General features: G+C 39.4%; 2 protein-coding genes and 1 pseudogene across 2 annotated transcripts; 1 reads left to right on the top strand and 2 right to left on the bottom strand.

Annotated features, from left to right (window-relative positions):
- Nucleotides 1-8,814: 8,814 nt before the first annotated feature.
- On the bottom strand, nucleotides 8,815-9,189 carry LOC141516631 (large ribosomal subunit protein eL39-like). The gene has a single exon (XM_074227637.1). The coding sequence runs from the start codon at nucleotides 9,142-9,144 to the stop codon at nucleotides 8,989-8,991; it is 156 nt and encodes a 51-aa protein (XP_074083738.1). The 5' UTR covers nucleotides 9,145-9,189; the 3' UTR covers nucleotides 8,815-8,988.
- Nucleotides 9,190-10,041: 852 nt separating this feature from the next.
- LOC141519399 (solute carrier family 22 member 20-like) lies at nucleotides 10,042-42,792 on the top strand. The gene is given in 9 exon segments (XM_074231649.1): nucleotides 10,042-10,055; nucleotides 10,315-10,469; nucleotides 23,066-23,234; nucleotides 25,268-25,391; nucleotides 33,595-33,710; nucleotides 34,014-34,228; nucleotides 35,755-35,863; nucleotides 38,332-38,539; nucleotides 42,624-42,792. Coding segments are annotated over 9 exon segments (1,206 nt in total). The 3' UTR covers nucleotides 42,720-42,792.
- Nucleotides 18,034-19,610, bottom strand: LOC141516630 (arginyl-tRNA--protein transferase 1-like; annotated as a pseudogene).
- Nucleotides 42,793-72,089: the final 29,297 nt, after the last annotated feature.

Here is a 72,089-nt window from a genome sequence, read left to right on the forward strand (position 1 = left end):
TTGAAGGAAGCTACTTTATTAGAAGGGATGATGAACAACAGAAACGGACTCTCGCATATTAAAATATGAAACAATTCTCTTAGAAAGGGATGATTTGATACTAACTCAGGATCATAACCAGAATCCAGCCGAGTTTCTGTCTATTTCCCCCAAGGAGTCTCAGCAATTAGAACATAGTTGTTTGGAAGTTGTGAATTTTCAGACTAAAGTGAGAGAGGATTTACAGGGATCACCAATTCCAGGTGGGGAAGATTGGTTTATAGATGGATCCTCGAGGGTGGTGGAAGAAAAAATGATGAATGGATATGCCATAATAGATGGGAATAAAAATATAGTTGTTCAATTGGGAGACCTTCCAAAAGGATGGTCTGCTCAGACATGTGAACTGTATGCACTGAACCAGGCATTAAAAGGATTGGAAAACAAAGGAGGGACTATCTATACTGATTCCAAAATTGCTTGGTGAGTGGTACACCTATTTGGGAAAATATGGGAGGAGAGAGGAATGATAAATAGTAAAGGGAAAGATTTGGCCCATGATGACCAAAGAAGAGAAGTTTTAAATAATTTGCTTAAACCCCCTGTTATTGCAGTAGTACATGTCAAAGGACATCAATCAGGGAACTCATCTGAAGCTAGGAGTAACCACCTTGCTGACAAGATGGCTCAGAGAGCTGGGGAAGGAAAGCTCGGAGATCTGAAATATATGTTATTACTGATATCAAAGATCCCTTCATACATCTCTCCACCATCCTTTACCAATAAGAAAAAGCAGAAAATGTTGGACTTGGGGGCTAAGGAGTCTGATGAGGGGTGTTGGCATTTGCCTGATGGACGGGAAGTGCTGAACAAAGCAAGTATGAGGCATCTTGCAGATTTTACATCAAGGTAGTCATTGGGGAGCGCAGAATCTGTGTGATGTGGCCTTAGCCAAGTATATATCTCCTGACCTCCATACAATAGCCAGGCAATTGGTAGATGGGTGTCTCATTTGTCAAAGGACAAATAGGGCTGCCCAGTGCCGAACACTGGCAGGGGGACAGCCTCTGGGAATTTGACCCTTTCAGAGCATACAGATGGATTTTACTGAGCTGCCTTCTGTTGGCCGCCTCAAATACTTGTTGGTCATAGGAGACCATTTGACATCCTGGGTAGAGGCCTTCCCTCTTTCAAGGGCAACTGCCCCCATGGTCAGCAAAATTCTGCTAGAACAAGTAATTCCCCAGTATGGTATGGTGGATAGGATTGATTCAGATCAAGGGACACACTTTACCTCCAAGTTTCTCCAGTCCCTGGCTCAAGCCTTGGAAATTTCCTGGGAACTGCCTACTCCCTGGAATCCACCTTCCTCTGGCAAGGTGGAAAGAATGAATCAGGAAATTAAAAGACAGTTACCAAAGTTGTCTCTTGAGACACAATTACCTTGGACGCAAGGGGCAGGCATTTGGTCCACACTTGAAAGTCATTCAACTAAAAGGACTTATTGCACAGACTCCTCCTTTAGGGTTTGCAATCCACAAATTTGAACCAGGCATTTGGGTGTTGATCCAGACGTGGAAGGAGGAAAAGTTGATTCCGAATTGGGAAGGACTGTTTCAGGTTCTCCTGACCTCACACACTGCTGTGCGGACCCAGAAGCGAGGTTGGACTCGCCATACCAGAGTAAAAAGATTTGTGAATTCACCAAAAGAATGGACTGTGGACTCTGAACCCACGAATGAATTGAAACTGCATTTTAAGCGAGTATAGGACTAATGGACTCTCCAACACCTGGCCCAGGAGGTGGAGGATTCTTGGTATTCTCCCCTTTGTTATAATTTTGTTATCACTCCTAGGTGGTAAATTGTATATAATATAAGGGATTTCCACGTGGGACCCATTCCTGGGTGTAATTACAGTGTCACTCCCTAGGGTTGGCCCCTTTTGCTTTCTAGGCTCTGGTCAAGACTGCAATCTTGCAGAAATGTGCCTTAGATATCATGTTCTGAGAGTGTCCCTCTTAAATTTGAGCCTATTGTTATATCAGGCCTCAGTTTTAGGCACCTTCTTTGAAGAGGAAAACACTTTTCAGAACTTAATTCAAACCACTGATAATCTTTTCAATGTAACTAACTGTTGGATTTCTGGGGGCCTCAAGGATTGAGCACATGGCCATGGGTGCTGGTTCCACTTGAACCTGTTTGGTTGTTGAGTAAAATGTCCTTAGTACATAGTGGAACTGGATTTTGGAATGAGAAGGAAGAACACCAATGGCCACTGGCAGAATTCATGACAGGGAGATATTGCCTTAACCAAACTGGAAAGGGACTTGACTTAGGACAAAGTAGTTGCAGGTTGACTTTCTCTGCTAAGGTTGACAATATACAATTAGTGCCAGATTGCAGTAGGTACCAGGCCCTTGGGATAGGACCCATGTAATGATGTAATGGTGGCATGTAAACAGTGTAATGATGGCACCTGGGTTAGATGTCATACTGACAAAATGGATGAGAATCATTGCCAATATATACTCAGTGGAGCGGGAAGATGTAAAGGTGACCTATCCATAGCAGAATGTAAAAAGTATAATCAGAACAATGGTCCCCTGATTACTCAGATCCAAAATTGGAGATGGGTAAACAACAATGGATCGGAAGGATTCTTTATTACTTTTTGGAGTGCCTGACGTAGAGGTGGAGAACCTTGCATTGAGAGATGTAGCTGGGAGGAAGGGCCACAATTGTGGAAATGCCAGTACAAAAATGATGGGCAGATGAGGTGTGACAGAGGCCTTCTAGGGGATCAGGATACAATATTACCCCATAACAGAATCTAATCAGACCAGGATTTTACAGAAAAAGAATCCGACTCTAAAAAGGGCATTATTGAGTATGTGGGTAAACAGCCTATACACACCTCCCACTAAATTGGACAGGGATCTGCTATATAGGATTAATTAGACCTAAGTTCTTTAGGTGTTCAATTTTATGATGACATAGGAAAACAGAAATGGAGTAGATACTTCTCTAATGATAACTGGAGATGCTAATGGTTGGGGGAATGCCTGGCCCCCACAAAGGATAATTAAGGTTTGTGGCCCTGCTACATGGGCACAAGATGGGAGTTGTGGATACAGGACACCAATCTATATGTTAAATAGAGTCATTAGACTTCAGGCTGTAGTGGAACTTATAACTAATCCAATGGCAAAGGCACTGGATTTATTGGCGGATGAGATCACCTAGGGAAGCTATACTACAACATAGATTAGTGTTAGATTATCTGTTGTCTGAGGAAGGGGTGTTTGTGGAAAATTGAATTTGTCTATTTGTATGAAAATTGATGACAATAGAAAATTGGTGAAGGAGATCACCACCAAAATTAGAAAAATAGCTGAAGTATCTTTATCTCAACTCCCCCTTCCCTGATGAGTTGAATTCCCACAGCTAAGTTGATTGTAGCTCTATTTTAAGACTCTCAAGGTCTCTATGAGGGGTTGGGTTTGACCTGTCTCACATGAAGAGGTGATCTTTTCCCTTGCCAAGTCTAACTTCTTCACATGTATAAGCCATTCCACCATTCTCTTTCCATACACTTTGCTCTATCATCTTTGCTCTCCCATTTATCTTTAAACTGCTCCTGTCTACTGACTCTTTCCCTGCTGCCTAACAAATATGCCTAGATCTCTCTGTTCCTCAAAAAACTCTCACTTGAACTCTCTTTGCTCTCACACTCCTTGAGAAAACCTTCTTTCCTCTCTCTGTTTTTCAGTCTCTATCACCTGGATTCTGAACTCATCATTCTGCCAAAACTTCTCTCACCAAAGTAACCAGTGCTTTCCTAATTTCCAAATCCAATGGCCTTTTTTCAGTTTTATCCATCTTAAGTCTTTGATTACAAGTGACCTCTTTTCCTTGAGATTCTCTTCCCTTTGAATTTTCAGGACACTACTCTCTATTTCTCTCTGATCACTGCTACTCAATCTCCTTTGCTTGATCTTTATCCATCTCATCCCAGATTATTCTGCATGTTCTACTGGTTTTTGTCCTAGACTCTACTTTTTTTCCCTCAATACTATTCACTTGTGTTGATCTCATCAGCTCTCACAGATTTACTTAGCAATTGGATGCTGATTAATCTTGGCTTTACTTATTTATCCTTAAGGTCTCTGTGACCTCTAGTCTCTTATCCAATTGTCTTGACTGGAGGTCCTGTATACATCTTGATAAAACCTATTAAAACTAAGCTCATTATCTAGCACCCCTAAATCTCATACCTTCTGAACTTTGCTATCACTCTTGAGAACAACCATGATCCCTGCAGTCACTCAGTCTTCCAATCTAAGTGTCATCCTCACCTCCTCATTCTCTCTTATTCCTTTATCCAATCTCTTGCCAGTCAAGTCATTTTCAGTCTTGTCTGACTCTTTTTCATTCCATTTGTCAATTTATTTATTTATTATTGTTTTTAGGTTTTTTTTTTTTGCAAGTCAATGGAGTTAAGTGGCTTGCCCAAGGCCACACAGCTAGGTAATTAAGTGTCTGAGGCCAGATTTGAACTCAGGTACTCCTGACTCCAAGGCTGGTGCTCTATCCACTGCACCACCTAGCTTCCCCCTGTTTCAATCTTTATTCAGACACATCAGCTCTGTGTTTGGGGACGGATAGTTTTTCAGAGTTGTCTTGGGTCATAGTATTGCTGAGAAAAGGTAAGTCATTCACATCTGATCATCCTACAATATTGCTGTTATACATTTCCCATTGCATCTGCTCATGTAAATCTTTCCAAGTTTTACTGAGAGCATCCTGTTCACCATTTCTTATAGCAGAATAACATTCCATCATAATCATACACCATAATTTGTTTAGTCATTCCCCAATTGATGACATCATCTCAATTTTCAGCTACCAGAAAAGAGCTGCTATGAATATCTTCATATTTTTCTTCCTGTTTTGCAGCTCTTCTAGAATATAGACCTGGTAGGATAATTGCAAACTTCTCTACAGAATTGTTGAATCATTTTACAATGCCTCCAACAGTTCATTGATGTCTCATTTTCCCCTACATCCCCTCTAACACTGGTCATTTTCTCTTTCTGTCCTATTAGCCAATCCAAAAGGTTTAAGGTAGTATCTCAGACTTGTTCTAATTTGCATTTCTCCAATCAAATAGTGGGTTAGGACTTTTTTTTTTGGTCACAAAATTTTATTTCTCTGGGATTTACTCACCACCATTAGGTAAGGGAGACCATCTCAAAATGATAGGACTTTTAAAAAAAATATAGCCATTAATAGCATTGATAATTTCATCTGAAAACTGTCATATCTTTTGATCATTTATTAATTGGAGAATGATTTTTATTTTTTATAAATTTGATTCAGTTCCCTATGTTTGGGAAATGAGCTCCTTTACAGAGAAACTTTGTTTTGTTATTTCCCCCCCCCACAGTTAGTACCAATAACTATATTTTCCTCTATCCTATCCCCCCATTTATTCTGTCTTCTCTCCTTTCATCCTGTCCATCCTCAAAAATGTTTTGCATCTGACTACCCTCTCTCACAATCTTCCTTCCCTTCTATCACCTCCCCACCTTTATCTATCCCTTTCCCCTCCTACTTTCCTTTAGGTTAAGATAGATTTCTATACCAATTAAGTATCTATGTAATTCTCTCTCTGAGCCAATTTTTATGAGAATAAGGCTCCCTCATTCCCCCTTACCTCTCCCATCTCCCTTTACTACAAAAGCTTTTTCCTTATCTCCTTTAGGTGAAATAGCCTATCCCATTCCACCTTCTCCTTTCCCATTCTCTCAGTACATTTCTCTGTCACCCCTTAACTCCATTCAGTTGTGTCTGAGTCTTTCTGACTCCGTGGAATATAGCACTCCAAGCCCTTCTATCCTCCAATTTGTCTTGAAGAATGTACAAGTTCATGGTTACTGTCTCCATGACACTATCACATATTCTGCCATCTCCTTTTCCCATTGACTTCCATCTTTCCCAACATTAGTTTCTTTTCCAAAGAGTCCTATCTCATTATGCAAAGTATTTAAGCTTCAGCTCTCTAACTTGAGGTTCCAGCAAACAGTCTAAATTAATTTGAGTATTGCTTGACAAGTTCTCCTTGCTGTCCAATGGACTCTCAAAAATCCACTAGCATCACAATTCAAAAGCATCAATTCTGCACTATTCAACTTTCCTTTTCATCCAACTCTGCCATACAATGCTTTTGAAAAAAAAAATCACGGCATTCACTATACCGATCTTTGTCAGCATTGTGATGTCTCTGCTTTTTGGTATATGGTCCAGATTTACCTCAACTTTCCTTTGAAGTAGTAAGTATCTATTATTTTATTTTTTTATTTATGTAATTATTTCAAATATTATTATATTTATTTATTTATTTTAGTATTCAACACTGCAGTCTTTGTAGTGAATTTTAAGCATAACCACTTAAAATCTAACTTTGTGTCCATTTCTTTCACCTCTAGGCCAGGAAATGATGGTTTTATTTGACAAGAATGAAGTTTTTCAATGTTAAACTTCAAGTAAGTGAGTACCTTTCCCCTCATCTAGGGGTTTCTTAATTCTTCTTCACTTACTGCCATCAGATTGTTATTATCTGGGGGGGCAGCTAAGTGGCACAGTGGATAGAGCACTGGCCCTGGAGTCAGGAGGACCTGAGTTCAAATCCAGTTTCAGACACTTAATTGCCTACCTGTGTGACCTTGGACAAGTCACTTAACCCCATTGCCTTAAATAAACAAAATTAAATAGATTGTTATTATGTGCATGTCTGAGATTTTTGATATTTTCCCAGCACCTTAATTCCAGTTTTTGATTTATGCAGGCCGACATTTCTCTAGATGTACTCTACACATAAGTTACATAAATAAGATGATAACGTGCAGTCTTACCATACTCCTTTTCTAATCTTAAATAAATTGGTTGTTCCATGTTTGGTTCTACTGCTTCTTGATTTTTCAGAAGACAATAAAATGATCTGATACTTCCATCTAATTGAAGACTTGCCACATGGTATTCTGATTCATGCAAAGAATACAGAATGTAGAAGTGAATGTTTTTGTGGAACTCACTTATTTTCTCCATAATCCAGCAAATGTTGGCAATTTGGTCTCTAGTTCTTCTGCCTCTCTACTAGTCAGTCTGCTTTTCTTGTAATTCTCATTACATATTGCAGAAACCAAGCTTGCAGAATCTTAAGCAAACCTTCTTGGCATATGAAATGAATGCAATTATTTGGTAATTTGAGCATTCTTGGCATTGCCCTTCTTTAGTACTGTGATGTAAATTGATCCTTTTTCATCCACCGGCCATTGTTGACTTTTCTTTATCTTTATTTTTATTTTTTAATTCATGGAATAAAACAAGCATTTCCTTCATATCATATAAAAAGAAAGTTGATTGCACATGAAACTGTAAGGCTACTGGGCACAACTTGCTATTCCTCTTCATATTTTTTTTTGCTATTCCTCTTATATATAAAACAAAATTTTCATGTAAATTCATTTTATCCTCCCACTGTCCTAGAGATGACTTCCATTAATGATTGATGATGATTGATTTTTGTCCTTTCTCAAAGAAGATCATGACATCAGGGAGGTAATGCCATGACAAACAAATGAATTGAATTTAAGTGAGGGTGGGTTATGAGATTAGAAGGATAGATTGATACACAGGTAGAGGATAGATAGACGGACTGATAGATATTTCTTTGTGTTTAATTGCACAGCACTGTCTCACTTAAATAAATAACTATATATATGTGTGTGTGTAAAATTATTATATATATTTCTACCGATCAGTTCTTTCTCTGGACACAGATGATATCTCTCTCTATGTATCCTTTATAGTCAATTTATAAGTATTTATATGTAGTTAACCTATTAAGTATTTATAATAGCCAAAATAAAGTATCTATACTCCATTTCTGGTTTCCTATGTCATCATAAAATTGAACACCTAAAGAACTTAGGTCTAATTAATCCTATATAGCAGATCCCTGTCCAATTTAGTGGGAGGTGTGTATAGGCTGTTTACCCACATACTCAATAATGCCCTTTTAGAGTCGGATTCTTTTTCTGGAAAATCCTGGTCTGATTAGATTCTGTTATGGGGTAATATTGTATCCTGATCCCCTAGAAGGCCTCTGTTTTTTTGTAGAAGCCCTTTATTAGCAGAATTGCATCTTCAGAAAATTATGAAGCCATTCACCTGGACCAGGTCTAGTTTCTAACAAAAAAGGTTGGGCTTTCCCAAACACACAAATAACCGACAACTTTTAAGAAAGTTGCCAACACTTAATTTACCACCTCCCAACAAGGAACGAAGACGGTTTATTGTGTGAAATAAGCAGGGGGTCAAACAGGCTACTTCTCTGACTGTGAGTTAGAGAAATGAACACAGTCAGCTGCGCGTAATCTGGCTAAAACAGCTCCGGATTAGCAGCACTGGAGGCTTCCGCTGAAGGCTTGCAAATCTTAGATACCCACAACAACCCTGTGAGGTAGGTGCTCTCTTCTAACTCCTTAGAACACAAAACAAAACACAAGAGAGGTTATTGTGAAGGCTTGTTTGAGGCAGGGCTTGAGCTTGGTTTTTCTTGACAGGAATAACTTGTTGTGGGATGATCTCTGCCTCTTAAGCATAACCTCAGACAAATGCCACACAGAGATGGAGAGAACAGCAATTTAAACTATATCACGACACACAGTTTACCAAATGAATGGATGCAAGAGATGAAGACATTCAAGGGCAAGACAAATCGAATACTTTACTGGGGGTTTTCTTTGACGTGTACACTTTGGAAGACAGGTTTCCAAAATGGGAGGGGCAGCAGTAGTAGTTACTTCTTATTGGGGGCAATGAGGCGATTTAAGTGATGGATGGATGGATGGATGGATGGATGAATGGGTGGATGGATGGATGCAATGGCAGGGAGGGGGAGGTGGTCTTGGTGTAGAATGTCTTTCATTTCCCTGGCCATTCTTTATAACCCGAGCTTGGTCCTTCTCCAGTGTCTCCTCTTTGAGTTGTACCTGATCTTATTGCCAATTTTCATCCGAATCCACTGGGGAATGGGACGATTCTGCTTCTGTTTCTTGGCCAGGAACCTCTTGATTCTGAATGTTTTATGAGAGGACATGATGATGAGATGACAGCCAAGCTTCCACCACGATGGCTGGACGGGCGAAAAAAGCCATTCACCTTATTTTTGCAGCTTAACTACAGTGGCAAATAAATGATCATTTCTTCCTGTTTTCTGGCCTCTGAACCAAGGTTTAGAAGAAAGGACCCTGGCTGAGCTTCAAATCTACAGAACAAAAGTAACAATTGTGAGGCAACCTAGGTTTCTCTCTTTCTCTGTCTCTGTCTCTGTCTCTGTCTCTGTCTCTGTCTCTCTCTCTCTCTCTCTCTGTCTGTCTCTTGACTTTTGCAAGGCAATAGAGGGAAGTGACTTGCCTAAACTAAGTATTAAATGTCTAAAGTCAAATTTGAACTCAGATCCTCCTGACTCCAGGGCTGGTGCTCTATCCACTGAGCCACCCAGCTAGCCCTGTCTCACTTTCTCTTTCACCTAACACACACACACACACACACACACACACACACACACACACACACAGACATAGCACACAGAAAAACTTCACTTTGCAGAAATTTTTCTTATTGATGTTGTAAGCTTTCTTCTGACTAATATGTTCATAATGGATTATTATCTTTAAAAAATATTGAGGTTTACATCTCTAATTGACTTCTCAAAGAACTGGGTGCCTTTTTTTGTGAGAGTCAAAGTCAAGAGTCCCTAGAAAAATGTTAATTGGCTTGGTTGGCACTCAAATTCTGTTTGACCTCAGTTAATGTATAGGTCACAGAGAAAGCATTGATTGGCAATAAGGACTAGCAAGAGCCTTCTATATTAAGATTTCCTAAGGTATTTTTAATTTAACTGGAAATGATGCCTGACCAAAAAGATTGTATCTCAGATGGCAACTGTTCAAAAATCAGAAATAAGCTAATTTTTTTTGGGGGGGTGACGGTTATGGGATGTAGTGGGTAACCTAGGGACAATGGAATCTACCAGCTGTGTGTCTGCAGAATCTGACATGTGATGCACTTGTCTGTTGATAGATGCTGATTGGGAAACTGAGGACACAATATCAGTATTTAGATTTTCATTAACAGAGAGTGAGAGGAATTACTATTTCCAAACAAAAAAAGTCAGAGCACATGTTTCAGAGAGAAGAGAACAAAATTAGAACCAAGCCACCATCAGAATGTTGTATGTGATACCATTTTGTTACTTTCTTCTTAGGTTTGGGAGAAGGACAGTGATGCTGTGGTCCTCTCTGATGGCCATGATTACTGGTACATGTGCAGCATCTGTGCCTACCTTTGTTGGCTATGCCATATTCAGATTCCTCTCTGGTGCTGCATTAGTAGGCGTCAATCTCACCAAAAATTGTCTGAGTAAGTAAAATCGAGAAAGTAGCAAATTTGTGTTTATACTCTGAGGAGGAATACAGAAAAAGTGAGATGTTCTGAGGCCAGCCAAGTAGGGAACAGGTAAGTTTAGAAAAATTATACTATAAATGTTATTGAAATATAACAAGAGTAAGTATGGTCTGAAAAATTGACTGATTTATTGACAGTGAATAGAGAATAATTGGGGTAAACTCCTACTTCTGATATTTGATAACAATGTGAGCCTGGGCAAGTCAGAAATCTTTAGGTGGTCTTAGAATGCAGAAAAGATCCAGTCTGCCTCTACAGAGGGAGATTTACCTCCTTGGAATTCCTGAATTAAAGGAATTCCTCAATTCATTCCTTCTCCCTCTTCCTCTCTCCCTCCCTCCCTTACTCCCTGACTTTTTCTCCCTCCCCTTCCCTTTCCGTTTGTTTCTTTCTCTCCCCACACTGTACTATTCTCCTTCCTCTCCTTCCCCTGATCATTATATTGAAAAAGTCCAAAGCTGGGTTCAGTGTGAAGCCCTTGTGGACCACTTATCCTTCATAAAAGCTTCAGCTAGGAGCATCCTCTCTTCTACCCCTTCCCCACAAACATTAAAAAAACCTCACAAGAAATAAAGTGAAAGAAAAAGAAAAAATGTGCTTCAGTCTGTGTTCTGATATGATCAGTTCTGTCTCTGGGGTGGATGGCATTCTTTATCAAGTCTATCAGAGAAGTTACTTCCATATTTTTTCCACAGTTGCTGTTGCTGATTCTAATTCCCTCCATCCATTCCTCCCCACTCCCATTTTTTATGTTTTCTCTCTCTCCTTTCACTCTGTCCCTCTTCAAAAATGTGCTGTGGGGCAGTCTAGTGGTTCAGCAGACAGAGCACTGACCCTAGAGCCAGGAGGCCCCAAGTCCATGTCCCACTCCCACCCAGCAACCACCTAGCCCTGTGATTTTAGATATGCCACCCAATCCCACCACCTTGCAAAAAGAAAAAAAAAATGTATTGTATTTGCCTACCCTCTCCCATGATTTACCCTCTCCTCTGTCGCCTATGTTCCTCCCTCCCCTCCCCCATCCCCTTTCTCCCATCTCCTTTCTCTCCTTTTTCTTCTAGATTTTTATGCCCTATTAAGTATGTAGTTTCCTCTCCGAGTCATTTCTTTTTTCTTTTTTTTTTAGGTTTTTGCAAGGCAAATGGGGTTAAGTGGCTTGCCCAAGGCCACACGGCTAGGTAATTATTAAGTGTCTGAGACCGGATTTGAACCCAGGTACATCTGACTCCAGGGCCAGTGATTTATCCACTGTGCCACCTAGCCACCCCTCCGAGTCATTTTTGATGAGAATGAAGGCTCCTACATTCTCCCTCACCTTTCCCCTTTCATACCATTGCAAAAACTATTTCATGGCTCTTTTACATAAAATATCTTAGCCTATTTTACCTCTCCTTTCCCTTTATCCCAGTATATTTCCTTTTCACCCATTGACTCTATTAAAAAAATATATTCTATCTTCATATTTAGCTCTCTCCTGTGACTTGTCTATAAAAGATCCTTCTAACTGGTCTATTAAATGAAGGGGTTCATATGAGTATCATCAATATCATCTTACCATGCAGGAATAAATGAAGTTCATCATCATTAAATCCCTCATAATTTACCCTTCTCATCCACCCTCTCTATGCTTTGCCTGAATCCTGTACTTGAAGATCAATCTTTCTGTGCTCTGGCTGTTTCAACAAGAACATGTGAAATTCCCCTATTTCATCGAAAGTTCATCTTTTCCCCTGGAAGACGATGTTCAGTTTGCTGAGTAGTTGATTCTCAGTTGCATCCCAAGCTTTTTTGCCTTCCAGAATATCATATTCGAAGTCCTATGAGTCCTTAATATGGATGCTGCTAAGTCCTGTGTAATCCTGATTGTAGCTCCATGATACTTAAATTATTTCCTTCTGGTGGCTTATAATATTTTCTCTTTGATTTGGGAGTTCTGGAACTTGGCTAGAATATTCCTGGGGGTTATTTTGGGGGGATCTTTTTCAGGAGATCAGTAGATTCTCTCAATTTCTATTTGGCCCTCTGCATCTAGGATACCTGGGCAATTTTCCTGTAGAAATTCTTTCAAAATGAAGTCAAGGGGCGGCTAGGTGGCGTAGTGGATAAAACACTGGCCTTGGAGTCAGGAGTACCTGGGTTCAAATCCGGTCTCAGACACTTAATAATTACCTAGCCGTGTGGCCTTGGGCAAGCCACTTAACCCCATTGCCTTGCAAAAACCTAAAAAAAATAAAAATGAAGTCAAGGCCCTTTTCCTGATCATGACTTTCAGATAGCCCAACAATTTTTAATTGACTTTTCTGGATCTGTTTTCCAGATCAGTTGTTTTTTCAATGAGATATTTCATATTTTCTTCTAGTTTTTATTCTTTTGGTATTGGGTTATTGTTTCTAGATTCCTCTCAAAGTCATAAACTTCCTTTTATTTCCATTCTAAATTTGAAGGAGTTGTTTTCTTCAGAGAGCTTTCTTATCTCTTTTACCAACTGGCCAGTTCTGCTTTTTTTTTTTTTTAAGGAATTATTCTCTTCATTAACATTGTGGATTACTTTTTCCATTTGACCTATACTGGTTTTTTAACATGTTATTTTTTTCATCATTTTTTTGGATGTCCTTTACCAAGCTGATGACTTAGTTTTCATGTTTTCCCTGCATCTCTCTTATTTCACTTCCCGATTTTTCCTCTACCTCCCTTACTTGAATTTTTTTTTTAGGTTTTTGCAAGGCAAATGGGGTTAAGTGGCTTGCCCAAGGCCACACGGTTAGGTAATTATTAAATGTCTGAGACCGGATTTGAACCCAGGTACTCCTGACTCTAGGCCTGGTGCTTTATCCACTATGCCACCTAGCTGCCCCTCCTTACTTGATTTTCAACATCTTTTTTTATTTAATTTTAATTTTTTAAAATTTATGGCAATGGGGTTAAGTGACTTTCCCAAGGTCACACATCTAGGTAATAAGTGTCTGAGGCCAGATTTGAACTCAGGTTCTCCTGACTCCAGGGCTGGTTCTGTATCCACTATGCCACCTTAGTTGCCCCCAATTTTCAAAATCTTTTTTTTGAACTTTTTCATAGTCTGAGTCCAACTTCTATATTTCTTGGATGTTTTGATACAGTCAACTTAGGAGTGTGTGTTTTGATCCTTCATGGGACCAAAGTAATTGTCTATGGTCAGATTCCTTTTTCCTGTTTAATCATTTCCCTAGCCTGTGCCCTGGTTTTGGGGTGCTTCCTGAGCTTTTGAGTATTATTGAGATACCCCTGCAAGGACCTCAGTTCCTTCAAGGTCTCATGAGAGGCTCTGACTTCTCTCCTGGCCTGGGCTTTGGTCTGTGGATGACCACAAGCATACCCTTCTGCCCTGAAGCTGTGAGGAGGGTCCCTGCTCTATGTTAATAGTGGGTCCCAGACTGTGATCAGGGTCTGAATGAGGACAAAGCACAAACGTTCTGTCCCAGTAACAGAAGAGAGTCTTTGACAGTCTCCCCTCAGCCCCTTACCTTTCATGAACTGAGCACTCTGGAAGCAGCTGCTGGGCAGCTCCTGCTGGGCAGCTCTGTGACCTGCTTCTGTTTCTTGGGATTTGGGATGCACTGAGGGTCATGGCTGTGCTGAGGGCCATGCTGGTTCCTACTCACTCTGGCAGAGGTTTCTCTGCCCCCAAACCATCTTCCAATTTGTGCTTCATGTTTCCTGGATTTTCAGGTCAAGAAACTGCTTCTGCTGCCAGGAACCAATGTTCCCAGGGACCCAGGTGTCCCACAGGCTTTTCCTAAAAGGCTGGAGCTCCTTCACTCTGTTGTGTTGATCCTGGATGCACTGCCACCTCCCTCAAATCCTGTGGAGCAGAGTATTTCCATGACCTTCCAGGTTATTTTGGGCTGACGAATTGCTTCACTAGACCTTCCTCTGGGTTCTGTCTCTTGAACATTTAGTTAGAGTCATATTTTTTTTACATTTTAAAAATTTTTGATTTTTTCAAGGCAAAGTGTATTAAGTTACTTGTCCAAGATCACACAGTTAGGTAATTATTAAATGTCTGAGCTCAGATTTGAACACAGGTTGTCCTGACTCCAGGGTTGATGCTCTATCCGCTGCTCCACTTAGCTGCCCCTAGTGTCATAATTTTAAGGTTTTTGAAATATTTTAAAGAGAACTCCTGGGAAAGGCTGTTCTCCTGTCTCTATCTTGGCTCTGCCCTCCCCTCAGTATTATTTTCATCTACCTTTCTCTTATTATGGGACTAGCCCCTCTAGTGTGGGAGCTGTAGAACCCATTTCAGTGATTCTTTCCACCTCTGATGTCCACCTAACTTCCACCGATGGCTTTAAGAAGCTCTAGCATGCACAGGAGCCACACTCTCGTAAACCATTTTGGCAGTTGGGCTCAACCAGGTTAAGAGTAACTGAGGGGGGTCTCAAATCTGTCAGGGAGTTAGGGGCATATTTACCCCAAGTATGCAAAAACTTCCCCTGGTGGAATGGGTGGAGGAGAACAATTTATTCCAATGATCATGAAGGCAGCTGAATCAGGTGCTAAGGAGTGCTTAGAGCTTGATTTAGACATAGAAGAGGTCAAGGTCATCCATTGCATCTAGAGTCATCATCAGCTGTCTTGATTCTTCCCACTGGACTGTGATAACTTTGGAAAAGAGAGTGAGGCTGGTGACTATGAAACTCTGTCTCACTTAAATCCAATTCACACACAAATCAAAAGATATCACCCTTATCATTTTCATTCTTATCTTAAAGTCCTGTGGTATCAGGTGAATGATCAAGCAGCAAGTATGGATATGCTGGGTGCTGTAGTCATAACCCTGCACCCAGTTGATCCAGGCCATAGGTCATCTCGTTGAAAACAGCAGTTTTTTTGGGGTGGCTAGGGGATGTAGTGGATAAAGCACTGGCCCTGGAGTCAGGAGTACCTGGGTTCAAATCCAGTCTCAGACACTTAATAATTACCTAGCCGTGTGGCCTTGGGCAAGCCACTTAACCCCATTTGCCTTGCAAAAAAACCTAAAAAAAAAAAGAAAAAAGAAAACAGCAGTTTTTTAATTGAAAGTTTATTTTTCTAGGAGTGGCTAGGTGGCATAGTGGATAAAGCACCGGCCCTGGAGTCAGGAGTACCTGGGTTCAAATCCAGTCTCAGACACTTAACAATTACCTAGCTGTATGGCCTTGGGCAAGCCACTTAACCCCGTTTGCCTTGCAAAAAAAAAAAAATCTAAAAAAAAAAAAGTTTACTTTTCTAATTACACACCAAAGGTAGTTTTAAAAATTCATATATTTACAAATCTGTGAGTCTGACATTTTTCTATCATTCTTCCTTCCATCCCCCTCCCCCTCCCCATGGCAATGAGCAATCTGTTATACATAGACTATCATGTTTAACATATTTCCATATTAGTTATGTTGTGAAGAGGAATAAGACCTAAGATGAAAGAAAAAGCATGAGAAAGAAAGGAAAAACATGAAAGCAGTTTTGAGAAAAGTGAGCATAGCATGCTTTATTCTGCATGCAGACTCTATATAGTTATTTTCTCTGAATATGGATGACATTGTCCATAGCAGGTCTCTTAGGATTGTCCTTGATCTCTGAACTGCTGAGAGAAGCTGGCGATCCATCTTTCCAAAGATGATTTCACTCACCATCAATATACAGAATGTATGCCCACTCAAAGACAACACAATATTCAATAGACCTGATATATGTTTAACTTTGGTTGCAAGAGAACTCAATACACATCCAAATAGCAGCCCTGATTGAAACAAGGTTGGCAAATTCATGTGAGCTTACTGAGGTCAGAGCCAGATACACATTTTTCTGGGATGGCTGCAGTGAAGGGGAGCACCATGGAGCTGATGTGGATATTGCAATCAAAATAATCTAGTTATCAAGCTTGTATGCCTATCAAATGAAGTGAATGACAAGTTCATCACAATGTGATTGTCATTTGCAGGAAAAGACCACACCACTATCATCAATGCCTACACTCCCACTATGGTAAACCCTGGTGAGATCAAAGAAAAATTTTATGAAGAACTGAGACCCAGGGGCGGCTAGGTGGCACAGTGGATAAAGCACCAGCCCTGGAGTCAGGAGTACCTGGGTTCAAATCTGGTCTCAGATACTTAATAATTACCTAGCTGTGTGGCCTTGGGCAAGCCACTTAACCCCATTAGCCTTGCAAAAACCTAAAAAAAAAAGAGAACTGAGACCCTTATCATCAATGTACCAAAACAGGACAAGCTGGCTCATAATTCTGGGTGACTTTAATGCTAGAGTAGTCTCAGACTACCAGATATAGCACGGAAAACTTGGTAGGAATGGAATTGGAAATAGCAACAGCAAAGGTCATTTACTACTGAAGCCTTGTGCATCTCTTGACCTTCTCATTACAAACAGATTTTTCCATTTATCTAAATGTAACAAAGCTTCCTGGATGCACCCTTGCAGTAAACATAGAGATTTAATAGACTATATGATTGTAAAGAGAAGAGATACATAGCATGTGAGAATGTCGAAGGCAACATGTGGTACAAAGTGCTGAACAGCTCAAGGATTCACCTCTTCAAGCTGAATATTCACATGCAACCAAAGTGGTGGCCCCAAGGCAAACTGACAACCAGAAGAATTAATGTCAAGCGACTAGAATACTTCTCTGAGTGGGAAATTTGTTGCTAACTTATAGAGAAAGTTGAGTCAAACACAGTTGGCCACAGTGGGGCAGAAAAGCAATTGGCAGCTTTTGGAAATCTGATGCATAGCACTGCATTTGCTCATTTGGGTCAGAACACTCACCAAAGACTGGTTTAATGAATGAGGAAATACAGAAGTTGCTAAATGAAAAATGAGACTTCCACTGGGTTTGCCCAGCAGATAGTTTATCCATTTCTAAAAGATAGCATTGAATTCCATCAAAAGTAAAGCACAAGTGAAACTTAGAGAAATTCAGGGTTATTGGCTCAGTAAGAAGCAGATGAAATTCAGTTTCATGTGGATAGTAACAACTCAAAGTGCCTCTAGGATGAGCTGCAGGCTATTTATTGGCTAAAGACATATAGTGCATTTAACTACTCAGTGCTGATGGATCCACATTGATTAACAACAGGGACATGATCCTAGAGAGATGGGCTGAACACTTCCATAGTATTCTTTTTTTTTAAGCATACCTTAATAATTTTATTTACCATAAAGAATCAACAGATGACAATTCTAATGTAACTTGAAGGAAAAAAAATTCCCAATCTTCCAAAATTTCAAAGTACAAGGCTAAATATCTAGGCATATTTTTAAAATCTCTCTATAGTAATACTTCACTAACATTTCACTTTAAGTATTTTAAGAGAGTCATATAATAGTTGAAATTGGATACTTAATTTTAGATGGTCACAATATATTCTATGGATCTTTTATTAACATTTAAGTGTGTTAATCATAATAAAATGGAGTGCAATCATATAGGACCTAGGGTGAGAGTGAAATATTGATTCTTTAATAATTCTTTTTTTTCAACTTCTAAACAGTAACATCCTTTCAGAACAGGTCTGTCCCACCAAGTTGGCATACTGTTGAATGATGGCTTCATCACTTGGTCCTTTCTGTCATTTTTTATATACATTGTAAGGCATAATTGGTCTCTTGTAAAGTACCCGTAATCGATCAAGCTCTTTAATTCGTTCTTCATCAACTGCTTTTGCATCTTGGTTGAAGCGACAGTATTTAGAGCTCTCAAGTGCAGGCAGACACTGCTCAATAGGCACCCAAACATATGTCTCTGGACACAACAAGTCAGAAGGCCTATACTGACCCTTATATCTCATTTTAGGGCAAGAGTGAATGTAGAAACCCATATAGTAATAACTGAGTTGAGAAGTTTTCTCATGAAGTTGTCTAGTAAAAGCAATTTCCCGTAGGGCAGAGTAGACCCCCAAAGACAGAAAGGAATAATCAGGGTCATAGTACAAATATACAGATGACACACAATATGGAAGGACATCTATGACACCCACAGCAATTATTTTCCCATCCAGCCAATACTGCTGATGAAAAGATCCATAACCATAATCAGGTCCATTAGGAGGATTCTCCATCTCCAGTGGCGAAGTACAAAGGAATCTCATGAACTCAGCTTCTCCACACTCAGCTGCTGTATCCTTGTGTATGGCCATTTGATACTTGGCATATAAAGAGAGTGACTGGCAGAAGGACGACTTGAACTCTGGGTCCTCAAAGGAAACAGGTACTAACCTCACCTCTAATCGATGTGCAGCATCCTCTGGTAAGATGTCAAAAATGAAATCTTCAAAGTTTTTACACTGATTTAATTTAGGTTTTTCTGAGGGCAAAAGTTGTGGTTCATGTTCTAACTCGGAAACTTTCAAGTTTATCTGTTTGACTCTTCAGAATGAGTTTTTGCCTTTTCCTTTCTTTGCGTATATCCTTTGCTTTTCTACATGGAGGCTTATTCAAATCAGCCCCTTTGCCTGGCTTGGGAGCTGAAGCAACAACTTTAACAGAACTTGATGGTTCACCAGACCCCAGTTTCTCTTTTTGAGCATGTGACTGGTTTAATTCTTTAGTTTTCTTATCTTCCAATTTTTCTTCTTTCTCCTCTACTTCCTTCTCTATGACTTCATTATAACCTTCACCAAGGGGTCTATGGTCAGAATGTATGTCCAACTTGCTTTTTAGAACAAAATCATCCATAACTGCATTATCCATTTGAGAATCCATGGGCTCTTCTTCATTATTCCCTTTGGAAAATTCTCCTTTAGACAAAAACTTGAACATTTTCTTTAAAACTTTCTTATGAGATTTTGATGGTTGAAAATGTAAAGGTCGACATTTTATTGTGTACTGAGGACAACATGTTTGATTCATAACAGGTTTGTATACATACTTCCCACTTCTTCGCCATCCAGGGTCTATAAGATCTTGATAATCCTGAACCGTCATTGAATGTGCCCACATGCCGTTGGAGCGGCTCCCCGTCTCGTTTTTACAGTAGCCGCAGCGGTAGAAGTCCTCACCCTTGAAGTACTTGACAATGGTCGGGGAGGCGCCTGGGGCCCTGGCCATCTTCCCCGCCCCGCGGGCTGACACCCCACAATCATAGTATTCTTAACAGACTATTATCAATCAATGCAGAAGCCACTGACCATTCACATCAAGTTGAAGTCAATCTGTTCCTAGTTGAAGTTCTAACTGAAGAAGAGGTTTTGGATGCCATTTGGTTCCTTTCATGTGGCAAAGTACTGATGCTCATTGTACTCCAGCTGAGATCTACAAGGTGGGGGGGTTCATTGTTCATCCAAAAGCTGGCTGAAATTTTCCAAATTTTATGATATGAAGCGGTTATCCCCCCAAATTCAAGGATACCTCCATTGTCCATCTCTATAAAGGTAAAGGGAGTAGTTTGTCCTATTAATAATCACAGGGGAATTTCTCTTTTAATCATTGCTGGTAAGATTCTGGCCAGAGTCTTTCTCAATAGACTGATACTTCACCTGGCAGATGGTCACCTCCCTGAGAGCCAGCATGGCTTCAGAAAGAGTTGGGAAAGAGTCAATATATATTTGCTGCCTAACAACTCCAGGAAACATGCCAAGAGAAGAACAGAGGTCTGTATATGTTTGTAGATCTGACCAAGGCCTTGATACCATCAGTTTCTGGGGCTTAGAGAAAATTATGTCAAAATTTGGTTGCTCAGAGAAGTTCATCAGTATTGTACAGCATGCTTGTCTGGGTTCTGGATAGTGGATGATGATCTCAAGATTTTCCAGTCAACAACAGAGTGAAAGAAGGCTTGTCCTTGCTCCCAGGCTTTTTAGCATGATGTTTTCATCCCTGTTATCAAATGCCTTTCCTGAAGATGAGAAAAGCATTAAACTCAGTAACCATATTACTGGTAAAGTCTTCACTTGGAAAGGCTACAAGCCAAGACTAAAGTGAAGGGAGTGTTGTTGTATGATCTTCTGTTAGCAGATTGTGCCCTCATTGCAGCCTCTGAAGCTAAGATGGCAACTAAGTATAGATTGGATCTCTAGGACTTATTCTTATTTTGGTTTAACAATTAACAGTGAAGGGGACAGCTAGATGGTTGCACCACTTTGGAGTCAGGAGGACCTGAATTCAAATCTAGAGAGAAGAGGTGTCAGACTGACTACCCAACAGAGCCGTTGTGCTGACCTCATTGCTATATGCCTGTGAAACCTGGACAGTCTACCAGTGCCATGTCAGGAACTGAATCTCTTCCATGTAAATTATCTTAGGAAGATTCTGAAGATCACCTGGCAGGAGAAGAAATCAGACACAGGTCCTTTCTGGACATAAACTAACAATCAATCAAATGTTACTACAGAGAGTATTGATGGGCTGACCACCTTATTAAAATGCCAAAATGTACAATTGCCAAAAAGATTATTTTATGGAACTCATAGGGCAAATGCTCATAGGGGAGTTCAGAAAAAGGAATATTAAGACTCTCTAAAGATCTCTCTTAATAAGAGAGTGAGATTGTGAATTTGAGAGAGTGAGAGAAAGAGCACGTGTATGTGTGTGAGAGGGAGTGAGAGACACTGTCACAGGATAGCCCAGAATGGTATGCCCTTTTTAGAGAGGGTACTGTGCTCTATGAGAAAGGCAGAACTGAAGTAGCTCAAAGAAAACATAAGTTTAGAGAATCCCTCCCAGATGTTCACATGGTCTGTTTGTGGAGAAACAACATTCTGGGTTTGTATTGATCTGATTAGCCACAGTCAGACACACTGCAGCCTGTCTCTAACATAGTTGTTTTTGGTCTTCCTTGATAATGAAGGACAAGAACCATTCAGCCAACTAAATGTTATGAGATATTTGGAGCATCCTTTTATTGCGTGTCAATATTTTTGAAACCTTTCTCTTTCATTTAGAACTATTTCTTCATATCCTTTGTTCATTTGTCTTATGAGCAAAGGCTATTAGTAAAATACATATATGAATACATGTATATGCATATATGCATGCATATATAGTTTATTGATTTATGCATATTTATCTTGAACACCAAAAGTTGAGAGACAAGGTATCAGATTAATTTGATAAAGATATTTTGTTCTCCTTTGACCATTTCCATTCTTAGTCTGGATACATTAATTTTGTCTGTGCAGAATCTTTTTAGTTTCAAGTGATCAGATTCATCTATTTTATCTTTTGTAACTGTTTCCATTCATTGTTTGATCAGAACATATCTTCTATGCATAACTGTGAGAAATATATAAACTGTATCTCTTCTATTTTTAGACTATGAAATTTAGTATTAGGATCACGTATGCATTTCCAATATGTTGAGTAACGTTGTGTAAGATGTTGGTCTAATCTCAATTTCTGCCAGGCTGCTTTCCAAAGGAAGGAATGTTTTAATTTTGTTTTTCTTTTGTTTGTGTCCCAGTCTCATGATTTTTCCTTTTTTCTCCTTGCTCTATCAGGGTCTTGCCAGAAACAAGCCATTGGCTAATCACTCACAGAAAAATGATTGTGGACACATGTACATGTGTATGTACTTTTAGCACTTAGCACAATGATTAATGAGTGGTAGAAGGTAAATAATGTTGCTGTTTGAATAATTAATTAGTCTGTTAAGGGGCAGAGGGAATAAAGTGCTGGACTTATTGGCAGCAAGATCTGAGTTTGGATTCTGTCTAAAATACTTACAGGCTCTGTGATATTACACAAGTCATTAAACCTCTGTCAATCTCAGTTTACTCAGTTACAATACCTGAGTCAGCCTGGAGTCAGGAAGACCTGGGTTCAAATTTAGCCTCAGAAACTTAACACTTCCTAGCTGTGTGACCTTAAGGAAGTCACTTAACCCTGAGTGTCTCCCATTCAGGGCCATCTCCAGTTGTCCTGATTCATATCTGACCACTGGATCCAGATGACCCTGGAGGAGAAAGTGAGGTTGATGACTAAGCATAGCCTCCCCCCACCCCAAATCGAATTTACCTGTTTTATCAAGGGCATCAGCTCCCTGAGGTCATGGTTCTCCTAGAACAGAGTACAAGCAACAACAACTCATTTAGAAGATGGAAATAGCAAAGCACCCTCCCTCTCAGGGCTATTTTGAAGATTTAAACACAAACATATTAAAGCATTTTGTAAACTTTAAAGTGTTATAAAAATTTTAAAGAGTCTTATTATTACTGTTAGAAATAGTATGATTTTTGAAAATTAAAGTTTCTGAAGGTTAGTGATATGATCTACCTGATACATAGTAGGAGTTTAATACGTGTTTGCTTTTGGAATCACTGGGGTATGTGTGTTATCCACTTGATAAAATATAAGCTCCTAGAGGATCAAGCATGACCCTTGTTTGTCTTTATGTCTCCACTGCTTAGCACAATGTTTTCTTAGACCATAATAAATTACCTAACAAATATTTGTTGAAACATTTATTGTTGAACCATTGAGGAACAACCAGTTTAAACCCAAGCTTTTGGCAATCTTGGGGTTCTATTTTTTTCTACATTTCTTGAAGCCTAATTAATTGTTCATCTTCTTTTCCCCTTAAGCCTTAGAATGGATACCTACTGAGAAACTCATCCTTGTGAACACTTGGAATGAATATGCCTTAACTCCGGGACAGATCCTCCTGCCTGGATGGGCCTACCTGGTCCAAGAGTGGCGCTGGTTGCAGTTTTCCATTTCAATTAGCTGTGGGCTCACCCTCCTTTTGGCTCTGTATGTGGAGAGGAAAGCAAATAAATCATCTAGTCATTGAGTCGTTGAGTTCAGAAGCATTTATTTAGAACCTTCTATGTACCAGCCCATAGGTTAAAGTAAATATCAAAGAGTTAAGATAGAGGTTGAGAGGCAGCAAGTAGAAGTATCTTGGGAAATGTGACTTTGAGACATGGCACTTTGCAAAGCTACTCCAAAGCTCTCCTAAGCCCTTCTCCACTCATCTTGTACTACACAGAGAAGAGTCTTCAGTGTAATGTAGGATGGTGCAAACGGTCCCCAAGAGGTCTGGTCAAGCCTCTGGGACCATGACAGCTCCACTATGGCCTTCTGTCGAATTTGATCCCTTGCTAAGAAGAATTCAGACATCGTATTTCCCCTGCTCTGGGCCAGGTCCAGCATCCACCCCTCTGAATTTATTTTCCCCAATTGCCTGAAATAACAGAAGTTGACATTCCTATGGCACATTATGGTTTCCAAATCATTTTCCATGTCTTATGTCATTGGACTTTCAAAACAACCCTAAAAGGTAGATGCCATAATTATCCCCATTATGAAGATGAGGAAACTGAACCTGAGGCAGCTGGCAAAAACTCAAGTGGACTCTGATCCTCTGGGCATGCCGGGTCATACCTGCCGAGGCATGTTAAGGAGTCATTGCCCAGTACTCTTGGTCACCCTTGGTGAAGTCTTGAAGGTTCTCCATACCCAGGACAATCCTTGTAGTCTGACTCTTAGAACCTCTAGTTTTCTTCAAAGCTTAGGAAAGGTACCACCCTCTAAGAGATATCTTTTAGCTACTGCCAGGCATTGTGGCTCCCTAGCCACCCCTACCAAGGTCATCATACTTTTTTGGGTCTACAATTCTTTGAGGACATGTCACTTCCCCTTGGAGAGTGCAAGCTCCTTCAGGGAAGGGATTAGAATTGTGTCACTCTCTCTAGTGGCTGCCATAGGTACTGACACACAGTAGGTGTCTTACCTGAAAATTCCCACAGTGGAATATATAAGGTACTCCCAAATAAGGAGTCCACTGTGATTCTGAAGAAAGAAACTAAGGAGCTCCAGATCGATGATATAAATATTTATACAATCAAAGTGGGATACTCACAGCAGAGCAGTCCAGGGCAGAGGCTAGGCAACATTTTGGAATTCCCCCACCAAAATAATAAACAAACCAAAAAATCTTTGTGATAATTATTGAAACCAGAGAAAGGGAGAAGGGATCAGATTGTATATTAATGAGGATTGGCTGATATTTTGGGGTTTATTCTATTCATTACTGGCTGGGGTCCCAGACACCTGGGTGCCACATCTAGGCTGCTTTGGCTAAAGTCCTGGGCATGCAAGGTTTTGTACTCGTCATTGTTGCATTGCCACAGGAAGTGTGTTTTCTTTTGGTTTACATTAATCTTGGAATTAGTCTAGAATTAATATTCCAAGCTTTCATTGATAAGGACTCCAAATTATTATAATTATGGCTTTCACAGCTAGAGACTTTTGCTAGGAGGCCCATTGTTTAAGAGGTAGTTTCACCAGTGGTTTTCACCAATATGGACTCCACAGTATGCCTTTTAAAATATGTTTTGACTGATTGACTAATTAATCAGAATGTCTTGAAGGACTCTAAGTTACCTTTCCAATTCCCTTTACAGGTCCAAGTTTAGTTCTAGTCTTGATAAAACCATGTCATAGTGCCATCCACACATTCCAAGAAGCTCAAGGTAGGGAATTTCAGCAGATCTGTTCATTCCCAAAGGAGGTTCACACCAGATTTAAGAGCCCTGCCCCTAGTAACAACCAGAAAATGGATTCCCTCTCTGCATCATCTTTCTCTTCTGACACTTGATAAACTGGGAACCCATCCCTTGGGGGAGGGAAGTGGTTTGGAAATCAACCCTATAACTTTCCCACACTGAGTCTAGCTCTGGAATAGACTCATTGATCTCTCTAATCACTCTAGGGAAAAGGAGATCCTCTTGTGTCTGTGTCCCATTTTCATGATTTTTTCCTTTCTCTCCTTGCTCTGTCGGGGTCCTGCCAGAATCAGGTCATTGGCTAATCACTCACAACAAACTCCATGTGGCTGTGAAGACCCTTCAGAAGGTGGCATGGATAAATGGCCAGAAGGAACAGGGGGAAAAGCTCACTCCAGAAGTATGGTCGAGGAAAATCACTACCATGCTCTCAAGAAAACAGTCTCAGAGGGCATTGTTAGTTTTAGGATTTTTACCCAATCTATTTCAAAAAGGAATTGCACATTGAGTGCAATTATACACCTCACATGAAAACAAATACACATCTCACACAAAAACAAAGTCAAAGACAAAGCTAGCATGGAAACTAGTTTGCAAGGGCAAAGAGAAATGTTTGGGGTCCTTAGAATGAGTTCCTTCTTATAGTTGAGCTATGAACTTAGCAATGGATTTTTTTAGCATCTAAGGCAGATGAAGCATATGTATAAAGCTATTATTCTGAGAAAGCAAACAAATCAGTATGATGAGAGAGGTTCAGTTCCCCCTGGAAATTCAATTCAATGTAACAAACATCTGCAGCCCATATTGATTCTGAAGTATCTTCATCCCAACTCCCACTTCTCTGATACTGAGTTCACAGAGCAAGGTTGGCTGCATTTCCCCCTCAAGACTTTCAAGAGACTTAGAAGGGGTTGTGTTCGAAGAGGTGGTCATTCCTCTTGTCATTCCTAGTCCCTCACCATGCACAAGTGATCCCACTAACCTGTCTTTTTCAATATTTTGCTCCCTCTGTCATCCTTGCTCTCAAACAGGTCCTGGCTACTGACTCCTCCCCTATTGCCTAACAAATTTACCTGGATCTCTCTCTGTCCCCTCCCTCCCTCCCTCCCTCCCCCACTCCCAAACCCTCACTTGAGTTATCCTTGCTCCCACACTCCTGGAAGAAATCATCTGCAATAGGTGACTCCATTTCCCCTCCTTTTATTCTCTTCTTAAGTCTCTGTATAATGGATTCTGATCTCATCATTTTGCTGAAACTTCTCTCACCAAAGAAAACAGAAATCTTTTTTTTTAGTTTTTTTTCAAGGCAAATGGGGTTAAGTGACTTGCCCAAGGCCACACAGTTAGGTAATTATTAAGTGTCTGAGGCTGGATTTGAATTCAGGTCCTCCTGACTCCAGGACCAGTGCTCTATCCACTGCACCACCTAGCTGCCCCGCCCCCAAATCTGCTTATTGCCAAATCTCGCTTGTCATCCTTTTGGACTCCTCTCTGATTACAGTGGCTTAACCTGTACTCTTTCTTCTAAGTTTTCAAAACACTATTCTCATATTTTTTCTCTTCCCTCCATAATTACTGCTATTAGTCTCCTTTGCTTGATCTTTATCCAGATCATCCCAGATTATTCTGAATGCTTTACTTACCAGGTGGATTCTGATTTTTAATAGCTTGATTCACTGTTTAGGTCTCTGTGACCTCCAATCTGCCATCTTCAAATGGCTATTAGACATTTTGATTTAGATGTTCTGTAGTAATATAGCAATATAGTAATGGTAGTAATATATCTTGATCTTAACATACTAAAACTAAATTGATTAGCTAATAACCCCAGTTCTAATCCCTTCTGAATTTCCCTATTACACCTGAGAACAAGCACAATTCCCACAGTCACTCAGATTTTTAACCTGGGAGTCATCCTTAAGTGTCACATTCTCTCTTATCCTCATTTCTTTTTTTTTTAGGTTTTTGAAAGGCAAATGGGGTTAAGCTGCTTGCCCAAGGCCACAGAGCTAGGGAATTATTAAGTGTCTGAGACCAGATTTGAACCCAGGTACTCCTGACTCCAGGGCCGGTGCTTTATCCACTGCGCCACCTAGTCACCCCCACTGCGCCACTTAGCCGCCCCTCTTATCCTCATTTTCAATCATGTTTGACTCTTTGGGATTCCAATTGGGGATACATTGATAAAGATACTGAAGTGGTTCATCATTTCCTTCTTTAATTCATTTTTTAGATGAAGAAACCATGGAAAGTAGAGTTTAGTGACTTGCCCAGGATCACACAACTTGGAAATTAAAGAGGGAATTATTGATAGAGTGAGAGGAGGGGAAGTGGAGCCATTTATTGTATATGATTTCCTCCAGGAGTGTGAGAGCAGAGATAGATCAAGTGAGGGTTTTGGGGGAATTAGAGAGAGACCCAGGCAGGTTTGTTAGGCAGTAGGGAGAAGCCAGTAGATAGGGCCTGTTTGGAAATAAATGAGAGCAGGGATGATAGAGGATTAGAACTCAGAAACATGTTTCTTCCTGGTTCCAGATTTTTATCAACCATATGGTCTGGTGATCCATTGCCTATTGTCATTTCTTCTCAATTTATACTTCACAATGTATTTTGCATTTGCTCCCCTTTTCTTCCAACACAGCCACCAGTATTTGGTACCACTACTTCTGCAAAAATCTGCTGATTGCTCTGCCTGTCTGAGTCTCCCTACACTAGTCTGTCCTCCACTCAGCTGTCAAAGTGATCTGCCAGGAGTCCAAGTCTGCCCCTATCACTTTCTACTTAATGAACTACAGTGGTTCTATCTTCTTAACACCCTCAGGGATCAGAATTAATATTTTCTGAGGACATTTGAAGTGCTTCATCACTGTCTCCTCACCACTACTTTTCTAGTCTTCTTGAATTCCTTATACTTCACCTTGACTTTCTTATCCAATGACTCTGGCTACCTTGTTATTCCCCTCACAAGTTACTCCATCTTCTGTTTTTTAACATTTATTTATTTTTATTTTATTTTTAAATATTTACATTTTAAATATATAAATAAATTTATTTATTATATAAATTAAATACATAAATTGAATAAATCCCCAATAAATTTAAATAAATTAAAATATCTAAATTTTATTTTATTATTGTTTTTAGCAATTTAAAAATTTCCATCCATATGCACATGTATATTTTTAAGTTTCAAAATTTCCTTCCACCCTCCCTTCCCACCCCCTCCCCTCAGTGGAGAACAGTCAGGTTAGCATTGTACATACATAGTTTGGATAAGCATATTTACATTTTAGTCATTTTTGGTATGAGGAATTAGGATTAAGGGAAAGAGATACACTAAGAGATCATTTTTATAAAGTGTTCATCAGATTCTGAAAGATTGGTTTGTCTTTTTTTGTTTTGTTTTTCTTCCTCTGGATGGAGATAATATTGTCCATTACCAATCTAGTATGGTTGTCCCAGCTCTCTGAATTGCTGAGAGGAGCTGCTTCCATAAAGGTTGTTCATCTCACAATGTTGTTGTTAATGTGTACATTGTTCTCTTGGTTCTGCTCCCTTCACTCAGCATCAGATCCTGTAACTCATTCCATGCTTCTCTAGAGTCTGACCATTTATGGGTTTTTTAGAACAATAATATTCCATAGAATTCATGTACCATAACTTGTTTAGCCATTCCCCAGTTGATGGTCATTCCCTCAATTTCCAATTCTTTGCCACTACAAAAAGAGCTGTCATGAATATTTTGGAACTTGTAGGACTTTTTCCATTTTTTATAATTTCTTCTGGATATAGACCTAGAATTGGAATTGCTGGGTCAAAGGGTATAGACAGTTTTATTGCTCTTTGGGTATAGTTTCAAATTGCTCTCCAGAATGGTCGGATCCATTCACAACTCCACCAGCAATGGATAATTGTCCCAATCCTCCCACAATCTCTCCAACATTGGTCATTTTCCCTTTTTCTCATCTTGTCCAGTCCGATAGGTGTGAGGTAATACCTCATTGTTATTTTATTTGCATTTTTCTAATCAATAATGATTTGAAACATTTATTCATGTGATTATACATAGCTTTAATTTCTTCACTTCAAAAGTGTCTATTCATATCCTTTGACCATTTATCAATTGGGGAATGACTTGTAACCTTAAAAATTTGATGCAATTTTCTGTATATTTTAGAAATGAGACCTTTATCAGAATTTCTAGTTGTGAAGATTGTTTCCCAGCTTTCTGTGTCTCTTCTATTTTTGGCAGCATTGATTTTACTGCCAAAACTTTTGAATTTAATATAGTCAAAATAATTTATTTTTGCAGTTTATAATGTGCTCTAATTCTTATTTGTCAGAAATTTATTCCCTTTCCATAGATCTGCTAATTTCTTAGTCTATTAATTTATCTCTGATGTCACTCTTTATGTCTTTATCCTGCACCCATTTTGACTTTATTTTGGTATAGGGTATGAGATGTGGGTCTAGGCCAAATTTTTCCCATACTACTTTCCAGTTTTCCCAACAATTTCTGCCAAATACTGAGTTCTTATCTTAGAAGTTGATGTTTTGGGGTTTGTCAAACAGTAGATTGCTGTAGTCATTTGCCTCGGTTTCTTGTGAACCTATCCTAATCCTCTGAGCCATTACTCTATTTCTTAACCAGTACCAGGCAGTTTTTTTGGCAAGGCAATGGGATTCAGTGGCTTGCCCAAGGCCACACAGCTAGGTCATTATTAAGTGTCTGAGGCTGGATTTGAACTCAGGTACTCCTGACTCCAGGGCTGAGGCTCTATCCACTACGCCAACTAGCCTAGTTATATCTTCTCTTTTAGGGCTGTATACAATTTAATGGTCTTGAGTAACATTTGTTTTGTTTTATTTTGTTTTGCTTTCCCCTTTTCATTTACTTTTTAATGCAGCTCTTGAGTTTTGCATTAGTCAATTGCATTCTCTGTTTTGTTCTGGTTCTTGTGTCAGGAAATTCTGTAAGTCCTCTATTTTGTTGAACAACCGTTTTTTTCCCTGACAGTATATGCTGAATTTTGCAGAGCAGTACATTCTGGGTTGTAATCCCAGGTCTTTTTCTCTCTGAAATATGTTCTTTCATGTCTTCCAATACTTCAATGTTGAGGCTGATAGGTCCTGTGTGAGTCTGATTTTGTTTCTTTTGTATTTGAATTGATGCTTGCAATATTCTCTACTTTATTTGAGGGTTCTGGAATCTGGATATAACAACCTTTGGGTTTTTTCCTGGGATCTCTTTCTGGAGGGTTTCTGTGGATTTTTCAATACTTATTTTGTTTTCTTGTTCTAGTAGACTTGGGAAGTTTTCCCTTATAATTTCCAGGTTCTTATTTTGATCTAGGGTTTCTGGTAGTTTAATGATTCATAGATTGTCTCTTGTGGATCTATTTTCCAGGTCATTCATTTTCCCTAAAAGATACTTTACATTTTTTCAATTTTTTCAGGTTTTATTTTGTTTGATGGAAACTTGTAGACTTGTATATTCATTAATTTCTATTTGTTCAATTCTAATTTTTAGGGTTTTATTGTCTTCAATTAGTTTTTATGTTTCCTTTTCCAGTTGGTTATTTTTGTTTTTAACAGAGTTGATTTCTTTGGTCAATTTTTCATATGACTGTATGACTGTATGACTCATTTCTTTTTTCCATTTTTCCTCCTTACTCTCTTCTTTAGCTTTTAAATTCTTTTTTAAGCTCTTCAATGAGCTTTTGTATTTGAGTTCAGTTTATAGACTGTTTTGTTACTTCTCCTGCGAGTGATTTTTCACTGATTTCTTCTTTAGACATGGCATTGCTGTCATCTTCGTAATCTTCTATAGTGAGCACTCTTTTAGCTTTTTTGCTCATTTTTGTTGTTTTAGCTCTGCTCCTGGGGTATAAGGAATGTAGATACAAGATTATTTTTTTCCTGGAACTGGGGTCAGATCCTTGACCAAGATGTTTCTTGCCTATGCAGTCCAGGCCTTGCCTTTGTAGAGCTTTGTTTTTTCCTTTATGTCCAGGTTTTGACTTAGCAGTGGTTTGTTCCCAACCCAGACCTATCCTTTACCCTAGTGTTCCTAGAGTCCAGACTTTGTTTAGGATTGGGATCCTCCCTGCTGGTTTGCTATGTAGCTGCCTGGACCTCTGCTGTTGTCAAGCTGTTGGGACCTGGATTGTACTGTGGCTAAGAGCCTCCTTCTGGCTTTCCCTGTTCTCCCACCTCTTAGACTTTACTTTTCCTTTCCCCCTAAGGAGACAAACTTTCACTGAAGATCCTCCACAATGTCTACAGTTGAAAACTTCTTTGAATCTCTTCTTTTTCTTGGTGGGATCTGTAGCTTGAGTGTCAGAATACAGGTCTCATTTATCTTTGGCAGGGAAAAGCTCCCAGAGCATGTTAGTTTCATGCCACCATCTTGGCTCCACCTGGGAAGTCCTCCTTCTACTGTTGACATGTATTTTCAGTGCTGGTCCTCCCATGCTTGGAATGCTCTTGCTCTTTATTTGAGGCTCCTTTTGACCTTAGTGATTTCCTTCAACTGCCCTAAGAATGCTTTCATGATCCAACTTCATTCTAGTTTCTTTTCTCTAAAGATTATCTCTGAGATAATATACAGAGCTTGTTTGTACTTGTTTATAAGCTCCTGGAATGTATGGCATCTTTTGTCATCTTTCTTTGCATATTCATTGTTAACAAACATTGAAAAATGTTTAATGGCTTGTTTTACATTTTTATTATGTAAATATGTTATTGCCATTGAATTCAGTTCCTAGTCGTGCTTTCCTCAGTAATGAACAATCAAGAGTCATTTTCTTGGCCAAAAGTTAGAACTTTTTATAAACACACACATACATTCATAAATACATTTATATGCTATAGTGAAATAGTAAGAATCATCATAAGCAGTTAGATGGCACAGTGGAAAGAACACCAGGCTTAGAATAGTGATCTGTGTTCAAATCTGGCCTCAGGTATTTATTATATCTTTTACCCTGGGTAAGTCACTGAATCCTGTTTGCCTTAGTTTTGCCTTAGATTCCTCTTTTTAAAATGAGCTACAGAAGAAAATGGCATACTACTTTTGTATTGTTGCCAAGAATATCTTAAATGGGGCCATGGAAAATCTGATAGGACAGAACAACTGAAGAACAACAACAGAATGAGGACACCTGATTCCAGATATCCCTTTCAATTCATTCTCCTGCTACCCTCAACCTGTATAATACACTCTCTGGTTCAGATAACTATTGAGTCCAGGCCAGAATGAATTTACATTTAAACATCACATATAGAAATGGAGAAACTTAAAACTTTGTTTCCTAGAAGTCAGTGTCTCCTAGAATTTAAGAATTTCCTCTTTTTTGTGTAGTTTCTTTGCTGAACTCCGTGTTGAGTTGATAGTTCAAGGATGAGATGGATGCAGTGAACTAAGGATAAGGATTATTGTAGGGAAGAAGGAATTAACAGTAACTCCAGAGTTTGCTGCTGCTGTAACTGTTCCTTCTATTTTTGATTTTTCAAAATTTTTGGATCTCTTATTTTGGAGCCATTTTTTTTGGAGTATATTGTGGTATAAGTTGTAATATATTTGTCTAATCCTAATTTGTAATCAAACTTTGCAAAACGGGTACAAAATAACTGTGTTTATTTCATTTTTTGGCCTTGTTTTATGACCACTTGTGGGATTTACTTGGCAAAGATAATAGGGTAATTTACCACTTCCTTTTTCATATCAATTTGCAGATGTGGAAACTGAGACATATAGGTTTAGTGATTTGATCAGGTTCATCCAGCTAGTAAGCTGGATGATAGTAATCAGGCTGATTTTGACCTCAGATTTTCTGGATGATAGTAATCAGGCTGATTTTGACCTCAGATTTTCTGGATGATAGTAATCAGGCTGATTTTGACCTCAGATTTTCTTGACTCCAAGCACAGTATTTTATCAACTACACCACCTCTGGAGATATGAGAAAAAATCTCTAGGAGGTGACATGTGAGATGAAGAACCTTGGGATACCAGGAGGTAAATGGACTAAATTCATGTGAAAATTTTCCAGGCGGATTTTGTTTGAAGGGATATCCTCACAGAAAAACTGATACTCTCAATGATAGCTTTACAAAAAGAAAAAATGTTCTTTAAACATGGAAGGTTATCTCTGTTTCTGTCTGTCTCTATTTTGGTATCTCAGCAGGTAGGATTTGTGCTCAGAGGACAGAAGTTTAAACCTCACCTCTGTTTCATTAGTCAAGTAACTTAAGCTCAATGTGCCTCAATTTCCACTTATATACAATAAGAGGAGTGTGATAGAGATGGCCTCAGTGATCTTTTCCATCTCTGGATTCACATCCCTATGATCCATTGCATAAAACGCAGAGCCAATGTCATTATGGGACCCTCAGATTATAGTGTAGACTACTGACAGCATGGGACAGGAAGAACTTGATGGGCATATGTAGGGTTTGACATTCTGACTAATGCCATGGTTCCCTGTCATGACACTGTCTCTGTCAGGAGAGTTCACATAAGCAATGGTCTGTTCACTCTCTTCTCTTCCAGACTCTTGAACCCAATTAGGTCAACTCCTTTTGCCCTTTCACCCAAACAGGAGGTAATGTCCCACATTCAGGAGGATCTTACAACCATGAAGCCAAGGTCTTCTTTCAGAGACCTTTTCCAGACCCCAGGAATACGCAGGACAACGTTGTGTATCATGGTTGCATGGTGAGTGAACTTAACCTTTAATCAACTGTTAGCTTCCAGAGCAACAAAATTATTCATCAAGAGTCAGATATACCCACCCTGCAGCTTACGTTCTTAGAATGCTGACATCTGTATCTGGGAGGATGTGAACGACATCTGAAATCTGTAAATTTGATAAACTGGATATAGCTTGGATTGCTGAGATTATTATTTGAATTAGTCCCAGAATGAGAATATTTTATTTTTTAGGCAAAAGAAGCATTTCATTGAACAGAAATGAAAAATGAAATATCTATACTCTAAAATTAATGCTTCTACTTCCAGGTTCACTTCTGGATTCTCCTTTTATGGAATAATTTTGGACTTGTAGAAATTTGGGTTCAACATTTACCTGGTCCAAATGCTATTTGCACTTACAGATTTCCCAGCAAAATTGTTTGTAGGGATAATTATAAATTATCTGGGAAACCGTTTTGCCTTCATCTTTTTTTCAACTTTTGCTGGATCCATGATCATTGTTGGCATATTTGTACCTCAAGGTGAGAAACTTTTCATTGAATATAGTGCATTATGCATTGCATATCTAAAATGAGTGATTGTGTTAGCTTTTGGGGCAATGGAACTATTCTCTACCAGAGGTAGACTGTGGGCCAGACATGACTGGAGAATGGTCAAATAAATGATGCTGTAGGATTGTAATAGAGTATTATTGAACTGGAAGAAAAATGAATATGAAGAATACATGATACAGAGTGAACAAGATGGAAAAGAAAGCAAAATACACAATGTGCCCAACAGTGTAAGGAGAAATAATGGCAACAATAATGGAACCATGAATCCATGTAATTATAAGGATCAGTCTTCACCAAGGAAAAGGAAAAAGATCTAGCTTTCTCTCTTGCTGCAAATGTGTGTTAACACAATTTTCCTGAGTTTGTCTCTAATCTGGGAATGAATAAACAGGGAACTACACCTTTCTGAAGTGAAGGCAAATATTGAATACATAAATCACAAATGGGGAAGTGAGGGGGAAGGTGCAGCCCAAAACAATCATTTTCAGGGATTGAGTATTCTTCTCATGATAAGACCATGAGTGGAAGTTAGTAAAACTATTTTCAGTGATTGATTCAAGTCTTGGGGGTAATGATCACTTTCCCAGGGTACAGAACCAGGGTTTTGTGGTAGGAACAGGTTCTACAATTTTTGATTCACTTCACTTAACTCACAAAGTATAGCACAGTGTAGCACAAGAGTATAGATTTCAAATGTTATCAAGGTCCATGGATCACTCCAAGCTTCACTGTAAACTTCTGACTCCCAAGTCAGAATCTGTTTGTAAAGTATGAACTCTAAGAAATCCAAAGCATTAGTAGATTCATTACACATATCATAATGATCATTATGAAATTTATAGTTCCCTTTCACTAGTGAGTGAGTATTGGTTTAGAACAGAATGCTTGCAATCCACCCCAGGAGAAAATATGGCTACTCTTGCAGAAGTGATTTTTATCTCACTCTTTTTAATATTTTAATTAAATTAAATGATTATGTAGAGGTGGGAGGAGAGTTACATTTGGCAGAGGATACCCTGTAATAACCTGAGCCATCAGCAAAAAAAGTGAATATTAATCTCCTATTATCCAGCATTTCCATGTGTCATTAGTGTAATGTTCCTGCTCCTACCATTCTTCTGTCTGCTGTCTTATGTAGCTGGAGGAAGAGAGGGATGTCTAAAGAAAGCTCTGCCTGTAGCCATCTAGTATAGCATAGAAGCAGAGGGACTGCTGCAACTCTAAAGAGCATACAGGAAGGTACTGATTTGATAACTGAATGGCAGTGATCACTGAGGGATGAATGTGAAACTGCTTTCTAAAGTGAACAAGAAACAAAATAAAAATAGCTAATAACAAATGCATTGGGGAGAATTACAGGAACTTGACAGTTTGAATGTCCTATTCTATCCTTTCCTGAATGCAAGTGAATGAGGTTTCAAATGAAGATCAGAGAGTCAGAAGTACTTGCTAAGCTTGAATAAACTGTTGGCATCTTTATTGTTTGTTCTCAGATATAACTGCCCTTACGTTGACACTCAATATTCTTGGAAAAGGAAGCTTGGCAGCTATGTTTGCATGCTTACATCTCTACACATTGGAACTCTACCCAACTGAAATCAGGTAAAAATTTCAGAAAAATGTGACCAGAACATCAAAAGTTACTAATTATAGTAAAATATTCCTATCAAGGATTCAGCCCAATGGAGCTGAGATGGATCATTAGGTTGAAAACATAACCTATTTGTAATCAGTTCAATTCAATTGAACCATTACTTATTAATTAACCACAATGAGCCAGGTACTATATTTGGCTTTGGGGAATCGAAAGGCAAAAATAAAACTATCCTTCCTCCCGAAACTTCCATTCTATTAACTTTGCATCAAAGGGGAATATTCAAAGGATGGATGTACATGATGACATCAAATGATTCTATAAGAAATTCTCAATTGCATAGTTTTCATACCTAATTGATTAATTATATTTTGCTGATATAATGGCTGACAGAAGAAAAAGGTTTAGGAAGTAATCTGAAGGATGCTTGTTTGTGGCACACTGGATTAGAGACACCCAAACGACTTTATTTTGTATTGAAGGTGTATTAACTTGCTAGTTATTAGCTTTTAATTTTTTTCCAGGTGTTTATTAGGTCAGCTATTGATATGATCTTCCTCAGTGACAAAGTGATGATGTTAGATGGAGAAATGTAAAGTTTCTAGGAAACAATGAAGAAAATATATTGAGGTGAGGATAGGCAGAGGAATGAAAGAAGGCAGAGGGAAATGTAAGGGACAAACCTTTACAGTTCTCTGTCCAAGGTTCTGAAATCTCATCCTCTACCTATCAGTATCATTCCGGCAGACACAAGTTTTGGCATATTTCAAAATTCACTGTAGGCAATTTCTCTAGACTTTACTAAGTCACTCACCAGTGCAACCATCTATCCTTTCAAATCCCTTGCTGCCAAATCCATTTTTCCACCAAATGTTTAATTCCATAGTCTGACCTCTTTCTGTTGTGGTTAAGTGACTTACTCAAGGTCATACAGCTAAGTAAGTTTTAGTTACAGAAAGTCTGATGCTGGATTTGAACTCAGATCCTTCTGTCTTCAGGGCTGGTGTTCTATTCACTGTGCCACCCAGCTGCCCTGTCTAACCTCTTTCATTGAGGTTAACACCTCCCTGATCACAATAACTAAAGAGAACCACACAAGATACTCTAACAGAAAATTTTCTTTTTATAAATCTAAGGCTATAGACAACAATATGCAGTCAGAAAAATCTGAGGGGGCTTGAGTTCAAGCCTTTGTGACCCTCATGCTAACTACATGTGTGACATTGGACAGCCACTTCTAAGTCACAATTTGCTCATCTGTAGAAATAGAAGAAAATTGGACTAGATCATGTTAGGAGTCTTCAAATTGTAGCATTTGTGACTTCTTCTGTTAACAAGAGCATAGTGACCTTTATTTAGAAACACATGCCAGGACCTCTGCAAGTTCCCCAGAAATACAAGGCATTCTCTAGTGAATTGTGACCAAAAAAGACTTTGTTACTTTGAAAATCACCTACCCATACTAGGTTCAGCTTAATTTCAACCCTTTTTGCAACAACAATGATATAGAAGTTATAATCTGGTCATTAGTTTATTGTCTTATTGCCTTATTGGAGGTTTTTATTTAATCCTCGATACCAAACTAGGAAGGAGGAGAAAAAAGAGGAGGAAGCAGAGGAGGAGCAAGAGGAGAGGGAGTAGGAAACCTAATATTCCTTCACAAATGGAAAGCAAAAACTATAGACTTTTTGTTATCCATGAGCAGGGGGGCAAAAGCTCTATCCACTACTTCGTGTTTCATTCTCAGTGATGGAAAGGTGTTATGAGACCTAGAAGGTGGCTTCCATGGAGCTCCTTTTGTGGGGATGTTCTAGTGTAGTTTGCTTCTCCTTAGTAAAAGAACTTATGCATATTCCATTCAGTTCTAGGTAATAGTTGCCACTTTTATGGTGGTTAAATATAAAAAAGAATTTAATGGTTCTGGAGAATTTCTGAGTAAATTGACAAAGAAAAAACTAAAGAAAATAGTCTTCTCTTGTTTTTCCTATGAAATCTTTTGGAGACTTAGATGTGTACAAATCTTTATGCACACATGAAAGTATGTGATTATGTGTGTATGTGTGAGGAGACTCTATGGAGAGTTAAAACCACTTTGAGCTCAAGAACTCTGTGAGGAGGACAAGATACAAAAGTTTATGAGTGATAAAAATAATCCATGAGATTACTTTAGGTCTGATACCTCAGAAGGTTAAAGAACAAGAGGCAGGAAGTTGCTTGAAAGGTCCTTTGGATATTGCTAAAACAAGATGCAGGCCATTATTTTTAGGTTTCCTAGTGGTACAAATTTTATTAATCCCAAACCTAGAACAAGCTGCTTTTGCCTGTAGGATGAGTGACAAGGTCATTATTGAGATCCATCCAACCTACTATGGAAGAGACCCTGAGCTAGTGAGAGGGAGGTAGGGAAAAAGCAGAACAGTCCCTGCCCTCAAGTCATTTATATTCTAATTTTTGTTCCATTTTCATTTATTTACAGGCAGATGGGAAGCAGTATTGGTACTTTCACTACATGTTTTGGCTCATTGCTGGCTCCCCTTGTCTTCATCATTGGTAGCTATGTCCCTTTTCTTCAGCCTCTGTTGTTTGGAGTAGTGCCTATCCTTTCTGCTATTGCTGTTTCTTTCCTGATTGAAACTCATGGTCTCCCACTCTTGGAAACCATCCAAGAGACAGAGCACAGATCAGTTTTGACTCTTGTTAGGGAAAGTATAACTTTAAAATGAGTTTTTGAAGTCTTTCTGTCCATGGATTCTATGTAAAATACCAGGGAAATGAATTGGATATTTTAAGAGTTATCAAGAGAAACCTAGGTTACAAAACCAAGTCCTCAAATCTCTTCCCCTATTCATTGTTAAAACAAGACAAATAATAGAATATATTGTATTGGGCTAAAGTGATTATTATTGGTAATCAGAATACTTGGAGATACTTGAGGAAATATTTTGTAGATATGCCATATGCCAATTATCTAATTAAAATTTTCCTAATTTTAACTTACTTTAACAAATACATATTAGTACCTATCATGGGCAATGTCAGGCAGTTAGGTGACAAAGGGGATGGAGTGTTGGAAATCTCATTTTCCCAAGTTTAAATGTGGCCATAGATACTAGCTGTGTGATTCTGGACAAGTCACTTAACTCAGTTTCCTCATCTGTAAAATGAGCTGGAGAAGGACATAACTTACTGCTCATGGACTCATGATGAGTCAGAAAAAAGTTGTTCAAAGTAAAGTCTCAGATGGTGGGAATACAAAGAAGGTATCAAACTGTTTGGTTTTTCTATTATTATGATCTAATTGGGCAAAGTACAAGTGAAAATTACTATGTTAAAAAGAAGAGGTCCAGGCAAAGAGTGATGGAAAAGGTTAGGTGAGAAAGTTGACAAGTACCTGCAAAATCAAAAAAACACTTCACTCATAAAGCATGACTTGTCTGCTCTCCTCATAGATGTGAAAATCAGTACACATATGCTAAAGCGATGAATACTTCTTTTTGTTTTGCAAGGCAGTGGGGTTAAGTGGCTTACCCAAGGCCACACAGCTAGGTCATTATTAAATGCCGGAGGCTGGGTTTGAACTCAGGTACTTCTGACTCCAGGGCCAGTGCTCTATCCACTGCACCAGCTAGCCAACCCAATACTTCTTTTTAAAGTTAACTGACTTCCCTTCTGCCCGCCCCCAATACAAGATGCCAAGAAGAGTTAGAATACTCCTTGTTTCCTACTGCCACTTCAAGACCAGGCCAACATTCATTATCAAGCTTTCATATTCATATATATATACTCCTAATTGATCTAAAAATGACAAAATTTTCAAGAGTTACCAGTATCATCTTCCCATGTAGAAATAGAAATATTCCAGGGCGACTAGGTGGCGCAGTGGATAAAGCACCAGCCCTGGAGTCAGGAGTACCTGGGTTCAAATCTGGTCTCAGACACTAAATGATTACCTAGCCGTGTGGCCTTGGGCAAGCCACTTAACCCCATTGCCTTGCAAAATCCTTAAAAAAAAAGAAATAGAAATATTCTATCAATCAATGGTCATGCCATCCTGTTCCCATTCGAAGTTCCTGTCATCTTGTGTACTCCAGATCACCATGAGATCTCCATTTTCTTTTTAAAAATTTATTTATTTAGTATTTTGTTCTCTCCATTACATGTAAAAACAATTTTTATCATTAGTTTTTAAAACTTTGGGTTCCAAATTCTCCCTCCCCATTCCCCTCATTGAGAAAACAAACAATTCAGAGTAGATCATACTGTGTAGTCAAGAAAACAATTCCATAATATGTTGTGAAGGGCGGCTAGGTGGCACAGTGGATGGGTGGCTAGGTGGTGCAGTGGATAGAGCACCGGCCTTGGAGTCAGGAGTACCTGGGTTCAAATCTGACCTCAGACACATAATAATTACCTAGCTGTGTGGCCTTGGGCAAGCCACTTAACCCCATTTGCCCTGCAAAAAATAAGTACATACGTAATATGTTGTGAAATAAAATATAGATGAAAATAAACACTCAAGAAAAATTAAGAAAGTTTAAAAAGTATGCTTCAATCTATATTCAGACACCATCCCTTCTTTCTCTGGAGATAGATAGCATCTTTCATCATAAGGCATTCAGAGTGGTTTCAGGTTGTTGCATTGCTGAGAAAAGCTAAGTTGTCCACAAATGATTATCTTACAATATTGCTGTTACCTTTGTACATAGTACATTTCATTTTGCATTTAGTTTTTTTTGAGTCCTTTCTCATCCCCTTCCCTTCCTACTTTCTTGTAGGAGAAGGGATTTCTATACCCAATTGAGTGTATATTGAGTCAATTTTGAGCCCATTCTTTCCTCCACTGTAAAAGTTTTTTCTTGCCTCTTTTATGGGTGATAATTTACCCGATTCTACCTCTCCCTTACCTTTCTCCCAGTTTATTTTTTTTACCTATTAATTTCATCATAAACTCACACCTTTATGCCTCTTTCTAGCTCCTCCATCCATTTTTGTGTCTATATATCTATCTATTTTTATTTATATAACCAATTAAATTCACTAATGACATTTGTAGCCTACAGACTTACCTGGGGCAGCTAGATGGTTCAGTAGATAGAGCACTGGACTTGGAATCAGGAGGAATGGGAGTTTGAATCCAGCCTCTGACATTTACTAGCTATGTGACCTGGAGAAAGTCACTGAACCCTCATTGCCCCTCATCCAGGGCCAGTTCCAGTCATCCTGATCCATATCTGGCCACTGGACCATATGGCTCTGGAGGAGAAAGTGAGACTGATAACTTATCACAGCAACCCTCACTCAAATCCAATTCATGTACTTATCATGGCATCACCTCCTTGATGTTGTGGTATTCTTTGAAAGGAGACTTAGCCAGTTACTTCACAATAAGCCAAAAGACATAATAACAACATGACAGTCACTCACATGTTCACAGAAATACAGAAATTAAAAAATATCTTCTACTTATAACTTTCCTCTATCATAGGTTGGGCACAAATAGTCCATATGAACACCTGAGGCGTTACTTTTTATTTGTTTCCTTTGAGCTACTTCAGTTTTGCCTTTCTCATAGAGTGCAACACCCTCTCTGATGAGGGCACACCATGCAGGGTGGTCCTGTGCCAGTGTGTACCATATTCCAATGTCTCAGCCAGCATGATTGAACTGCTCTACCATTTCTCTGATTCTCTGCCAGGAAACTCAAGAGCAGCTATTGTACTCCTCACTTCCTGTCTCAAACTTAGAGAACACATTTTTACAATCGGACCTTTCCACCTTCTCCTCCTTTCCTCTCCTTTTTCTGGGTTCAGACATGGGGTACTATTTGAAAATGATCCTTCTTTAACTAAATATGAGTAACTATATTTTTAGCTTATGTTCAAGATTAAATTTGAATTTATTCCTTATCATAAAATGGTTTTAGTGCAGTGCCTGTATTATTCCAGAATACACAGTTGACTACAAGAGCTACTATCTCAGAAATCTGGTCCTCTTCTTCAGAACTCATCTTTAGATAAGTGTCGACTCAAAGCAGACACCTAACAAAAAACTCCTCTATATGAGACGGGTGGCACCTTAAAAGGACTTGTTCCTTAAAAGGAAAAGACCTTGTCCTAATATGAACTTAATATTCTCTATTGAGATCTTTCCCCCACACCCTCTGATGTCACCCTCATAGGATGTTGGGGCAGCTAGATGGCACATTGGCCTTGGATTCAAGAGGATAGGTGTTCAAATCTGATCTAAGTCACTTGATACTAACTGTGTGACCTTGGGTAAGTCACTTAACAATGATTGCCTCATATCCAGGGCCTTCTCCAGTTGTCCTGATTCATATCTGGCCATTGGATCCAGATGACTCTGGAGGAGAAAGTGAGGCTGATGACTTAGCACAGTCTCCCCTTCACTCAAATTCAGTTCATGTACTTGTCATGGCATCACCCTCCTGATATCATGGACTTTTTTTTTGGGAATGAAGGACAAACATCAGATAGAAATCATCACCTTGAAGGTTAGGAATCTGGCAATTTTTATCTTGGTATTCATAGGGCCATGCACATAGTAGGTGTGTCAAAACACCTGGACAAGTTGGTGTTATCTTAGTGAGATTTAATTTAAGACTCGTATTCTTAGCCCAGATTTTTTTTTTGCAGATAGAAATCTCCCTCACCAAAAATTTTAGAAATGTTTCATCTGGTTTAAACTTTGCTTTCTATGTCTAAGAAGAGAGTTGCTTTGTTTCTGTGTTTCTCTTTGTTTAGGATGAAGAAGGTACAATCTCTGAAAGGAAATGCCAGTCATGATATACAAGAGAGACCAGTCTTGCTTATTTCTGAAATACTACAAATTGAGAGCACAGTTTGATGCTCTTTTAAGGACGTTCATTCATACTTTTGAAGGCTTTCAATCACTGGATCCAGTTTAATTATATCTTCATACGGAGGAACAATATCTAGCTTTCCTGGATTGTGAGCGGATCCTTTGACTATTGAGAAGATGGAAGAAGGTGGCCTGGGAGAACTGTCTTTTAATTCATTCGATATAATGAAGTCTTAAATATTCAATATCGCACTTCAAACTAAGACTAATAAATGAAGAGAGACAACTCTGGGTCAAAGAACTGGTGTTTTTTTTGTTTTCATTTTCTTGCTGTTTTTTTCCATTTTTTAAAATTTAATATTTATTCTCATTTTGTACAAATAATGTCTTTTTTATACATTAATAAAATATTCTTGTTTAAGAATAAATGAAATATCCCCTCCCCCATAAATATAGACTCGCTTGAGCGATAAAATAAAGGGGAGAGTAAAAAAATTTAAATTAAAAAGTAATAATAGTAATAATTATAGGTATGGCCAGGTGGCACAATGGACAGAGCACCAGCCCTGGAGCCATGAGCACCCAAGTCCACATCTGGCCCCATACACCCAACAATCACCCAGCCATGTGCAAGCCACCCAAACGCCACTGCCCTGCAAAAACCAAAAAAAGAAAAAAAAAGACCCCAAATAAAAGAAAATAGTAATAATAGTAGGGGTGGCTGGGTGGCGGACAGAGCATTGGCCCTTGAGCCAGGAGCACCTGGGTCCAAATCCGGCCTCAGACACCCAACGATCACCCTGCTATGCGGCCCCAGGCAGGCCACCCAGCCCCATTTGCCCTGCACCCCCCCAAATAATAATAATAATAATAATAATAATAAATGTGCTTGAGTCTTTGTTCCAACACCAACAACTCTGTCGCAGGTGGATCACATTCTTTATGGTAAGTCCATCCCGAAAGTTACTTCCATATTTTTCCACCGTTGTCATTGCTGATCACAAGTCCCTCCTCTCATATTTCTCCACTACCATGTACTATATTTTCTCTCTCCTTTCACTCTGACTCTGCTGTAGGGTCACTGAGTGGCAAAGCAGAAAGACGCCCGGCTCTGGGGCTAAGCGGCCCTGAGCCCCCATACCAGCCCTTAGGCCCAGCATCCACCTGGCCCTATGGTCCTGGACAGGCCTTCCAATCCCAGCCCCTTGCAAGAAGTAAAAAAAAGAAAATGTGTTATATCTGACCACTCTTCCCCCATGGTCCATCCTCTCCTTCATCACTCACATCACCCCCCTTCCCCCCGTCCCCCGCTTCTTCCTCCAGATGCCTATGCCCCATTGAGTATATATGCGGTTTCCTCTCCTAACCACCTCTGATGAGAGCGAAGATTCCCTCATTCTCCCTTGCCTTCCCCCCTTCCATATCATTGCAATAGCTCATTGTAATAAAGAAAAATCTTATTATATGAGATATCTTGGCCTATTCCCCCCTTTTCTTTTTCTTTCTCCCATTGCATTTCCCTTTTTTCTATTGACTCCATTTTTACACATTATTTTATCTTCAAATTCAGCTTTCTCCTGTGCTTCAACTATAAAAGCCCCCTCTACCTGCTCTATTAAGTGAGAAGGTTCATATGAGTATTATCAGTGTCATTTTTCTTTACAGGAATACCTGCAGTTCATCATCACGTCCCTCATATTTCCCCCCTCTCCTCCAATCTCCATGCTTCACCTGGGTCCGAAGATCAAACCTTATGTTCAGCTCTGGCCATTCCAACAGGAACATTTGAAATTCCCCTGGTTCATTGAAAGTCCATCTTTTTCCCTGGAAGAAGACATTCAGCCTTGCAGGGTAGTTGATTCTTGGTTGCATTCTAAGCTCTTTTGCCTTTTGGTATAGTATATTATATTCCAAGCCCTACGAGCTTTTAATGTAGTTGCTGCTAAGTCCTGTGAGATCCTGATTGCAGCTCCATGGTATTTGAATTGTGTCCTTCTGGTTGCTTGTAATATTTTCTCTTGGACTTGGGAGTTCTGGAATTTGGCTATAATATTCGTAGGGGTTGGTTTTTTAGGATCTCTTTCTCGGGGGGGATCGGTGGATTCTCTCCATTTCTATTTTTCCCTCTGCTTCTAGGATATCAGGGCAATTTTCCTGAAGTAATTCTTTGAAAATGATGTCAAGGCTCTTCTCCTGATCATGACTTTCAGGTATTCCAATAATTTTTAAATTATCTTTCCTAAGTCTGTTTTCCATATCAGTTGTTTTTTCAATGAGATGTTTCACATTTTCTTCTAATTTTTCATTTTTTTGGTTTTGAAGTAATGAGTCCTGGTTTCTCGTAAATTCATCAATCTCCCTGAGTTCTATTCTTTGTCTGAAGGATTTGTTCTCCTCAGAGAGCTTTCTTATCTCTTTTTCCATTTGGCCAATTCTTTTTAAAGCATTCTTCTCCTCAATAACTTTTTGAACTGTTTTATCCATTTGACCTAAGCTGGTTTTTACCATGCTATTTTCTTTTTTTTAAATTTATTTTTATTAAAGATATTATTTGAGTTTTACAAATTTCCCCCCAATTTTGCTTCCCTCCCCCCACCACAGAAAGCACTCTGTCAGTCTTTTTTTTTTTTTTAGTTTTTGCAAGGCAAATGGGGTTAAGTGGCTTGCCCAAGGCCACACAGCTAGGTAATTATTAAGTGTCTGAGACTGGATTTGAACCCAAGTACTCCTGACTCCAAGGCTGGTGCTTTATCCACTATGCCACCTAGCTGCCCCACTCTGTCAGTCTTTACTTTGTTTCCATGTTGTACTTTGATCCAAATCGGGTGTGATGAGAGAGAAATCATATCCTTAAAGAAGAGAAGAAAAGTCTCAGAGGTAACAAGATCAGACAATAAGATATCTGGTTTTTTTCCCCTAAATTAGAGGGAATAGTCCTTGCACTTTGTGCAAATTCCATAGCTCCTTATCTGGATACAGATGGTACTCTCCTTTTCAGACAGCTCAATATTGTTCCCGATTGTTGCACTGATGGAATGAGCAAGTCCTTCAAGGTTGAACATCACTCCCATGTTGCTGTTTGGATGTACAGTGTTTTTCTGGTTCTGCTCATCTCACTCAGCATCAGTTCATGCAAATCCCTCCAGGCTTCCCTGAAATCCCGTCCCTCCTGGTTTCTAATAGAACAGTAGTGTTCCATGACATACATATACCACAGTGTGCTAAGCCATTCCCCAGTTGAAGGACATTTACTTGATTTCCAATTCTTTGCCACCACAAACAGGGCTGCTATAAATATTTTTGTACAAGTAATGTTTTTACCCTTTTTCATCATCTCTTCAGGGTATAGATCCAGTAGTGGTATTGCTGGGTTAAAGGGTATGCACATTTTTGTTGCCCTTTGGGCATAGTTCCAAATAGCTCTCCGGAAGGGCTGGATGAGTTCACAGCTCCACCAAGGATGTAGTAGTGTCCCAGATTTCCCACAACCCTTCCAACAATGATCATTATCCTTCCTGGTCATACTGGCCAATCTGAGAGGTGTGAGGTGGTACCTCAGAGAAGCTTTAATTTGCATTTCTCTAATAATTAATGATTTAGAGCATTTTTTCATATGGCTATGGATTGCTTTGATCTCCTCATCTGTAAATTGCCTTTGCATATCCTTTGACCATTTGTCAGTTGGGGAATGGCTTTTTGTTTTAAAAATATGACTCAGTTCTCTGTATATTTTAGAAACGAGTCCTTTGTCAGAATCATTAGTTGTAAAGATTGTTTCCCAATTTACTATATTTCTTTTGATCTTAGTTACAGTGGTTTTATCTGTGCAAAAGCTTTTTAATTTAATGTAATCGAAATCATCTAATTGGTTTTTGGTGATGTTCTCCAACTCTTCCTTAGTCATAAACTGCTCCCCTTTCCATAGATCTGACAGGTAGACTAGTCCTTGATCTTCTAATTTGCTTATAGTATTGTTTTTTATGTCTATGTCCTGTAACCATGTGGATCTTATCTTGGTAAAGGGTGTGAGGTGTTGGTCTAATCTAAGTTTCTTCCATACTAACTTCCAATTATCCCAGCAATTTTTATCAAAGAGGGAGTTTTTATCCCAATGGCTGAACTTTTTGGGTTTATCAAACAGCAGATTACTATAATCATCTCCTGCTTTTGCACCTAGTCTATTCCACTGGTCCACCACTCTGTTTCCTAGCAAATACCAGACAGTTTTGATGACTGATGCTTTATAATACAATTTTAGATCAGGTAGGGCTAAGCCACCTTCTTTTGCACTTTTTTCATTAAGCTCCTGGCAATTCTTGACTTTTCATTTCTCCATATAAATTTACTTACAATTTTTTCTAACTTGTTAAAGTAATTTTTTGGAATTTTGATTGGTAGGGCACTAAACAGATAGTTTAGTTTTGGTAGAATTGTCATTTTTATTATATTAGCTCTACATATCCATGAGCAGTTGATATTGCCCAGTTATTTAAATCTGATTTAATTTGTGTGAGAAGTATTTTATAATTGTTTTTGAAAAGATTCTGAGTCTCTCTTGGCAAATAGACTCCCAAATATTTTATATTGCCTGAGGTTACTTTGAATGGGATTTTTCTTTCTAGCTCTTCCTGCTGTTTCTTGCTAGACATATATAGAAAAGTTGAGGATTTATGAGGGGTTTATTTTATAACCTGCAACTTTGCTAAAATTACTAATTGTTTCCAGTAGTTTTTTGGATGATTTCTTGGGATTCTCTAGGTAGACCATCATGTCATCTGCAAAGAGTGAGAGTTTTGTCTCTTCCTTCCCAATTCTAATTCCTTCAATTTTTTTTCTTCTCTAATTGCTGATGCTAACATTTCTAATACAATATTGAATAGTAGTGGTGATAACGGGCACCCTTGTTTCACCCCTGATCTTATTGGGAATGCCTCTAGCCTCTCCCCATTGAATATAATGCTTGTTGATGGTTTCAAATAGATACTGCTAATTATTTTTAAGGAACAGTCCATTTATTCCTACACTCTCTAGTGTTTTTAATAGGAATGGATGCTGTATTTTGTCCAAAGCTTTTTCAGCATCTATTGATATGATCATATGATTTCTGATAGGTTTGTTGTTGATATAATTGGGTATACTAACAGTTTTCCTAATATTGAACCAACCCTGCTTTCCTGGGATAAATCCTACTTGATCATGATGTAGTATCCTAGTGATGACTTGTAATTGTTTTGCTAAGATTTTATTTAGCATTTTTGCATCTATATTCATCAGGGAAATAGGTCTATAATTTTCTTTCTCTGTTTTAACTCTTCCTGGTTTAGGTAACAGTACCATATTGGTTTCATAGAAAGAGTTAGGCAGAGTTCCATCTTTCCCTATTTTTCCAAAGAGTTTATATAGGATTGGAACCAAGTGTTCCTTAAATGTTTGGTAGAATTCACTTGTGAATTCATCAGGCCCTGGAGATGTTTTTTTAGGGAGTTCAATAATGGCTTGTTGAATTTCTTTTTCTGAGATAGGGTTGTTTAGGTATTTAATCTCATCTTCATTTAACCTGGGCAACTTATATTTTTGTAAATATTCATCCATTTCACTTAGATTATCAAATTTGTTAGCATAGAGTTGGGCAAAATAATTTTCAATTATTACTTTAATTTCCTCCTCATTGGTGGTGAGTTCACCTTTTTCATGTATGATACTAGCAATTTGGTTTTCTTCTTTCTTTTTTTAATCAAATTGACCAGAGATTTATCAATTTTATTGTTTTTTCCATAATACCAACTTTTGGTTTTATTTATTAATTTAATAGTTTTTTTGCTTTTGATTTTACTAATTTCTTCTTTAATTTTTAGAATTTCTAATTTGGTATTTAATTGGAGATTTTTGATTTGTTCTTTCTCTAATTTTTTTAGTTGCATGTTTAGTTCATTGATTTCCTCTTTCTTCAATTTATTCATGTAAGCATTTAGAGCTATACTATATCCCCTGAGAGTCGCTTTGAATGAATCCCATAGGTTTTGGTATGTTGTTTCATTATTATCATTATCTAGGATAAAATGGTTAATTCTTTCTATAATTTGTTTTTTGGTCCACTCATTTTTTAAGATGAGGTTATGCAGTTTCCAATTTGCTCTGGGTCTATATCTCCTTGGCCCAGTATTGCATATGACTTTTATTGCATTGTGATCTGAGAAAGATGTATTCACTATTTCTGCCTTTCTGCAGTTGATCATTAGGTTTTTATGTCCTAGTACATGGTCAATTTTTGTATGTTCCATGTACTGCAGAGAAAAAGGTATATTCCTTTCTATCCCCATTCAGTTTCCTCCATGAGTCTACCATATCTAATTTTTCTAACAATCTATTTACCTCCTTAACTTCTTTCTTGTTTATTTTATGATTCGATTTATCTAGATGTGATAGCGGGAGGTTGAGGTCTCCCACTGGTAGAGTTTTGCTGTCTATGTCTTCCTGTAGTTCTTTCTCCTCTAAGAATTTGGGTGCTGTCCCTCTGGGGGACTTTATTGTCTATGGTACCTTTTAGGAGGATAAAGTTTCCTTCCTTATCTCTTTTAATGCTATCTATTTTTGCTGCTGCTTTGTCTGAGATAAGGATTGCTACCCCTGCTTTTTTTTACTTCAGCTGAAGCAAAATATATTTTGCTCCAACCTTTTATCTTTACTCTATATGTATCTCTCTGCTTCAAATGAGTTTCTTGTAAGCAGCATATTGTAGGATTCTGGTTTTTAATCCCCTCTGCTATTTGCTTACATTTTAAGGCAGAGTTCATCCCATTCACATTCAAGGTTATGATTACTAATTCTTTATTGCCCTCTGTGCTATCTTCCCTCTGTTTGTATTTTTCCCCCTTTATCCATATTCCCCAGTATTTTGTTTCTGAATACCACCCCCTTCAGTGTGTTTGCCCTCCTATATCACACCCTCCCCTGTCTTTCCCCTTTCCCTTTTTCCCTTCCTTTTATTATTTCCCCTTCTTCCCCCATTCCCCTTCCCTTTCTCCATCCCCCCTCCCCTTTTCCCCTTTTAATGCTTGAAAAGTTAGATGTTTTATAAGTTAACTTAGTATGTGTAGATTGACTTTAAGCCAAGTATGATGAGAAGAAGATTCAGGTGTTTCTCCTCTGCTCCCTTCTTCCCCTCTATTACCATAGGGTTTTTGTACCTCTTAGTGTAATGAGATTTACCCCATTCATTCCCCTCCCTCCTCCAGTCTCTTTCCTGTCCCCCTTTTTCAGGAGGTAGTGTTTTTTTAGATCATTCTATCTAAGTCATAGAAAAATTCTGAGTGTCTGTCCCTTCTAGTTCAGTGTATTCTATCGAATAGAGTCAAAATTCCTGAGAGTTATTAGAGTCTTTCTCCCAAGTGGGGTTAAAGCCAGTTACATCCCATTAGATAGCAGTCTCATGGATAGGTCATAAATGTCCATCATTTCTGGCTAGTTATATTGTCTCTTTTAGAGTTACAATTCTCAAGATTTATGAGAATCTTTTTCGCCACCCCCCATGCTGGGATATAGCCAGTTTCAACTTACTGGATTGCATTTTTTTCCTTTTAATGCCCCCCCCTTTTTTACCTTTTCATGTGTCTCTTGAACCTCCCGTTTGATGACCGAATTTTCTGGTTAGCTCTGGTCTTTTCATCAGAAAATTTTGGAATTCTTCCAATTCGTTAAACGTCCATCTTTTCCCCTGGAAGAGAAGGCTCAACTTTGCAGGAAAGTAGATTCTTGGCTGCATTCCAAGTTCCTGTGCTCTTCAAAATATCTCGTTCCAGGCCCTTCGATCCCTTAATGTTGATGCAGCCAGGTCCTGAGTGATCCTTACTGTGGCTCCTTGATATTTAAATTGTTTCTTTCTGGCTGCTTGCAGGATTTTCTCTTTTATCTGATAGTTCTGGAGTTTGGTCACAACATTCCTTGGTGTTTTCATTTTAGGATCTTTTTCTGGTGGGGATCAATGTACTCTCAATAACTACTTTGCCCTCGGGTTCCATGATATCAGGGCAGTTTTCCATCACTAGATCTTGTAATATTAAGTCCAGGCTTTTTTTCAGGAAGTCCTATAATTTTCAGGTTGCCCCTCCTCAATCTATTCTCGAGGTCAGTGGTTTTGTTGATGAGGTATTTTACATTTGCTTCTATTTTTCCTATTTTTTTATTTTGTTTAACTGATTCTTGCTGTCTCATGGAGTCATTAGTTTCTGTAGACTCCATTCTTGTTTTGGGGGAGGAGTTTTCTTCATTAACCTTTTGAAACTCCTTTTCCAATTGGTCACTTCTACTTTTGAAAGAGCTTTCCATTTGACCAATTGAGGTTTTGAGAGAATTAATTTCTTTTTGCATTTGCCCATTTGAGGATCTGAGAGAATTATTCTCATTTTGTATTTGTCCAATTGATGCTGTGAGAAATTTATTCTCATTTTGTAATTGTCCAGTTGATGATCTGAGAGATTTCTCATTTTGTATCTGTCCAATTGTACTTTCTAAGGTTTTGTTTTCTTGTTGCAAGGTATTAATTGTCTCTCCCCAATTTTTAAGCTCCTTCTTTATTTCTTCAAGGAAGTCTTTCTGTGCTGGAGACCAGATTATATTCTCCTCAGAGGTTCCAGGTCTCTCTGAGTTAGGGGCTTTCCCTTCCAGAAATTTTTCTATGGATCCACCTTTCCGCTGACCCTTCTTCATTTTGCTAAGACCTTGAGTTGTGGGGGGGGGGGGGCTGGTTCACTGGGGCTTGGGATCGCTAAGGGCTTTACTCCTTGAGTGCAGTTTCTCTGGCTGGCCAGTAGGAGTTGTTGGTTGATTTCTCTGGAGTATCTATGACCTTGGCTGAGGTCTTCTCTCTTTGCTTGAAGGGAGGGGTTGGAGCTATTGAATCCTTTTGCCTTCAATCAATAGTGGGCTTTACCCTGGCCTGAGGTCATTCCTCAGCTGGGCTGGTTCTTCTGCTCACATACCTGGGCCTGAGGCAGAAGTAGTTTGCATTTGTTTGTTTTGGAGGAGGTCTGAGTTGTAATGGGACCAGAGGAGCCCAGGATGGTGTCTGCAGCTCTCCTGCACCAGAATTCCCCCCCCCCCCCCGCCCCATGCCCAAGCCCCAGGGGGACAGCACCAACACCAGTGCCTCTGCTCCCCCGAGGACCCAAGCCCTCATCATCCAGTCCCACTGCTGATCCAGCAGGTCTGGCTCTCGGGCCCCCAGACTCCCGGTTCCAATTCAGCTGTTAATCTGGCTGATCCGGGGCTGATCCTCCCTCTGAGCCCAGACTGACCTGCCCAAATTCGGCCAAAGCTGCTGCTGGAGACAAATCCTGAGGTAGATGTTCTTTCTCCTGGCTTTTCTTTCTGGGTTTTGTGGGTCGGATTTCTTTTAAGAGGTTTGTTTCATGTGATAGATGGGGAAGAGATCAGGAGACTTTAGAACTGTGCCTGTCTTCTCTCCACAAGATGGCTGGAAGTCCAGCATGCTATTTTCTCCCGGATTTTTTTGGATTTCCTTGACTAGGCTGCTGACTTCATTTTCACGTTTTTCCTGCATCTCTCTCATTTCTTTTCCCAGTTTTTCTTCTAACTCCCTCATTTGATTTTCATAGTCTTTTTTGAGCTCTGTCATAGCATGAGCCCAATTTCTGTTTTTCTTGGAGTCTTTAGATGCAGGAGCTTGTGCTTCCTCACCTTCAGACTGAGTGTTTTGATCCTTCTTGGGCTCACAGGCAAAATATTTCTCAATGGTGTTCCTCTTGTTTCTCTGCTTGCTCATTTTCCCAGACTGAACCTGGTTTTGGGGTGCTTCCAGAGCTTTTGGAACACTCCCACAAGGGTCTCAGTGTGTGAGGCTCTGTCCTTCCTGGTCTGAGAATGACCATAAACACCTCCCTCTGCCACGGGGCTGGGGTGTGTGGGGCCCTGCTGTTCTATGGGGGGCATAGACTGTGATCAGGATATGAATGTGGTCAGAGCCCCAGAACCCTGTTCCAGGGGCAGAGCTCAGCAGTCTCTGTTTTCACTTCCCTCCCTAGGTTCAATGGGCTCATACCCTGGGGGCTCCTGCTTACCGGCTCCGCCTGCTTCTGTTTCCTGGAACTTGGCTGCTTGGCTGACAAGCTGCTCTCTGTGTGCCCTAAGGGCTGGGCTTCACATGCTCACTCTGGCAGAGGACCCTGTTGTTCCCCCAATTTGTGCCTGGTGCTCCCTGGGGCATAGGTCAGGAAACTCCCCTGCTGCTGTGAGCCACAGCTCATCTCCCAGTGCCCTGGGGCTGCCTCTGGGAGGCTGAAGTTCTTTCACTCTGGTGGGCTGCCCCTCCAACCCCGGGGATCAGAGCCTTTCTGCTCTTTTCCAGGTTACCTTGAGTAGGATAACTGCCTCATTGGGTCCCTCTGTGGGTTCTGTCTCTCGAAAATTTAGTTAAAGTCCTTAGCTTATAAATTTTATGAGAGAGCGCCTAAGACAGGATCCGTTCTTGTTGCCATCTTGGCTCCACCCCCAGAACTGGTGTTTTTTGAGAGCTTCCTTGCTTCCTTGGTAAATATCCATAGAAAGTCCATACATATCAATAGAAAGTCTTCTATATCAATAGAAAGTCCTCTACTTGGAAAATTCTAGTGAGATCAATCTAAGACTGATATGAGGTACTGAGGCAAACTATAGTTTTCCTATTGGTTTTATCTACCTGCTGTGAGAAGGCAGCCTTGTTGTTTTGTAAGAGGTGGAAATAGAAAGCAAGGTAAGTAGCATCTGGGACAGACAAAACTTCCTTGGGAATTCCAGAAGCTTCTAGGAGAATCTGGAAAAGGACCCAAATCAGGGAAACCTCACTTTCCTTTGAAGTATGTAACTTGAGACAGAAGAATTGTGTTCCAATTCCAGCAATGGGGTTGCATGTCATCCTGCTCATAGCTATGGGGAAAATTCCTTAACTCCTCTGGGCATCCCTTTTCTCATTTGTCAGGTGAAGGACTTGGGCCCAATGGTCCCTGAATGCCCTTCCACAGGCTTGCTCTCCTCTCTAATCTTTGTGCCTCTTTGATGCTCCCTTAACCATCAATACTGTTTAATTTTCCTGGCTTTTTGCATCCTAGGATCTCTTGCTGGTCTTGACTATTGTCACACAAAGACATGGTCATATGTTAGCTCTCACCATGAACAAGTCTTCACTGCCTTGGTCTAAAATTCTCAAATGCCTTTACCTGATAGTATTCTTCTATCATTCCATCTCTCCTTATGCCTTTCTCTGCCTCATTTTTTTGGTCTTTTTCATTGTCATCTCCAGCCCCAACAGAACTTTCTCAGTCTGCTAGCCTGCCCCAATTTCACTTTTCTCTCTTAACCAGAGATTTAACCAGTCCAATTGGTTGATTGTAAGAGAGTATGCTGGCATACAAGTGACCATCAGAAAGGTCCTGACTCTTCATATTGAGGTCACATTCAAGTCAGCCAGATGGAACAGTTACCTAAATCTTATGATGTTGGGAGGTCAATTCCCTGAGCTCTAAAGTCCATTCTCAGCAACAGAGTTGAGCAACCATCACATCCTCAGATCCATGGTTAGACTTGCTTTCAAATAGACAAGATCTCTCAAGTATCAAACTTTGCACCAGTAAAAGAAGAAACAACAGTTTGATAAACTTGGGAGTCTATCTTCATCCAGCTTGGGAGTGATGCTAGTGATTCCATGACTTGTAGTTGTAATAATTAAGGACCTGCCACGTACCAAGCATGTTCTTCACATTGAAGATAGAGACAGTGATAACATTCCCTGTTCTCAAGGAATTCACATTTAAGTGAGGAGATAAGAGAGCCACAGAGAGAGAGCAGGACCTAGTAAAAGGGAGGGGGACCACTAATAATTTGTGGATCAAATAATGGGTCCTACAGGAGATGGTGTTTTAGCTCATCTGTGAATGGAATAAGAAATTCCAAGGGCAGAAGAGAGGTGAGAGAGCATACCAGATGTAGAAGATCGTCCAAGGAAAAATCCAGAGGTAGGAGACAGGATTATTATTTGGGGGAGGGTTAGAAAGTAAGTTTTCAGGTTGTGACCAATAAAGATCCAAATTGAGTGAGTCTTTGGAGAACATAGGGAAATTTTTACAAAGTCATTAGGTTAATAACTGACTACAGTAGCTGGGAAGCATAATGAATAGAGAACCAAACCTGGAATCAGAACATGTGCTCAATGTTGGTCTCAGACACTTAACACTTACTAGCTGTGTTACCTTGGACAAGTCACTTCGTCCTGATTGCCTCTCATCCAGGGCCATCTCCAGTCCTCCTTATTCCTATCTGACCTCTGGACTTAGATGACTCCAGAGGAGAAAGTGAGGCTGATGACTTAGCACAGCCCCCTCATTCTAATCCAATTCGTGTGCTTGTCATGGCATCACCTCCCTGATGTCAAGAGCTTCTTTGAGAACAAAGAACAAATGTCATCATTATCATTAACTGACAACATGGTAAATCATTGTAAATCAGAAGAGAAAGATGAATGACTAGCTGCCGGGGGCAATGATTGGATGCCGGTTGCAAAATAGCCCAGTGGGAAGGAGTCAGCAGGAAGGTTTGGGGGCTGTGTGGGAGCCAACTAATTGGAAGAGAAGAACTCTCAGTGAATGATTGCAGCAAAGCTGGAACTCATCCAAAAAGAAACCAATTCTGCTGCCAATCTCTGAATGTTTTGGTCTCCAGCACCATCTGTACCTTAACAGACGACTCGTCTCAGAGAAGCCTGCTGGCACTTTCAGTACTCTCTCTTTGGTTTCTGGTGGAAAAACCAAGGGGAAAAGAGAAGTCTTTTAATTGCTTCACTATCAGTAAAAATATTTAAGTTCTTACTATGGGCTAGATTGAATTAGATCTCAGGGGGAAAAAAGAAAAGGACAGTCAGTCCCTAATCTGGAGGACCTTATGCAGAAACAAGCTCATACAGGAAAAAATGGGAAATAATCAATTGAAAGAAAACACTGTAATAAAGGGTGATCAGGGAAGGTTTTGTGTGGGATTTGATGGGGACTTGAAAGAAACCAGGGCAGCTAGAAGGCAGAGATGAGGAAGGCGATAGAACATGGGAGACAGAGGGGGACATTGGGAGGTGAAGTGTCTTATATTTTAAGAGCAAGGAGTCCTGGGTTCAATAAAGAGTTTTAAATGTCAAGCTGATGATTTTATATTTAACCTTGAATTTGTTTGGGAGCAACTGGAATGTGCTGAAAAAGGTTCAGGACTGAGCTTTAGGAAGATCACATTGGCAGGTGAGTGGAGAATAGGAAGAAACCTGAGGCAGGCAGTACATTGAGAGAGGAGCTGTGTTCTTGAGTTGATCATCTCACAGTATTGATGCTAATTTAGACAATGTTCTCTTGGTTCTGCTCACTTCACTTAGCATCAGTTCATTTCTCTAAAGTCTGGATGTTCATGATTTCTTACAGAACAATAGCACTCCAAAATATTCATGTGCCATAATTTATTTAGTCATTCTCTATTGACATTCTCTCTTTTTTTTTAAGGATTTTGCAGGGCAAATAGTGTTAAGTGGCTTGCCCAAGGCCACACAGCCAGGTAATCATTATGTGTCTGAGGCTGAATTTGTACTCAGACTCCAGGGCTGGTGCTCTATTCACTGTGCCACCTAGCTGCCCCTTTACTGGTTTTTAGCATGTTATTTTCTTTAATAGTTTTGGGTATCTCCTTGACCAAACTGCTGACTTGGTTTCCATGATTTATGTACATCACTCTCATTTCTGTTCCTAATTTTCCCTCTACCACCCTTACTTGCTTTTCAAAGTCTTTTTTTTAGCACTTCTATAGCCTGAGACATTTCCTATTTCTCTTGAAGCCTTTGGATACAGAAGCTTTGTCTTCATCTTCTGAGTATAAATTTTGATCCTCCATGGGTACAAAGTAATTTTCTATAGTCAGATTCTTTTTCTGTTGTTTGCTCATTTCTTCAGTCTATGCCTAGTTTACTGCACTTCCAAAGCTTTGGGGGTTTTCTGGAACATCTTCCCCAGGACCCCAATTCCTTCAAGGTCTTATGAGAAGCTCTGATTATTCTCCTGACCTGTGCTCTGGTCTGTGGATGACCACAGATTCTCCTGTGGAGAGTCTCTGCCCTGGAGCTGTGAGGAGTATCCCTGCTCCACTATGGTGTATGGAGCCCCAGACTATGACCTGGATCTGAGTATTGAGCAAAGTAGCAGAGTCCTGTCCCAGGGAAAGCAGAGAGACCTCTGCAGTCTCTCCTCATCCTCTTACTTGAGCTACATGCTATGGAAGCAGCTGCTGGCTGTCTCTGTAGCTTACCATGTTGGGGCTGCCTTGAGGCTATCACTGACTGGACTCTGTGCTCACTGTGGCATGGTAGATTCTTCTGCAGATGTTCCAAGCCATCCCCAGAGATCTGTGGGTCAAGAAGTCTGGAAACCACTCTTGCTAACCATGGATCCAGGTGCCCTCAGGGACCCAGGTGTTTCCAGAGCTGTTCATAGAAGATTGGAATTGGTGTGCTCTGGTACAGCATGGTGCAACTGTGGTCCTGCTGTGCTGGGGTTTTTTCCAACCCCTGGTCCCAGTGGAACAGACTTTTTCTGTGGATCTACCAAGTTGTTGTAGACTGGGAAATTGCTTCACTTAGTCTTTCTGTGGGTTCTGCCCCTCTAACATATTAGAGTCATAATTCTATGGCTTTTGGAACTTTTTAGGGAAGAGTTTCTGGGAATTCCCACCCTCACACCATCTTGCTTCTGCCAAAATCCAACCTTTCCCCTTGCATTTTTTCATCAATTCCTTTGATATTCTTGACCTTTTGTTGCTTTCTTCAGCATTTTTTTGGATCTCCCTGACTAAGCTGCTGACTTTGTTTTCATTTTTTCCTTCATCTCTCTCATTTCTTTTCCCAATTTTTCTTCTATTTCCCTCACTTGATTTTCAAATTATTTTTTGAGCTCTGTTATAGCCTGAGCCCAATTTCTGTTTTTCTTGAAGTCTTTAGACGCAGAAGCTTGTACTTCCTCATCTTCAGAGTGAGTATTTTGATCCTTCTTGGGACAATGTATTTCTCAATGGTGTTCCTCTTTTTTCTCTGTTTACTCATTTCCCTAGCCTGCTCCTGGTTTGGGGTTGCTTCCTGAGCTTTTGAGTGTTATTGGGACACCCCCCCCCCCCCCACAAGGATCTCCATGTGTGAGGCTCTGTCTTCTCTCCTGGTCTGTGAATGACCACAAGTACACCCCTCTGCCATGGGGCTGAGGTGGGGGGTGCCCTGCTATTCTATTGGGGGGGGGTCTAGACTGTGATCAGGATCTGAATGTGGTCAGAGCCCCAGAGTCCTGTTCTAGGTTCAGAGGACAGACCTCAGAAGTCTCTCTCCACTCCCCTACCTAGGCTGAGCACTCAAGGCTCAGTTGCCTGGGGGAGTCCTGCTGGCCAGCTCCGCCTGCTTCTTGTTCCTGGATCTGGGCTGCCACTGCCATGCTGCTTGCTGAGTTCCCTGAGGGCCAGGCATCATCCACTCACTCTGGCAGAGGTCCCCCCTGCTGATCTTCCAAGTTGTGCTGGCTGCTCCCTGGGGTGTAGGTCAGGAAACTGCCCCCCTGCTGTGAGCTGTGGCTCCCAGGTGCCCTGGGGCTGCCTCTGAGAGGCTGCCCCTCTAACCCTGTGGAGTGGAGCCTGTGCTATTTTCTAGGTTACCTTGGAGAATTGTTGGAGAATTGCCTCCCTGGATCCCTCTGAGGGTTCTGTCTCTCAAAACTTTAGTTAGAGTCCTTATTTTCTAAAATTTGAGAGAGAGCACCCAAGAGAAGCTCTTCTCCTGTCACCATCTTGGCTCTGCCAGCTTTGGCTTACACTTGAACTCCACAGTTAATTCTCTGGATATGGATGGTAAAAAAAAAACAACCCTGTTTATTTTGTCTAAGAGCATATCAACTTGCTAGCTGTCAGCTGGGGTTTTGGTGCAGCTATTTATTAGGCAAGTCATCGATGTGATCTTCTATACCTGCAAAGTGGAAATGCTAAATAGAGAAGTTGAAAGTTCCCGAGGAACAAAGGAGAAAATAGATTTGAAATATCACAATGTGGGAAATGAGATGTTTTGGTCTGGGGAAATGCAGAGGAAAGAAAGAAGATAGAGCTAAGGTGTAATACACATAGAGCAAACACTTCCAATCCCCTGTCCAATGTGCTGATCCTTCATGTGTATTGTCAGTATCATTCAGGCATTCACGGGTTTTGTCATATCTCAATAACTACTGCAGTCTAGACTTGATCATGTTATCACCGATGTAGTCACTTTTCCTTTCAAATACTTTGCTGTCAAAGCCATTATTCCACCAAACACTTCTTTCCACAGACTTATCCTCTCTCGCTGAAGTTAATATCTCCCTGATCAAAATGGGAAGAGAATCACAAAGGGTAGTCTAACACCAAGAATTCTTCCTTATATATCTGAGTGATAGAGACAACAAGTTGAAGTCAGAGAAAACAGTGATTCTGGAATGAGTTCATATCCTGACTGACTCTAATACTGACATTATTTGAAATATTGATATGGCCTATTATTAAAGATTTAGAAATAGAAAAGACAAGATTTAAGGTCACTGAAAAATGCAAAAGAATTTGAGCTCTCTCTGGAATGTTAAAACTGCTCAGGATTTTATTATGCTAGGTGAAGTTTGAGTGAGAGTGAGAGAGAAGAGAGAAACAGCCCAGCCATTTGACATGGGGGCCAATGGTGAACCACCAGGGCCAAGCTTGGGAGCACATGGCCTAGGAAGGAAAGAGATGTTGACATCCTGCAGGATCAGAAGATAGAATCAAGAAAAAGAACCCAGAAGGGGTGATGATTCCTATTATATATTCCTCTGTGGTAGTTTGGGCAAGGGGTGGCATTTAGGGAGTTGTCTTGCATCTTGGGGCAATGCTGTTCTCCAATGACAGTCCCTTCCTCTCCCCAAGTGTGTGACCTCTAAGTTCAACATGTCATTTCTAGTCATGCCAGCATCGTACCGGGCCTTCCTGTCGTGAGGTTAAATGGAGGGGGAAAATGGGGGTCAGGCTATGGAGACAGAATACAAATTTTACCTTATACAGTGAAACAATAGGAGTCAATTTACATCTCAAGAGCAAAGAACCTTCCACACCCTTTAACAAGATTTTAGCAGCATTAAGATTACAGAATTTGTTTCTGCTATAGTCAGAATTCCCTCATAATTCTTTGTATCACTCTGAGACTCAGTTTCCTTTTCTGTATAATGAGAATATTAAACTAGATGGTGTTAGGAATCTTGATACTTGAGATTTGCGATTTGTGACGTGTTTTTTCACAATAATGCGCCACACTCTGGGACACATGCCAGGACCTCTGTAGATTCTCCAAGAATGCATGCTCTTCAGCGAGTTGGCTCAAAAGGGTTTCAGAGCTGTGACAAATCAACTGGTGACAAAAGATGTCACTAAATTTCAAGGAACAACCTCTAGCACAACAGTATTTATAGAGATTTCAAAATATGAGTTTATCAGTTTGTACAATGTTTTGTTGAAGACGTTCTCTGTCTAGAGATGAAGCTCATGAGATGGGGGTAAGAGGAAGAACATGAGGAGTGTGGCAAGTTAAGCAAATCTAATAATACTCCCTGACAAAGGAGAAGCAAACTGCAGGCCCTGTGACATCCGTGGAAGGACCAAGAAAAACACTTCAGGTTTCTCTCCCAGTCTTGGGAACATGTTTCAAGGCTTATAATATGACCTCCACTTTGCTCCTCCATTGGGGATATTTGAAGACAGGTTGTTTTTCCTTCTTTTTTAGTAAAAGAGATTATGTGTACTAGTTCATGTACAAACCAAGGATATGCAGAAGTCTAAAAAAAAGACTCCAATGGCTCCACAGGAGCTGTTCACATGTTCCTTAATAAACTGTCCAAGAGAAAAGCAAAGAAACAATCCTTCTGTTCTGTTTACAACAGAGATTTTTTTAGGCTTACTTTTATATGCATATATTAAAGCAAGGGAACTATGGATACATTGAAATCTTTTATATTGCAAACAAATTTTTCTGTTCTTTCTGTACTGTTAAAATATTCTTTTTCCCTTCTGTATTGACTTTTGTAAATCCCACATCTGGTAACAGACATCCTTCTATGTCCTTGCAAATCCTAAACCACTCTGGACTATATAGGTTTTTTTTGGGTTTTTTTGCAAGGCAATGGGGTTAAGTGGCTTGCCCAAGGCCACACAGCTAAGTAATTATTAAGTGTCTGAGGCTGGATTTGAACTCAGGTCCTCCTGACTCCAGTGCCAGTGCTCTATCCATGGCACCACCTAGCCGCCCCATATGGCTTTATTCTCTTAAAGAGTTCTGAACTTTCTATAATATGATTGACTAGTGTTCTCTATCATTCAGCTATTGTTTGCTTGCTGTAACTTTAATAAATTTGTTCTTTTTCACCCTTGCACTCTGGGGTCAGATGGTTCTGTGAGTTCTTCACCAAATAAACCCTAATTTCAGTCTAGAGAACCTGAAAACATCTTCTGGCTAGGAATTCTTTAAGAGAATAGAACCATGTGGAGAGAAAAACGCAATAGTAAACCGAGAAGTCAGCAAGTAGTAAACCAGGCAAGAGAATGAGGGCAGGCCAGGCTCTCCTTAAATGAATATAACTAGTAAAGTGTGTATGGGTGCATGTGTGAACAGACTGTGCAGTTTTGGGGGGCCCAAGAACTCTGTGAGAAGCATGAAATAAAAAAGTTTAAGTGGGATAAAATTAAGCCAAGGGATTACTTTGGGACAAATACCTCAGAAGGTTACAGGACAAGAAAGAGCAATGTACTGTTAAGTTCTCCTGATTCTTTTTTTTATTTTTATTTTTTCCCCTGATTCTTGATAGAACAAGAAGTAGCCCATTATTTTACTTTATTTTTTTAAGATTTTATTTATTTTGAGTTTTACAATTTTTCTCCTAATCTTACTTCCCTCTCCCCAAAACCCCACAGAAGGCAATTTTCCAGTCTTTCCATTGTTTCCCTGGTATATATTGATCCACATTGAGTGTGATGAGAGAGAAATCATATCCTTAAGGAAGAAACATAAAGTATAAATGATAACAAAGATCAGACAATAAGATAGCAGGGTTTTTTCATAAATTTAAGGTAATAGTCCTTGGTCTTTGTTCAAACTCCACAGTTCTTTCTCTGGATACAGACGGTATTCTCCATTGTATACAGCCCCAAATTTTCCCTGATTGTTGCACTGTTGAAATAAGTGTGTCCATGAAGATTGGCCATTGCCCCCATGTTGCTGTTAGGATGTACAGTGTTTTTCTGGTTCTGCTCATCTTGCTCAGCATCATAGCCCATTATTTTAAAGCTTCCCAATAAAACAACATTTATTCATGCCAAAACTAAAGTAGCTTTTGGCTATGGCATTAGTGCCCTGCTCCCCTTCATCCATCAACTGCACCAACATGCTAAACAAAGTAATTATTAAGATCTATCCATTAAAATTCCACCCTTTTCTGGAAAAAACCACTGAGGTAAATCTGAGGAGGCAAGGGGAAAACAGAGTGGTCCTTGCTCTCTTTTGTTTTTATTCTAGCTTTTGTTTACTTCCAGGCAGAAGGCAATGTATACTGTTGGTATAGGTGGAAGCATTGGTTCACTGCTGGCTTCCCTTGTCTTCATCATGGACAGTTATGTCCCTATTCTGCAGCCTCTGATATTTGGAATAATACCCATCCTTTCTGCCATTGCCGCCTCCTTGCTGATTGAGACCCAAGACCTTCCCCTGCTGGATACCATCAAAGACACAGAGAACAGGTCAGTTCCTGAATCCTATTAGTGAAAGCTTCATTTTAAAATGAGATCATTAGAGAGTCATTGAGGTTTATTTCCCCTGGGCACAAAAGATATCACAGTTTCAGGTGAAATACATTTCAGTTCCCGTTATAATGGTTAACCCAAGTTCCACAAACTAGTCTCCAAATCTCTTCTTCCCATCCATCCTTAAAATGAGGTCAACAATAGGTAAACTTGTATTGTGTTAAAATGACAATTACTCTTTTCAAGGTTTCCAAAGGACAAGCTGTACAAGGGCAGTCTAGACAGGTGCCTCCCATCTCCACCATGAAGCAGCTGCCCTCTGCAATCTACAGTCCCATCAGACTCGTCCTCCTGTCTGCCTCCTTCCTCACAACTTGCTTAGCAGAAACACACAACTCCTCATCCATTACTTCTTCTCTGTCAGACTCGGCATTCATAGCACAGTGCTCCAATTTGGATTTCTGTTCTAAGACTGCCCAGTGCTGTAAGCATGGAATGGATGAAGATGGTTGGATTGCAGCAGCTATCGGTTGGAGTCTCTGGTTTCTCACACTCATTTTGCTCTGTGTGGATAAACTCAGAAAGATAACACCTGATGAATCCAAGTACCCACAGGCATGAAATTTGGGATTCCATGTGCAAGACTATCAAACTCTACCAGTTTCCTAAATTAAGGAAAGAGAATAGTCTTGAAATAAGATTCAACTTGCTTTTTAAAGGGGAGCAAAAGAGAGAATATTCAATTTCAGTGCGGATAATAGTACTTTCACACCTAGTTTCACAGGCCCTGATAGATTTCTCTCTATATAAATGAATATCACAATTATTTTCCTTTTTTTTTTTCTTAAGTTTTTGCAAGGCAAGGGGGTTAAGTGGCTTGCCCAAGGCCACACAGCTAGGTGATTGTTAAGTGTCTGAGGTCAGATTTGAACTCAGGTACTCCTGACTCCAAGGTCAGTGTTCTATCCACTGCACCACCTAGCCGCCCCATCACAATTATTTTCAAAAACATTTTCTGAAATGAATCAACAGGAAGAATTTATGAAGTGCCAGTTGTCTTCCCAGTACTACCTTGACATGCAAGAAAACAAAAAAAGAATAAACAAGAGCTAATCCTCAATAGATCAGTGGTCAAAAGATGTGAATGGTTTTTTGAAAGAATTGCAAATTATAAATTGCATTGACATTTGGAAACTTGCTCCAAGTCAATAGTAATAAGAAATGTAAATACAATTCTGAGTTTTCACTCTCACCCTGAAAATCGACCAAGAAAATAAGAATGAGGATAGTCAGTGTTGCAGTTGTGGTTAGAAAGGAGCATTCATACACTGTTGGTAAAACAGTGAATTGATCCAACCATTTTGATTATATGGAATTTTGCAAAAATATGTCATCACTGTTCATACTTTTGACACAATAAATCCTTCTGTTAAAACACATACCCCAATAAATTCAAAGACAACAACAAAAGAAAAAATAAAATGACAATTACTCAATAAAAACACTTGGAAATAAATAGGTAAACTTATTTTACAAATGAAGAAACTGAAATAAACATGCTTAAATTTCAATTGACTTTACCTATTAAGTGCCTACCATGTGCAACATCAGTCAGTTAGGTGGCAAAGAGGATAGTGTTGAACCTGAAGTCAGGAAGTCTCATCCTCCTCATCTACTTATTAGTTGTCTTACCCTGGGCAAATCACTTATCTTTGTTTGCCACAATGTCTTCAATTTAACACCTTTAAAACCTATCCACCCAAGGTAAGGTGCTTGTGCTGGTGGCCCCATGGCAGATCTCCACATCATACAAAATTGTTTTACCAACAGAAACTTGACCTCTGAAATTCCACTCTACTGTAACTACTGCTCTCCTCTCTCCCTCTTTCCTGTGAGCAAGTCCATCAGGGTTGATCATCACCCCTCATGTTGCTGTTAGAGTGTACAGTGTTTTTCTGGTTCTGCTCATCTCACTCAGCAGTTAAACTCACTCACTCAGTTAAACTGCTTTTTCTCCTCTCTAGGACTTAAAATGGGATGTCCAGAACTGAGCACAAAATTTCAGATTGATTGGGATAGGGAATATCCAATATATTTTCACTTTCATGAATGAAGTGAAGACATATTTCTGCCCTCCTGCTTCTTTGTCACTTGCCTGTCACCAAAGGACTTTAAGATAGGTAAAAAGGGCAAAGGGGTATAGGTGATGTCTTTTGATTCATGCAAAAATTGGATTTGAGTGAAAAAGACTTGCACAAAGTGAGCAGTCACACTCTCTCTTCCAGAGTTATCACAGTACAGTGACAAGATAGTCAAGACAATTGGTGATGGCTTGGGAATGCAGTAGATAACCTTGGCATCTTTGATGTCCAGTCATGCTTTAAGGACTCTACAGCATTCAGATGGGGAATGACTGTACAAATTATGGTATGTGATTATTATGTAATGTTATTTCCATAAGAAATGATGAACAGGGTGCTATCAGTGAAACCTGGCAAGACTTACATAAACAGTTGCAACGGAAAATGTACTAAATACAAAATAACAGTATTGTGGTATGATCAGCTCTGAGCGACTTACCTTTCCTCAGCAATGTGAGGCCCAAGACAACTCTTAAGGACTTTTGATAAAGAATATTATCCATCCCCAAAGACAAAGCTGATGGTGTCTGAATACAGACTGAAGCATACTTTTTTTAACTTGATTTTTCTTGAGATTTATTTTGGGGGGATAGGAACCTATGTTTACTCTCATTAATATTATGGAAATATTTTGCATGCATGCCTATACATTTTTAAGCTATATCAAATAATTTACTTTCTCAATGAGGAGAAGCAAGATGAGGAGGGAGAGAATTTGGAACTCAAAGTTTTAAAAATGAATGCTAAACTTATTTTTACATGTAATTGGAAAAGAAAAAATGATTATAAAATATGCTTTCATTTGTATTCAAACACTATAAGCTGGTTCTCTGGGATTGAAAAGCATTCTGGGGAGGGGGGAGTAGCATACATTATCATCAGTATAAGTCCTTTGTAATTGTGATTGATCATTTCATGTATCAAAGTTCTTAATTGATTAATTCATTGTATTGATAATGTGGCTGTTACAGTTTAACAGTTTACAGTTTTTGATCCAGTTCATTTCACTCTGCATCAGATCATTAATTTTTCTCAGGTTTCACTGATACCATTTCTTTTGTCATATCTATGGCAAATAGTATTCCATTACATTCATATACTATTTCTCAATTAAAATACAAACCTTCCCCCTTGGCTTTCTAGTTTTTATTCCTATAAAAAATTGCTGCTATTAGTATTTTTGTACACTTGAGTCCTGTTTCCTCTTTCTTTGATCTCTTTGAAGTATAAGTCTAGTAGAGGTATTGCTTAGTCAGAGAGTATGTACAGTTTAGTGATTTTGGAGACATTATTCTAAATTATCTTTCACAACTCCCAGGCCATTTTGTAGCCCCATCAACAAGGTGCTTTTTTTCCCTACAGACCTTCCAACATTGTTTTTTCCCTTATCTGTCATCTTTGAGAGTCTGAGAGGAACTAAGTAGAACTTAAAAATGTATTTAATCTGCATTTTATAATTATGAGATTGATATTAAAAATGACAGATTATAGCTTGTGTCCTTTGATAACAATTTGTTCATATCTATCATCAATTAATTAACTGGGTAATGTTTCTTTTCTTATAAATTTGAATCAATTTTTCAGAATTAAGGAACTATCGCATCTCAGAAATGAAGTCCCCAGGTTCACTGGAAAGATTAAATAATCATACCTTGAGAGATCTCTGAAATTTATTTAAGTGGCATTTGTCCCACACAGTTCCTTATTAGGGCAAACTCTGGACATTAAAACATGTAGTTTAATTTTTTTATTAGTCAAAACTCATAAAGTTTGTCATAGAGAAGCAGGGGAACTCTGGGAAGAAAAAAATTGTAATCTTTTCCCCTTTCTATATTAAGAGACAAATATGGTAATACCAGCAAACTTCTATAATCAACAAATATACCTAGCAAACACTCTTTTGAAGGGCAACTAGATTGCCCAGTGAATAGAACACAAGCCCTGGAGTCTGGAGGACTTGAGTTTAAATCTGGACTCAGACTTTTGTCACTGACTAGCTGTGAGACCTTGGGCATGTCACTTCAAACTGCCTTCCATCCAAGGCCATTTCCAGTCATCCTGATTCATATCTGGCCATTTGACCCAGATGGTTCCAGAGGAGAAAGTGAAGCTGGTAACTTAGCATAACCCTGTTTCCCTCACTCAGATTCAATTCTCTTGCTTATTATGGCATCACCTTCCTGTGTCATGGTCTTCTTCCCAAATTGATTCTGTATTAGTCCAGTCTAAATTAGTGTTTCCAAATTATCTCACCAGGTTCTCCTAATTATACATCAAAAATTCCTTAAGGCTACCCTCTCTTAATTGTGTGGGACAAATGCCACTTAAATAAATTTCAGAGATCTCTCAAGGTATGACAAGAAGGCTTTATTCTTTCTCGAGAAACAGGCCACACAACCAATGAGATTGAGGCAAAAGGAAAAAGCCCCAAGAATCACATTTATCTTAACTCCATTCCCCACCCCCCAACTGACCCACCCTTATTAATGAGGAATGTGGTTTTACAATCTAAAACTACCCTCAGGAAAGGGGCATAGAATTCAAACAAAGCAAACTAATCTAGGGAAAAGAGCATAAAATTCAAACAGAAACCAGATTATCTCTTTAGTCCCAAGGTTTTGAATGATTCTCCAGACATCAACAGATAAAAGGAAGTCAGTTGACTATTCAACAATATCCCAGAAGTTTGCTTTGTCAAAGGGAGGAGGGGCACATAGCTAACCAGATTCAATCTATGTTTTACTGAAGAAATCTCAACTTTATCCCACACATAATGAAGACCCTAACTCTCAGTCACATTGATACCTTCAGTTAAGACTAAACCTTAATTTGCGAATTTAAGATTAATCTAAAATTCGGCATCCTGGAGACATGTGCAGAAACACAACCTTATATCATTATTAAGCCACTCCTTAGTCCCTCCAAGTGCCACTCTAACCCCTACCTCCTCCCTGTAAAGAAGGTGGGCTATCCTCCCTATAATAGCTCTGTTCACTTTCTCCAAACTGATTTTAGCTAATCAACCAGGCTGTTTAGTTACAGCTGTATTCATCTTCTTCTCCCCTCCCCCTTTCCCATTCTTAACTGTCCTTGATGTTCTCTTGGACCTGTTTCTTCTTTGCTTAAATTTACTATCTTCTTTTAAAAAAACCCCTCACTTTCACTATTGCTAAGGTATACTGTGAATTAACTTGTAACTTTTTGCAGTAAATTATGAATTAAAATTTAGGCCTTTTCTTATCCCCCCCCAGTCTGAGAGTTTTGTGATTTCCCCATTTGAAAGAACTACAACTATCTCTAGTATCTCCCCATCCCCAGTTTACCCCTGAATCTGGCTGCAATATCACAGTGGATAGAGTGCAGGAGTAAGAAAGACTCATCTTCCTGAGTTCAAATCTGACCTGAGACACTTAGTCTCCAGTATCTTTGCCAAGAAAGCTCAAATGGGTTCACAGAAGAGTCAGAATGATGAAAAATGAATGAACAACAGTAGCAAAGGGAAGTCAATGACTTCTGATTCAGTCCTATGCTAGCTAGAGCTGAGTCTGCTTTACAACTCCTCACTAAAGGTCAAGCCATCTGCAAAGCTTTAGACGTCCTTAGGTTTATCCCAAATTTTCCAGCTCAATTAAATTCCTCTTTCTAATTGTTTGTTGTGGGTTGAGCAACCCAGTAAATTGTAACTAAACCCAGGATGTTTGTGAAGAGGATAAGTCAGAAAAATGCCCTAGGGGAAGGCTATAAGGCACAAAGGAGCAAAACCTTTATATTGGTATTTTATTACAGTCAATAAGGAAGTCTTTCAGAACGCAAGGGGCTGGGGTGGCTAGAAGCCTTTAAATTTCTCAGTGAGATCCCTCTTCCTAACCAATGGTGCCTGTTTGCTTCTGAGATTCAGGCTTAGAGTGATAAATTCTGGGGCAAAGGCTACCTAGAATTATTCTAGCAGTGACAGTTTGTGAGTCAGTACTGAACACTGTGCATCCCCATAGAACAGACGGGAACAAACAGAAGGGCAAGAAGTTGTCCCAATCTCAAAAAACTAGCTCTTCTTAACCAAAATAACCCTCTAGCTTTATTCTCAGCAGGAGAGGGATGTGGAGACAGGAGGAAAGACAAGATTTGTACAAGTCATAAGCATGATGATTGTGTAATAAGCTTCTGACCCAAGCACAGAGTGCCTTCCCTCTGACACTAGCCATCCACATGTTATAAATGACTCATGAATATTAAGTCCAGAGCAATTAAAATATCTTTAATTAATACATCTTTGCAAAGAAGGACCACCTCTCTTAAGGGGAGAGGTGCACCGAATTCCAGAAATGTTAGGTTTTATATACACTATGAAAGTCCTTCCTCTCCATGCTAATCATTGGCTGGGATTACAATCTCACTGATACATTTGCCCCCATATATTTTCCCCACTCTACTCATACTAATGAACATAAACAGCTACCTCCTTGAGCAGTGTGAAGCACAATAGCACAGACTCTCATTCAGCCCTTGCAAAATTATTTCACCTTTTCCCTTTGTCTAACTCTCTCCTTCCTGTGAACAGGTTGGCACCTCTTGAGTTTCCACAAAGACCAGATATCCTGGCTCTTGTAATATATTATCCTCACAGACATCTGTGAGACTCTGGCAATACTCTTTCTCACCCTTGTGAGATTCTTTCCCAAGTGTTACAAATGAATGAAAGAAAAACCTGCTAGAGTGAGAGAAAATTGTAGATTTTATTCACAAATCCTGCAGCATACAGGTACCTCACCTATCATGAGGCACAAGGTAGCAATTGAACATCAGATAATTTATAGTTTCTGAAGACTTTCCCTTCCCTCTTGGATGTTCCTAGGCTCTCAGAGTTTGAGTTACAATCTAAGAGGTCCACCCATCCTATGACATGACCCTAATATGATCCTCCCCCCAACATATGACACATGATATGCTAGTTGCATTAAGTCAAGATCTCTAGGTCACTCTTGACAGGTTGAGAACTGGGTTCTTCTAATCTTGGGTTTATCATCTCTGGAATGGGATTAGGAAAACTCTCCCAGTTTTGTGATTGGCTGGGCCATTCCCCCTTTGTAATGGCTTCCCTACAGACCCCCCCTCCACCCTGTGAAGACCAACAATGCTCTACATTCCTCACACCAAGTTAAAAAAAAAGGCAGTAACTCTAGGTTGGTGTATTCCACAAGATCTCACCAGGGTCCTCGACATTCCACCTTCTCACCATTCTTCTGAAAGCAGGCTCTCTTGCCACTGCACACCAGAAACTCATCATCATCATCATCATCATCATCATCATCATCATATAATTAAATAATAATAATAACAGCTTTGATATTGCCTTAAGATAAGAAAATATCAACCTTAGAGTTCAATTTGTCTAAGTAAGACAAAACAAAGTGAGTCATGTGTGTGCTTTTAATTCTCTCAAACTAGAAGAATGCCTGTATGGGGAGCTCCAATAAGAAACACAGTTCTCTTTGAGATTAGCTTCCCAGAATATGAAGGCAAAAATTGCAAAGCTGAGTGGTTATGGCCATGTCATGGTGATGCAGAGAGTTATGAGCATATGTGCAGGAAGTTATGCATATAGGAGATTTGTAATTGGAAACAAATTTTGTAATCCTTTATACTGTTAAATTTTGTAAAAATATTATTTATTCCTGTGATGTAAATTGACTCCTGTTGTTCCATTGTTAAATGTAAAATTTGTAACTTCTTCTCTTTCCCACCCCCCAACTTTTAACCTTCTACCTGGTTTTAGTCAAGTAAAAGGGGGAGGGATTTCCCTTTTGCCCTCAGTCTCCAGACTCTTTAGTATCCAGAGAATGGACAAAACTATAAATCTGACCTAAACTCTCCTCCTAGTGTACAGACTTCAAAGTCTCTGCCCATCCAGTTTTCCCTGGTTGTCTTTCTCTCTGTCTCTCTGTCTTGGTCTCCCCAGCAAACCTTGCCTAGCCTTTTGTTATTCTGAGCAGTTTACAAATTACTTGCTGCTTTTCCAGGAGGAGAAAAGGTTTTAATCTGTACACTTTGTGGACTTCCATGATCAGTTCTGATCAGGTTTAATATACTGGGGCAGTGTTTGAATTCTTTTGCCATTCAAAAACTCTCAATCTTAAATTAGCAACACCAACCCCTGGCAACAATGGCTCAATTTGATACTGCCATGTCCTCAAGTTTGGGAGTGGCTGTGTTGAGGTTCATATACTGCCATTTTACTACTAAGGGGTTACCTCACATGAACTATGATTACCTGGTACTCCAGGGTACATGAAACAAGGAAGAAGTTCAGGATGGAAAGTCCCCAGGGTTCCACTGTGGGGTGGATCCAGAATGTGAACCAACTTGTTGAGGCAACAGAATGCTCTCTACTTTAGTAGAGTTTGGTTTGGTCATATATTTATGTTCACTAAATGTAGTAGTAGTAGTAGTCATGAATGAAAGGGAGTCAATGAAACAACTCACAAAGGCTTTTTGGGGGGGGGAGGGGGGAGACTTCAGTAGTAGGGTTTTTCAGTACTTGTTTTTCCAGTTTTTTTTTTCAGTATTTGTTCATATACCTCAGATACCTCATGTCCATCAAGAGCTGAAGGACATTATCGGTAACTTCATTAACTTCAGAAAAGACCCCTCCTTATTCACAAAATATGGGGGTAAGTTTTATCTTGATGATATCTAAGGAAATAGAAAGACCAGCTTTTTTTGAAGATGAGATTTCACCCTTTACAAATACTAATCTGATATATTACCAAAAGGTGGTCTTTATGTAAAAACCATCATACAGAAGTATATGTATATAAAACATATATGTAACATATGTTATCTATTTATGTATTTTTAAAAGGTAAAATTCATTGTTTAAAATTATTTTACAGAGAGCAAAATGCTGATGCATTCAGTCACATAGTTCAAATGCGAAATCTAAGAGAACCCACACAAGGCAAATGGTGGTTTCACCCTCACATGGTAGTTTCACCTGACATGAGTTTGGTCTTAATAAAGAATTAAACTAACTCTATCAAACTTGCAGAGTTTGTCCTGATAAGGGACAAATGTAAGCCTCCAGTCTGATCTCAAGAAAGAACAATGGAACTACATTTACATAGATGTCTTTTAGATTTCCCTTAGCTGGTATATTATGCATACCTGTGAGGGAGCTGGCTAGACAACTGGACTCCAAAATAGCTTTAGGGGAAATGATATTTATACATTTGATAAATGGGGATAGGATAAAGTTTCTTAGAAATGGAAGATCTGGGGGCAGCTAGATGGTGCAGTAGATAGAGTACCAACCCTGGAGTCAGGAGTACCTGAGTTCAAATCCTGCCTCAGACACTTAATAATAATTACCCAGCTGTGTGGCATCGGACAAGCCACTTAACCCCATTTGACTTGCAAAAACCTAAAAAAAAAATGGAAGATTTGC

The sequence above is a fragment of the Macrotis lagotis genome, chromosome 3, assembly GCF_037893015.1.
Source record: "Macrotis lagotis isolate mMagLag1 chromosome 3, bilby.v1.9.chrom.fasta, whole genome shotgun sequence".
In the NCBI taxonomy this organism is placed as follows: Eukaryota; Metazoa; Chordata; class Mammalia; order Peramelemorphia; family Peramelidae; genus Macrotis; species Macrotis lagotis.

What these genes read in the sequence shown, in the direction of transcription:
- LOC141516631 (XM_074227637.1), bottom strand. Translation starts at nt 9,144, where the DNA reads ATGTCCTCTCATAAAACATTCAGAATCAAGAGGTTCCTGGCCAAGAAA.